This window comes from Odocoileus virginianus, chromosome 23 (genome assembly GCF_023699985.2).
Source record: "Odocoileus virginianus isolate 20LAN1187 ecotype Illinois chromosome 23, Ovbor_1.2, whole genome shotgun sequence".
Classification (NCBI taxonomy): Eukaryota; Metazoa; Chordata; class Mammalia; order Artiodactyla; family Cervidae; genus Odocoileus; species Odocoileus virginianus.
The window spans coordinates 44,837,153-44,909,241 of record NC_069696.1 but is presented as its reverse complement, the minus strand read 5'-3'; the positions used below and the strand labels follow the sequence as shown (position 1 = coordinate 44,909,241).

Here is a 72,089-nt window from a genome sequence, read left to right as displayed (position 1 = left end):
TTCCCCACCATCATGAAGCAACTGGCCTGATTGGACAGTGGAATGGTCTTTTGAAGACCCAGTTACAGCACCAGATAGGGGGCAGAACCTTGCAGGGCTGGGGTAAGTGTCTCCAGAAATCTGTGTGTGCTCTGAATCAGCATCCCAAATATGGCACTGTTTCTGTGATAGCCAGGATCCACAGATTTGGGAATCAAGGGGTGAAGATGGGAGTGGCTCCTCTCACTATTACCCCAGTGACCCGCTAAGCAAAAATTAGCTTCCTGTTCATGCAACTTTAGGCCCCTACTGGCCTAGAGGTCATCGTTCCATGGGGAGGAATGCTTCCAACGGGAGACACAACAATGATTCATTGAACTGGAAGTTGAGACGGCCGCCAAGCTAATTTGGGCTCTTCATGCCTCTTTAATCAACAGAGAAGGAAGGGAGTTACTGTGTTGATGAGGGTGAATGGGTCCTGATGATCAGGGGGCCATTGGACTGCAACTCCACAATGAAGAGGAGGAAGAGTATATCTGAAATACAGGGGATCTCTGTAGGCGTCTCTTAGTATTACCATGCCCCATAAGTGAGGTTGATGGAAAACGATGGAAAACAAGTGAAAGTATTGTTAACTTTATGTCATAGTCTTTAGGTTATAAGAGATTAAAGAGAGAAGGAAAAATCACTTGAGGGCTTATCTGGTCTTCTGGGAAAGGGGTTAGTGCATTTTCAGTCATTAGGTGGAATTATGACCTTGTTTATGTCTTTATTCTTTGGGATTGCCTTTCTTTAGGATTGGAATGAAAACGGACCTTTTCCAGTCCTGTGGCCACTGCTGAGTTTTCCAAATTTGCTGGCATATTGAGTGCAGCACCTTCACAGCATCATCTTTCAGGATTTGAAATAGTTCAACTGGAATTTCATCACCTCCACTAGCTTTGTTCATAGTGATGCTTTCTAAGGCCCCCTTGACTTCACATTCCTGGATGTTTGGCTCTAGATGAGTGATCACACCATTGTGATTATCTGGGTCGTGAAGATCTTTTTCGTACAGTTCTTCTGTGTATTCTTGCCACCTCTTCTAAATATCTTCTGCTTCTGTTAGGTCCATACCATTTCTGTCCTTTATCGAACCCATCTTTGCCTGAAATGTTCCCTCAGTATCTCTAATTTTCTTGAAGAGATCTCTAGTCTTTTCCATTCTGTTGTTTTCCTCTATTTCTTTGCTTTGATCACTGAGGAAGGTTTTCGTATCTCTCCTTGCTATTCTTTGGAACTCTGCCTTCAAATGGGAATATCTTTCCTTTTCTCCTTTGCTTTTCACTTCTCTTTGTAAGGCCTATTTGTAAGGCCTCCTCAGACAGCCATTTTGCTTTTTTGCATTTCTTTTCCATGGGGATGGTCTTAATCCCTATCTCCTGTATAATGTCACGAACCTCTGTCCATAGTTCATCAGGCACTCTGTCTATCAGATCTAGTCCCTTAAATCTATTTCTCACTTCCATTGTATAATCATAAAGGATTTGATTTAGGTCATACCTGAATGGTCTAGTGGTTTTCCCTACTTTCTTCAGTTTAAGTCTGAATATGGCAATAAAGAGTTCATGATCCAAGCCACAGTCAGCTCCCAGTCTTGTTTTTGCTGACTGTATAGAACTTCTCCATCTTTGGCTGCAAAGAATATAATCAATCTGATTTCGGTGTTGACCATCTGGTGATGTCCATGTGTAGAGTCTTCTCTTGTGTTGTTGGAAGAGGGTGTTTGCTATGACCAGTGCGTTCTCTTGGTAAAACTCTATTAGCCTTTGCCCTGCTTCATTCTGTACTCCAAGGCCAAATTTGCCTGTTACTCCAGGTGTTTCTTGACTTCCTACTTTTGCATTCCAGTCCTCTGTAATGAAAAGGACATCCTTTCTGGGTATTAGTTCTAAAAGGTCTTGTAGGTCTTCATAGAACTGTTCAACTTCAGCTTCTTCAGCGTTACTGGTTGGGGCATAGGCTTGGATTACCATGATATTGAATGGTTTGCCTTGGAAATAAACAGAGATCATTCTGCCATTTTTGAGATTGGATCCAAATACTTCAGACTCTTTCGTTGACCATGATGGCTACTCCATTTCTTCTAAGGGATTCCTGCCCACAGTAGTAGATATAATGGTCATTTGAGTTAAATTCACCCATTCCAGTCCATTTTAGTTTGCTGATTCCTGGAATGTCGACATTCACTCTTGCCATCTCCTGTTTGACCAGTTCCAATTTGCCTTGATTCATGGACCTAACATTCCAGGTTCCTATGCAATATTGCTCTTTACAGCACTGAACCTTGCTTCTATCACCAGTCACATCCACAGCTGGGTATTGTTTTTGCTTTGGTTCCATCCCTTCATTCTTTCTGGAGTTAGTTCTCCACTGATCTCCAGTAGCATATTGGATGTCTACCAACCTGGGGAGTTCCTCTTTCAGTATCCTATCATTTTCCCTTTTCATACTGTTCATGGGGTTCTCAAGGCAAGAATACTGAAGTGGTTTGCCATTCCCTTCTCCAGGCTTCAGCAATATGTGAACCGTGAACTTCCAGATGTTCAAGCTGGTTTTAGAGAAAGAAGAGGAACCAGAGATCAAATTGCCAACATCCGCTGAATCATCAAAAAAGCAAGAGAGTTCCAGAAAAACATCTATTTCTGCTTTATTGACTACGCCAAAGCCCTTGACTGTGTGGATCACAATAAACTGTGGAAAATTCTGAAAGAGATGGGCATACCAGACCACCTGACCTGCCTCTTGAGAAACCTGTTTGCAGGTCAGAAAGCAACAGTTAGAACTGGACATGTAACAATAGACTGGTTCCAAATAGGAAAAGGAGTATGTCAAGGCTGTATGTTGTCACCCTGCTTATTTAACTTCTATGCAGAGTACATCATGCGAAATGCTGGGCTGGAAGAAGCACAAGCTGGAATCAAGATTGCTGGGAGAAATATCAATACCTCAGATATGCAGATGACACCACCCTTATGGCACAAAGTGAAGAGGAACTAAAGAGCCTCTTGATGAAAGTGAAAGAGGAGAGTGAAAAAGCTGGCTTAAAGCTCAACATTCAGAAAACTAAGATCATGGCATCCGGTCCCATCACTTCATGGAAAATAGATGGGGAAACAGTGGAAACAATGGCTGACTTTATGTTTTTGGGCTCCAAAATCACTGCAGATGGTGATTGCAGCCATGAAATTAAAAGATGCTTACTCCTTGGAAGGAAAGTTATGACCAACCTAGATAGCATATTAAAAAGCAGAAACATTACTTTGCCAACAAAGGTCCATCTGGTCAAGGCTATGGTTTTTCCAGTGGTCATGTATGGATGTGAGAGTTGGACTGTGAAGAAAGCTGAGTGCTGAAGAATTGATGCTTTTGAACTGTGGTGTTGGAGAAGACTCTTGAGAGTCCCTTGGACTGCAAGGAGATCCAACCAGTCCATTCTAAAGGAGATCAATCCTGGGTTTTCATTGGAAGGACTGATGTTGAAGCTGAAACTCCAATACTTTGGCCACCTCATGCGAGGAGTTGACTAATTGGAAAAGACCCTGATGCTGGGAGAGATCAGGGGCAGGAGGAGAAGGTGACGACAGAGGATGAGATGGCTGGATGGCATCATCGACTTGATGGACATGAGTTTGAGTAAACTCCGGGAGTTGGTGATGGATAGGGAGGCCTGGCATGCTGCGATTTATGGGGTCGCAAAGAGTGGGACACGACTGAGTGACTGAACTGAACTGAAATGTCTTTATTTGGAGATTAAGTATGGTTTGGGGAGATGCACATAGGTGTCAAGTTGACAAGGGGTGAATTGTTATTTGCTCAGTCATGTCTGACTCTTTGCAACCCCTGGACTGTAGGCCATCAGGCTTCTCTGTCCATGGGATTCTCCAAGCAAGAATACTGGAGTGGATTGCCATACCCTTCTCCAGGGGCTATTTCTGACTTAGGGATCAAACCCAGGTCTTCCTCATTGCAGATTCTTTACCATCTGAGCCAACAGGGAAGCCTTTATGTATCAACTTGATTGAGCTAAGGCGTGCCCAGCTAGCTGGTAGAACATTCTTTCTGGGTGTTTCTGTGTTTCTGGAAGAGACTGGTATTTGATTCAGTAGACTGAATAAAGAGATATGTCCTCACCAGTTGGGTGGGCATCATGCAACCTGTTAGGCGTCTGAATGGAAAAAAAAGTTGAAGGAAGGTCAAACTCTCTCTCTTCTTGAGCTGGGATCTCCATCTTTGCCTGTCCTTGGACATCAGAGTTCTTGGTTCTCAGGGCTTCAGACTCTGGCACTTACACCAGTGGACTCTCTGTTCTTAGGACTCTGGATTTGGACTAAATGATACCATCAGTTTTCTTCATTTTCTGGCTTTCAGAGAGCAGCTTGTGGAGCTTCCTGGACTCTAAAACTGTGTGAGCCAGTTCCCGTGATACAAGTCCTCTAATATGTCTCTCTATTTATCCTACTGGTTCAGTTTTTCTGGAGAAAACTGACAGATGCAGGTGGATAAAATGTTTAATTAAATCAGGGACATGTTGAGTTTAGGTGAGATGTAAAGTTGGCAGTTTCAGATATTAGTCTGGAACTCAGAGAGAGGCCAAAGAGCTCAGATACACATTTGGGTGCTGAGATAATTTATGAGGGTGATCAGATTAGCATGAACTTGACAGCTTGAATAGAAATCTATTCCCTCTCAGTTCTGGAGTCAAGAAGTCCAGAATCGAGGTGTCAGCAGGGTTAGTTCCCTCTAGAGGTTCCAAGGGAGAAGTCATGCCTCTCTTCTGGCTTCTGGTGTGTGTGTGTGTGTGTGTGTGTGTGTGTGTGTGTGTGTGTGTGTGTTCTCAGTCATGTCCAACTCTTTGTGACCCCATGGACTGGCGGCTGCTGGCAATCCTTGGCTTGAGTCTGCCTAACTCTGGTGTCTTCATATGGCCTTTCCTTCTGTGTGTGTCTGTGTCTTCTCTTAGAAGGTCACTCTCCATTGGATTTATTTAGAATCCAACTGAAATGTGAGATGATCTTGTTTGGTGATCCGTAACTTGATTACAGCTGCAAAGAGCCTATTTCCATCCAAATAAGTTCATGTTCACAAGTACCGGGTAGGCGCCAAACATGTCTTTTGGAGACCTCTATTCAGTTTACTACAGGTGCTATCAACTTATTTATTTATTTTGGGGAATACAATATGATAATATATATATTTCAAAAATATTCAAAGTTGGAGAATGTAGTTGTAACTGAATTTTTAAATTATAGAAGTCTTTTTTTTTTTTATGACAGAACCTTGTTTCACAAGGTATAGTTCCCAAAGTGTAATTTAGCCACCCAAGTATCTGTTTACATATAGCTCTTCTCTATAGATCTGAATATTAAAATATTTGTTGGTAATTAGTGATTCTATTTCTTCAGCATCAGTGTATTTGGTAGCCTATTACATACAATAGAAACACTTCTTGCCAAAGTCACCAGTGACCTCCAAGTCATCAACAGCCTTTGTATTTTAAAATTCAACGGTGTTTGAAAATATTGTCATCTTGTGCTTCATTCAGTGTTTGTCAGAGCCAAGTACTTATTCCTTTCTGAAACACTTTCCATTGCTTCCACTAAATCATCTCTTTTAAAAAATTTCTCTCAAATTTCTGGTTCTTTAAAGACTCATTCACCTCTGAGTGCTAAGTTGCTTCAGTCGTGTCTGACTCTTTGCAAGCCTATGGACTGTAGCCCCCCAGGCTCCTCTGTCCATGGGCAAGAACACTGGAGTGGGTTTCCATGCCCTCCTCCAGGGGATCTTCCTGACCCAGGGATTGAACCTGCAATTCCTGTGTCTCCTGTATTGGCAGGCAGGTTCTTTACCACTAGTGCCACCTGGGAAGCCTTTGTTCACCTCTATCAGTTGTTAAATGTTGACATATCTCAAGAAACAGTCAAGGACAGTTTCCTTGTCTTCCTCTCCATAGAAAAAAATTTCCACAATGGTAATATTTACATGTGTATCTTTTTAATATATGGACCTAGTTCAGACTTATTTTTTTTAACTGAGGTATAGTACGCTCAGTGGTAAAGCGTCTGCTTGTAGTGTAGGAGATGCAGGAGACTCGGGTTCAATCCTTGGGTCAAGAAGATCCCCTGGAGGAGGAAATGGTAACCCACTCCAGTATTCTTGTCTGGAGAATCCCATGGACAGAGAAACCTGTTGGGCTACAATTCAGGAGATCATAAAGAGTTGGACATGACTGAGTGACTGAACATGCATACTACCCTGTTGTATTGACCTAATGAAATTTGTTTGCCTAGAGGATTGAAAATGGTTCCAAGCTTTTGGAGACTCTTTCTCTTTACAGGTGTAAACTTTTTCCTGAATGGGGAGAGACCTGTGAGGGTGAAGTACCTTCTAGTTGGAGCAATGATGGGAGCTGGGATATTGATGGCATGAAGGACAAAATCTGACAGTGTTTGTGTTGGGACTGAAAAGGACAAAGTTGGGAGAGTTGGGTCAAATTGTGGAGAGCCCTGACTATCAAGGTCAGGACCTCTCTGTGGAAACAGTGGGATCTGCCCAGAATAAGAACTCCCTGCTCCACTTCTGTAGCTGTGATTTAGCCTTGGTTTTCAACCCAGGATGGAGCTTTTTATGTTTTGTCTGGGCTTATTTGGGAGGTGCTCTAGATTGAAGTCAGATTTTCATCAATTAACCTGGCATTCCTTGGCTGGGAAGTGGGTGGAGCAGCTCAGGTAAAGGGCAGCCTAATCGGGGATCTCCTGTTGTTATGGGCACTGTGGAGTCCACCCCAGCATCCATGGACTTTGTACCACTCAGGGTGACCTGGATCAAATAGACCACAAAGGTCGAGTCCACAGGAGCTTGAGCAGTGGTGACCAGAGGGCGCATCTGTATCTTTGCTGTGTTTTTGTTTCCCTCCTTCTTCCAGCTCTGGGAAGCTCTTGAGAGATGAGTTCCTTCTGTTTTTGTGAAGTTCCTCTAGCTTGGGGAGTGAAGGAGAAGGGGAAGAGGGATGGGGTTGTGGAGGAGAGGATTTATAAGAACATCCTTCCAGTGGGTGATGTCTGCAGGAGGTGGACGGATGGTTTCAATTCCACTCTGGCAAGGCGGACCGGCCCACGCTGCCAGCACATTGCTCTCTTTCAAGTCTCACACTGATTCGAGGAGTTTGTGGACAACTTTGTACTTTGGTTCTCTGCCAGCTGTCCTCAAGGAACAACTCCCCTTGGCTTCACATTTTCTCTCTCACCCCCACCACTCCTAACCAAAATTAGAGGATAATAATTGTTTTCCTAGCAAATAACTGCTCCTAAGGAAATCCAAGAAGGGCCTAAACCAGTGTCATCTTTTTAACACCTTTGTGACTTTTCTCCCTTTGATCACAGAAGCTCAGCATCCTTAGATTGGTACCAGCCTGGAGATTGTCCTGGGCAAGCGGGGCCTTGTACACATAGACATCAGGCCTGGAGGAATAGCTTTTTCTTTTCTTTTTGGCTGTGCCATGTGGCATGTGGGATCTTAGTTCCCTGACCAGGGATCAAACCTGCACCCCCTGCTCTAGAAGCTTGGGGTCGCTTTCTAATGAATTAATTTATTTTTAAACTGGAGGATCACTGCTTTACAATGTTGTGTTAGTTCCTGTTGTACAACAGTGTGAATCAGCCATAGGCGTGTATACATATATTCCCTCCTTCTTGAGCCTCCCTCCCACCAACCCTCCACCCCACCCATCTGGGCCATCACAGGGCACCGAGCTGAGCTCCCTGCGTTATGTAGTAGCTTCCCGCTAGCTCTCTCTTTCACACATTAGCGTATAAGCTTCAGTGCTATGCTCTTTTTCCCCCTGCTGTGTCCACAAGTCTGTTCTCTACAAGCTCAGAGTCTTAACCACTGGACTCCCAGGGAAGTCCCTGTTGTGCATTTGAGCTACTAACTTAGTTTAGGTTTTTTTGTACTTAACATGCCATCCCATTTTCTGATGCTTCCCAGGCGGCTCAGTGGTAAAGAACCTGCCTGCCAATGCAGGCGACACAGGAGACTTGGGTTTGATCCTTGAGTTGGAAAGATCTGGAGAAGGGCGTGGCCACCCACTCCAGTATTCTTGCCTGGAAAATCCCATGAACAGAGGGCCTGGAGGGCTACAGTCTAGGGGGTTGCAAAGAGTCAGAAACCACAGAGTGATTGAGCATGCACATTTTCTGTTATATCAATAGAAGGGAAAAAAATAACTCTATTCATCTCTCTTACTCTCCAAAATGTGCTTCACTTATTAAAAATGCAGGGTCCAATTCACTTGTCTGTTTATCATCCACACCATGTGCCCCTCCTCTGTCTTCCTCCTGCTCTTTCTTACACCAACATAGTCCACCAGGGTCTAGCCCCATCTGGGCTGGAACGGCAGGGGAAGTGGTAACAGATCCATCCTTACATCAAGGTTCTCAACTGGCTGCCAGAATCTGTGTAGAATGCAGAGCCGATCATAGAACCCTCGAGCTTAAAACAGAGGTCAGCAGCTTTTTCTGTGAAGGGTCATGTAGTAAGTATGTTCAACCTTGCCGGCTGTGCAAGTCTGTTACAACCACTCAATTCTGCCACTGTGGCGTGAAAAGAGCCATAGAAAATATGGAAATGAATGGCCGTGGCTATGTTCCAATAAAAATGTATTTACCAAAACAGGCTGGGAGCCAGCCATGGCTCAGGGCTGTTGTTGGCTAACCCCTAGCTTAAAACCCTTCATTCTTTGACCTGTGCCCTTAGATTGAAACCCAAACTCCTACCAGGGTGTCAAGCCAGCATGCGTTGGCCCTGCCACTTCTGGTGCCTTCCTCCCTCACGTGTTGAGTTCCAGCCACACTGGCTTTACTTCTGTTTCTCAAACTTGCTTTGCTCCCTCCCACCTCGGGGAATTCACGGGAGTTGCTCCTTTTGCTGTAAACCACCTTCCAACCCGTTCTCTTCTCCCGCACACATTTACAGTCAACTTATCCCCTGGATCTCCTCTTAATCGTCTCTTCCTTCAGCAAGTCTCCCTTAATCCCTGTGTACTCCTTAATCCCTGAGGACGCTTGTTAGTCAATGACAGAAATTAAGTTTGATTAAACTGAGGCATTAAAAACAAAGGCTATTTTTTGGCTGAAATAAACAAACTCTGGATTGGGCTAGGAGGCACTGAGCCTGGGGATGAATAAAATCAGAGCTGCGATCCATGACGTAGTGGATGTAGAATGTACGCATCTTGAGGTAGAAAGTCAGAGATGTCTCCTAAATCTAGTGGCCTCAATTGACTACAACATAGCCGAGAAACTAGAAGCAGTAAGGGACTCTGAGCCTCAAAAGGATGGTATTAAAGCAAAGAGAAACAGCCTTGCAGTGTGCTCATTAGAGAGCGCCCCAGGCCCTAAATCACAGCCCAGTTATTTTCAGTTTAGTTACATCTTGACACGTTTATTTATTAATTTAAAACCTATGGAAGGTTAGAAGCAGCTTTTTTAAAAGTTATTTTATCAGGGAGAGGAGGAACTGCCAGAAGCAGACACATTGACACCAACTAGGAGTGGCAGTTAAGTGACAGGAAGGTGGAGAGGGAACCTGTCAGGATGCAGAGGAGGCCAGGACCATTTAGTGATGGAGAACGTAGTTAGAACCTTCTGTAGGTACCAAGGGCATCAGTGCTTTCTAATATCTCAGAGCATAGTGTATATAATGCTTATTATATGACGGGACCTGTTCTAAACACTTTATGGGACTTATTTAATATTGTAATAACCCTTGCAATCCTCCCATCATCGCTAGTTTATATATATATTTTTAGTTTCCTATTATTGTGTAGCCAAAATGTAGTGGTTTCAAGCAACCAGTATTTCTTTCCCTGTTTTCATGGATCAAGCACCTAGGTGTAGACTAACTGGTCCTTGGGTGCAGGGTCTCAGGTAAGTTTGCAATCCAGGGGTCAGGCTAGAGTGATCTCAGAGTTAGACTGGGGAAGACTCACTTCTCAGCTAAGTTGCTCAGCTGTTGGCCGGGTTCAGCTTCTGTGGCTGCTGGACTCAGGGCCTCAGTTACTTGCTGGCTGTTACTTGTCTGGAGTTTCCTGCCAAATGGGTCTTTCTATAGGTCAGCTTCCAACACAACAACTTGCTTCATCTAACAGAGCAAGTGAGAAGAGTCAGAGTGATTATGGGCAAGATGTTAGTCCTTACCTAATCTTTGGAATGACTTTTATCACTCTTGCTGGGTTCCAGTCCCAAGGAATGAACACATGGTTCATCATAGAAAATAGTGAAAAGCAAAAAATAAAAAAGGAAATTAAGTGCTGAGATATTCTTTTTGTGTATGTATTTAGCTTGTCGGGTGTCAGTTGTAGAACGTGGGGTTTTCACTGAGGCACAGACTCTCCAGCTGTGGTTCATGGGCTGAGTTGCTCTGCAGAGCGTGGGGTCCTGGCTCCCCAAACCACTGTCCCCTGCATGGCAAAGTGGCTTCTTAGCTGCTGGACCAGAGGGAAGTCCCCAGAGGTAACTTTTGCCAATGCTTTGTCTCTACTTCCTCTAGGATTTTTCTCCATTTGTGAATGTTGTGTCATCCATATTTACATCTGCATCTAAATATGTAACTTTTCCTCTCCTTTTGAATGAAAACAGCTAGGCTTAACTAACACTGTGCGAAGTGCTTACAAAGACCCACTGTCAGGAGCCCTACTTCTTGTCACTAAGTTCCTGGGAATTGACAGTCTAGGGAGGAAGTTGGAACCAAGACTAACAAGGCACAGTTTTCATGAGCCTCAATGCTCTGGGATTTTGCCTGATGTCTTCAGTATGACATGGGGACAGCATCTGGTCCTAGCCCCTCCAGGAGGGGTGGGATAAACCTCTGGGAACTGACCTGGGGGCTGCCCTTACTGACACCCTCTGACAGCCAAAATGGTTCTCTACTCTAAAAGAGCAATTCTTTTATTAAAATCCCTCACTATAGGGGGAATCATCTGAAACTGAAAAACAACATTACCTCCAGTCCTCAAATTGACTTTCATCCTGCTAAAAAAAAAAAAAAAAGACAAACAATAAAACAACCTGCAAATCCCATCCAAATGGACAAAACTGCTTCATTTGTTAACTTAGTCTAACAAAGCATTGCCCTTCACACCTTACTCTGCATAGTATGGCTGTGTACTTGTTTTCATTAATCCATTACACAGAGCACAATGAAGACAAGATTTTTCTCTTGAATTGCAAAAGTGATGCTAAATTTTTAAGCGATTCAAACTTTAGTGTGAACAAATAAGCAGAGTGGTAGTGACAAAACAAACAGACGGATGAAAGCAAAGAGTTACACTGCCCTCTCTGAAGAGGTTGATATCACCAGGCATAAGGCACAAGATTGTACTCCATATAAATGAGCAAAGCCCCAGGATTCTGAGAGGAAAAGCTGATGAAACAGGTACTCACTGAACTATTGCAAAACTCACCCCATGGTCTCTTGACTCAGGCATTCAGCTGTCTGTAAGGTGAGCAAAAGGCAAATGCACCTTCCAAAATGCAAAGATTTTAGTAGATGAAAGAAGTCCACTACAGATAACTGGGTTGATAAGACGAATCAAATTTCCCCTCTGTGTAATTCTAGCCCTGTTGTACCAAAGGCTCCCCAATGTATCAGGAACTGGGAGATTAGCTACACTCTCTTTGATTCTTCTACCTCCAAATTTATTTCTCCTGGTCTTCTCCATCTCAGTAAATGATAATATCTTGCATCTATTAATAGTTACTTACCTAAATTAAGAACTGGTGGCTCAGTTGTTAAAGAATCCACCTGCAATGTGGAACACCTGGGTTTGATCCCTGGGTTGGGTAGAGTTCCTGGAGTAGGGCATGGCAACCCACTCCAGTATTCTTGCCTGGAGAATCCCCATGGACAGAGGAGCTGGGTGGGCTACAGTCCATGGGGTCACAAAGAGTCGGACACGACTGAGTGACTAAGCACAGCACAGCACAAATTAAGAACCTAGGATTCATCTCTGTGATGGTCAGCTTTATGTGAGGCTGGCCTTGCTTCTGCTCTGACCTGGAGCCCTGTTTGGAAGCAGGTAGGGAAGGTTGTCAGTGGTCCCACTTCCCTCACTTGGTAGTTAGAGTCCTGAAGCTCCCATGTTGCCTGTGCTGGAGGCAGGGGCCAGGTCAGGGCTGTTCAGTGGGCAACTCAAGGTTGAATGGTGTTTCTGGGCAGCCAGGAATCACGTGACTTCATTTGGGCTCCCAGAGAAAGACCTATTTCTCTGCATAGTGTAAAAGTGTAATTTTCAAGAGGTTAAACAAGCATGATTCTAAAATTGAAAAAAACTCATCATTCATTCATTAATCAGAGAACCAGTAATAAGCTGAAACCTGTCCAAGAGTGTTTGAGAAACTAGGGATATATACATACATGCATTAATTATAGATAATATATAATAATAGAATATATAATGTTAACTGTATATGTATATAATTATATGTAATTATATACAAATGTGCAATTATATTTCTATATGTATTATATAATTATTACATGTAATTGTATGTACATGTAATTTAAAAGATTGCTGGGTTTAAGTCCGACAGGTCATACATCACAGCTTATGGGATATCTACTCCCCCAGTCTTAAGCTGTTTTCGTCTCTACCAGACAAAATTCTGCAAGTGAACCTTTGCCCTCACAGGGTTGTAAAACAGCCCAGGAAGTAAAAACTAAAGACCAGTACTGCCCTGAAAGCATGCTCAGTAATCTCTTTTGTCTATTCTGGCAATCAGATAATTTTTCTGATAATGGATTCTAATGAAAGCTCCCTGCTCAGGATAATTTGATGGTAGCTGAAAGGGGCTCTGTACCAAAGTTTATCCTGACAGCATGCCATGGCATCCCATTCTTCACTGAAGATTTTCAAGCCTCAGAGTTAATATTTATTAAGCACCTTGTTGTTCAGTTGCTCAGTTGTGTCTGACTCTGCAACCTCATGGACTGCAGCACGCCAGGCTTCCCTGTCCTTCACCATCTCCTGGAGCTTGCTCAAACTCATATCCATTGAATTGGTGGTGCCATTCAACCATCTCATTCTCTGTCATCCCCTTCTCCACTTGCTGTCAATCTTTCCTAGCATCAGGGTTTTTCCAATGAGTTGGCTCCTTGCATCAGTTTCCAAAGCATTGGAACGTCAGCTTCAGCATCAGTCCTTCCAATGAATATTCAGGGTTGAGTTCCTTTAGGATTGGCTAGTTTGATTTGCTTGCTTTCCAAGGGACTCTCAAGAGTCTTCTCCAGCATCACAGGTTGAAAGCATCAATTCTTCCTCACTCAGTCTTCTTTAGGGTCCAAATCTCACATCCATACATGACTACTGGAAAAATCATCAGTTCAGTTCAGTCGCTCAGTCATGTCTGACTCTTTGTGACCCCATGAACCGCAGCATGCCAGGCCTCCCTGTCCATCACCAACTCCCAGAGTCCACCCAGACCCATGTCCATTGAATCGGTGATGCCATCCAACCATCTCATCCTCTGTCATCCCCTTCTCCACTTGCCGTCAATCTTTCCCAACATCAGGGTCTTTTCAAATGAGTCAGCTCTTCGCATTAGGTGGCCAAAGTATTGGAGTTTCAGCTTCAGCATCAGTCCTTCCAATGAACACCCAGGACTGATCTCCTTTAGGATGGACTGGTTGGACCTCCTTGCAGTCCAAGGGACTCTCAAGAGTCTTCTCTAACACCACAGTTCAAAAGTATCAATTTTTCGGTGCTCAGTTTTCTTTATAGTCCAACTCTCACATCCATACATGACCACTGGAAAAGCCATAGCCTTGACTAGATGGACCTTTGTTGACAAAGTAATGTTTCTGCTTTTTAACATGCTATCTAGGTTGGTCGTAACTTTCCTCCCAAGGAGAAAGCGTCATTTAATTTCATGGCTGCATTCACCATCTGCAGTGATTTTGGAGCCAAGGAAAATAAAGTCAGCCACTGTTTCCACTGTTTCCCCATCTATTTGCCATGAAGTGATGGGACCATATGCCATGATCTTCATTTTCTGAATGTTGAGCTGTAAGCCAGCCTTTTCACTCTCCTCTTTCATCTTCATCAGAGGCTCTTTAGTTCCTCTTGGCTTTCTGCCATAAGGATGGTGTCGTCTGCATATCTGAGGTTACTGATGTTTCTCCCTGGCAATCTTGATTCCAGCTTGTGCTTCATCTAGCCCAGAATTTTGCATGATGTACTCTACCTAGAAGTTAAATATGCAGGGTGACAATATACAGCCTTGACATACTCCTTTCCCAATTTTGAACCAAATTTAAGCACCTACTCTATGCTAAGAAGTGCTAAGCCCTTTATATGAATAAGCTTATCAACCCTCAGAACAAATCAATTATTCTTTAAAAAAAATTGCTTCTATATTGGAGTATAGTTGACAGTAAAGAAGACAGAGCACTGAAGAAATGATGCTTTCAAACTGTGGTGCTCGAGAAGACGCCTGAGAGTCCCGTGGAAATCAAGGAATTCAAATCAGTCACTCTTAAAAGGAAGTCAACCTTGAATATTCATTGGAAGGACTGATATTGAAGCTGAAGCTCCAATACTTTGGTCACCTGATTTGAAGAGCCAAGTCATTGGAAAAGACCCTGATGCTGGGAAAGGTTGAAGGCAGGTGGAGGAGGGGGTGACAGAGGATGAGATGGTTGGCTGGCCTCACCGATTCAATGAACACGAACTTGGGCAAACTCTGGGAGATAGGGAGGGACAGGGAGGCCTGGTGTGCCACAGTCCATGGGGTCACAGAGAGCTGGATAAGACTGAGTGACCGAACAACAACAACATCGTATTTCTGGTGAAAAGATAGCAAGTTAGCATCTTTTAAACAGGCCACCCCAGGAGTGTTCCTTTCAATATTAGTAGACTTCATGGGGATGTGCAGTGACACAGTGAGGAATGGGCTTTTAGGGCTGCTTCTAAGTAAGATGAAGGCACACATGCCCCCCGATCGGTGTGTTTGGATGTCCTCTTTCATATCTCTTGGCCAGTCTTACTGCTTCCTGGCCAGCCTACCCTCCACTGTCTCCTGGTGGCCCTTTTTAGGAGGAGTCCTGACGCCGAGGTACCTGACTCCTTCCTCCCACTCAGGACCTTTTGGACCCTCTTTCTTCCCTGTTGCCATGTGGACATCCTGTCTCTGTTTCCTTGGAGCCTGCTTTTGGAGTCTAGCTAATCTGCTCATGTGATAATGGGAAGTCATGCCTTGTTTCCTACCCCAGATAATGTACTCTCATTTTATTTTTACTTAGACACAGACAAATGGGGAACTCATAGGAGCAGAGCCAATGCTATTAGATAGCATCAAAGTTAGCAGCAGTCCAGCCTTCTTGTTATTGTTTTTGCTTTAAAAGAGGACAAGCCAACCAGCAAACAAAACAGAAGTTGTTTTGCAAATTCAGGTCCAGCTTATGGTTTGTTGTGGCTCTGAAATTCTTCTCCCCCATTGGACTCTTACATAACAAGAATTTCTCTGGCTTGTAGGTTGTACACTCCATTTTTCTATGTGATTTGCATAGATGAGAAAAATGTATTTAAAATATTGTCCCTTTCCCCACCAACACAGATAAGATGCCCATTTCTTTCCATCTCCTTTGCAATAAGACCCTCCCAGGGACTTCCCAGGTGGTCTAGTGCTTAAGACTCTGAGCTTCCACTACAGGGGACATGGGTTCAATCCCTGGTTAGGGAACTAAGATCCTGTATGCTATGTGGTATGGATGGCAGTTTTCACAATCCAATGGCCCTGGCCCCATCCCAGTGAGAAATCTAGGGATATCTGTACAGGATAAAGTGTGGCAAGGCAAGAGCTCTGGCCCTAGTTCTTCTCTGGCTTCTTTCTAACCAGGCAACTGAGATGTGACTTTAGAGAATTCCCTTAACTCATTTTCCCAGAGCCACCTATGCCTGTCCTCTTTCTCCTCTGAGATGCAGGATGCCCTCCACTAAGGGGGTTATCTCATTTCCTTAGTCACTAAGGAAAGAGAGGAAGAGCCCATCCCATGGAAGAGAATCAGAGTCATTTCTGCTTTGACCTCCCACCCAAGCCACACTTCACTTTCTTCAGTAGCCCCAGTGTCCATCATTATGTGCTTGATCTGGGTGAGCCTTAATCTTCTCCTTGAATTGATAAAAACAAGGTTAACACTCTACATGTCTCCTTTCCAGGCATGTGGCAGACATCACTAATCAACTGTGATTTTCCACTGAGCCTTGGGGAGGGCTGCACCTCAGCAGACATTATCAATCTATTGGAGTTGGCCTTGGAGAGCAAACCCGTTTGCCATCCTTTGCATAGCAATGATTTTGTGTTTACAAAGTAGGGTGGGAAGAGGAGGAGTTCTTCAGCTGCCCACAGCTAACAAGACCTGGAAGCTGGGAAGGAATATAAAAACAGCTGTTTTCTTAGATTGCATGTGAATTTAGCTTTACGGTCAAAAGCTTTACCTGGTTCCAAAGCTTTACCTGTTTTGGGCCTATCTGGGATATATCTTCTCTTTTCTGCTGATTAGGAAACACACAGTGCAAGAAGAAACTACACTTGGGGTAGCAGTACATCTGCTCCTTGGGGAGGAAGGCATAGGTGATACATTGCAAGGATGCAGGCATCCAGAGGGTCCCAGTAGAGAAGGAGGGGATCAGAGGCTGGGGTTGGGTGGGCTGAACTGGAGGGGTGCAGTTCCCTGGCAGCCCTGGTGGCCCATGGTGATACCACAGAACCACACGTATTCTCTTTGTCTGCTGCTGGTATTTAGACCCGCCGCTGGAATGTCCTGGCAGGACTGCCTGTCCAAATCCATTCAAAATTGATTTTTCTGTCCTCAATGGGGAATTTTGGCCAGGATCCCGGTTGCCCCCATTTGGTGAGACAATCTCCCTTCCCTTCATATTAGCTGCCTCACTGTGGGAGTCTGGGTCTCCGGGTTCCCTTTTAAACCAGTTCAAATGGCATGAAGCCATCCCAAGGATCGAGGTCCACAGGGCAAGGCTGAAATGCCCAGATGCATGTGTTTAGAGCAGCAGCCTCTCTGCGGGGTGGACACAGCCCAATGCTGAGAAATTGGGTTCTGAGCCAGGATCCCTCCACTCTGCTAGGGAGCTGGGAACGTCCAGAATCAGAACAGAGGAAAAGAAGGAGTCAGAGGAGAGAAGCAGGAACCCAGTAGGAAACATCCTCGCAGGATTTCCTCCAAGACCAGCTCCTCCGGTCAATGTACCCGTTTGAAGGCCTGTTGCCTGGGAGCTTGCTGTGCTTTCAGGAGCAGAGGGAGTGTTGGTGCATGCCAGGTGCTCGGGGAGCCTGAGAAGTGGAGGAGGAGTGCATCCTTTCCTCCAGGAATTTACACCCAGACAGAAGAGATGACAAGTACAAACCTAAAGAAAATTAAAAGGTGGAGAAGACAGACAGCTAAGAGATGCTAAGAGGAGTTTAGATTATGAGGAACCACAGTCTTCTCTAAAGGCTCTAAGATAGACTTAGAGGTGTGTGTGTGTGTGTGTGTGTGTGTGTGTGTGTGTGCATTTGCCAAAAGCTCTCAGTTCTCTGGACAAAGGGCTCTCATCCTCAATCTTGGCTTCTTGGCTGTACACTGGAGTCAACTGATGAACTTTAAGATGCTAGGCTCCGTCCCCAGGAATTCTGAAGCAATTGAGTCTGACTCTAGGTGGGACACCCACAGGGATGGACAAGTTCAGGTTGGATGATTGGCTGGCCTCTGGGGCTCATCTGATTTGACTGCTAAATAGGAAAAATGGTGGTGCTGGAAGGAGAGCGCAGTTTCTATGAGTCAGATGGGAGATACCGTCTTTACTCTTCTCTGGGGTGGGTAAGGAAGGAGGTAGTCTCTGGGTTGTGTTTTCGTAAGGCAGGCTTCCACAGCCCCAAAGCAACACCTTCTAATTCTTTAATTTTAATTAACATACCCTCGTGGGAGAACTTTTCTCATTTCCTGCCTTCTCTTCCCTCGACACATTCTTGCCTTCTATCCTTTCTCCCTTCCTTAAACTTTATCTACAAATATTTATTAAGCATGTGCCACATCCCAGGCACAGTTTTTTTGGGTCCAGCAATGAACCAGGCAGATTAGTTCTCGATTTCAAGGAGTTGACACCTTAGGTGATTGTCATAATGCACATGTGAAGGTGGTGGAAATGCATTTACCCGAAGAGTCGGCTATGGGTGCCTTGGTGCTGTATTTTGTAGCTGTCCCAGCATCCCTTGTAAACCCAGTATTCTGCTATCCCTGTCAAGTCCCCAGACATGTAGGTGAGCTCTTTGAATGCGCCAAACCAATAGAAGTCTCGAAGGATTACAGCCCCATCTGATGTCACCTTGAGTTTTAGAAGATCCCCCCGACTTGCGTAGCTCTTACTCAACAAGGGTGCATCCCTGTCACTAGGAAATGTGGTGAGATATCTATGATGGCGTGGAAAAAGAATTATATCAGGGCGCGGAAGACCTGGGTTTAAATCTTGACTCTCCCACTTACTGGTTAGAATACTTTGGGGACATTACTTACCTGGGCTTTCTCGGGTTCAATTCTCATTAATTATTATAACAAAATATTTTCTGAGAGCTTATTGTGGGCTACTTACTCTGTTGGGAACTTTCCATGTATTATTTTGTTTTAATCCTGACTCTGTTCCTATGAGATAGATGCAGTTAGTACAGGGCTCAGAGAGGTCAAAAAGTATGCCCAAGGCCACATGGCTGGTAAGTAGCAGGACAGGAATGAAAAGCCAGGCTGTGTGACTTGAGGACCCCAGCTCTTGCTGTGTATTAGAAGGATGATATTTCCTCACTGACTTGCTCTGAAGATTATCTGTCGTGTGAAAGCTGAAAGGGGGTGGACAAGTGCCTGACACACAAGAGCCTCCCAGTCATTAGTAGGGGATTTTTTTTTAACCAATGTGCTTTATGAGAACTGTGGGTTAACTCTTTCCTAAATCATGATATTATGCTCCTACAGGAACTCCAAAGGGTCTAAAGAACTAACGATACTTCTCAGTGTCACCAGCCCCACATTAGTGAGTGTTAGTCACTCAGTCGTGTCCTACTCTTTGTGACCCCGTGGACTGTAGCCGGCCAGTCTCCTCTGTCCATGGAATTCTCCAGGCAAGAATACTGGAGAGGGTTGCCATTCCCTTCTTCAGAGGATCTTCCCAACCCAGCGATTAGACCCAGGTCTCCTGCATTGCAGGCAGATTCTTTACCATCTGAGCCACCAGGGAAGCCCCACGTAGCAGCATTCATAATAGAGAAATATTTACAGAGTGCCGTAAGATTTGCCTACTTCCTGGCATCACCATAAAGTTGGGCATTCTGCAACTTTTTATAGAAGCATGAAAAAAATTAGATAAGGATACCACTTCTCATTGCTGTTATGATCAAAAGATTGTTCGTTTTCACATGGAAAAATTCATCATACTGTGATAAATGATTATGACAACAAAAATGTCACTTAATAGTTTTGTAGCAGGTTTCCACAGGGAAGTCTTCAAGCCATATTCTTGCATTCATGTTTCCAGCCTCACTTTTCATTGCTCCTCTTGTATCATCCCTTTCTCTGTGGCATTTGAGCCTCATGACCACCTGCCTTCTAGAACATCACCCTCTCCTCTACTGTCACCCTTGGAAAAACTCTTCTCAGTTTGGCTGGTTCTTTCATCTCTGCCTGGCCCTTTAAATGTTGCAACCACTACCTTGGAGGCAAAGTATCATCCATTCATTGATCCGTTCAATAAAGATATCTTGAACACTCGCTCTGTGCCAGACAGTGTTCTAGGTGCTGTGGATACAGCAACGGACAAGACCTCATGGAACTACCTGCTGTCATGGGGCTTCTGTGCTAAAGGGGGAGGCAGATGATAAAGTAAATCTGTAAATTATAGGGAGTGATGCACGATACAAAGCAAAAGGGAGAAAAACAAAGCAGGAAAGGAGGAGGGATGCTAGAGTTTAAGTCGAAACAGGTGGTCAGGGAAGTTCTCAGTAAGAAGAAACTTATGCAAGGACTTGGAACCAGGGAAAGAGTGAGCCATGTAGATATATGGGCGAAGAACATGAAAAGCAGAAGAAACAGCAAGTATAGGGCTTTGAGAGGAACCCCCTACCCCCTGAGTGTCTGAGGACCATCAGGGAGCTGGCGTGGAGGGTTGTGAGTGAGCAGGAGCATGGAGGAGAGGAGGTCGCGGGAGGGCTCCTGAAAGCTAGGTACCACCTTCTGACACTGCCATGAGGACATTGTCTTTGGCCATTGCTGGGCTCTGAGCAGAGGAGTCATACCTGACATTTTTCTTTTCCAGTCACTTGGTTTTTAAAAAAATAAATTTATTTATTTTTTTGGCCATACCATGTGGCATGTGGGGGTCCTTGTCAAGTCACAGAACATTAGAGAATGGAACATTTAGTTATTAAGTATTTTATGGGTTATTCATTTTAATTTCCACAGTAGACTGATAATACATGTTGTTGGTACCATTTTACAGTAATTAAACTGAAGCTCAGAAACATTATTGGTCAAAGCACCTCAACTGTAATAGTAGGAATGGAAAAGGAGATTGAAACTCGTTGCCTTTTGATTCTAAATCCATGCTTTTTTATTTTCTAGCTAGTCAGTCCCCTCCTAACAAGAGTTGACATCAGATTCATCAGAATTATAAAAATAAAATACTGATAGCAAAGAAACAATTAAAGGCTTGGCCTGAAAACCATTCATCTAACGTCATCTCCTCTTGAAAGGAGTGGGAATTGTGTGTATCTGGGAGCCTGGCCTGGGAATGAGACATCTCAAGTGAATGCACGTGAGTATTGTTGGTAAGCCATTGTTTGTTCTTCCTTTTTGAGGGTGTTGGGACAGGCCCACAGGGCAACTTTTTATGATTCCACTTTGGCATTGTGACCTAGGAGTTGGCAGTGGGGCCCCATGGCTTGCTGGGATACTCCTTATCACAGTAGATAAAGGAGCTTGAAATCAGCAGCTGGCCTGGATTTCCTAGTGAGATTGGAGGGGCAGATATCACTGGGAGGGGAAAGGGCTTCGGGTAACCTCCTGGGAGAATGATTAGCTGTGGGAGGCCAGGAGGGCCAGTTTAAAACAATCCTCTTTCTCTGGAATCTTTCTCTGGGCATTTGATAACATAGGATTCCCAAGGCTGAAATGGTATAGTTACATAGAAAGAGACTCTGCTGGAAATGAGATCCTTTACTCCAGGTGACAATCTCCTCCTTCCCTTCTGGAAAATTACCAAATGACCTTTTTTTCTTTTTTTTGATGTGGGCCATTTAAAAATCTTTGTTGAATCTGTTACAATTATTGCTTCTGTTGTTTTTTATGTTCTGTTTTTATGGCAGTGAGGCATGTGGGATCTTAGGTCCCAGACCAGGGATCGAACCTGCACCTTTTGCATTGTAAGGTGAAGTCTTAACCACTGGACTGCTAAGGAACTCCCCCCATGTGATCTTTTATATGGATAAAAAACTAGATCCTCCAAGTAGACTTCCAATTCCTAGGTCCACTGGAAATGTCCAGTGTTGGAGACAAGGATTCAGTGGCTGGTCTTCCTTTCTGTCCCGGATGTCGTCCCTTGTTTCCAATCATCTTTTAAATCTGGCACAATCGGCAAAGATCAGCAGAGTGGATGGTGTGTGCTGGCTGAGAGTGTGCATTCAGAAAGTGGGGATAGCTTTTGGGGGGAGGGCGAAAAAGCCTTCGAGTGGTCTCAGGATGCATCTATGTCTTTCCAGCCCTGGTCTCCTTGTAGATCTGTGTAGGTGTGTCAGCAATGGTCGTTGCTAAACCCTGGTATAATTGAAGGAGTAGGGTTTGCTTAGACTTGGGATCCTCTCTTCAAATAAGATACTCTAAATCACGAATCCTTTCAACAGACAGTAGGCACACAGCAGAGCCCTGATACTGTGTGAGGTGCTCTGATGCACAGCAGATTCAAAGGCATGGCCCATCCCCTCATGGTGCTGAGTGTGTGGTGGGTAGGGGTGCTGAAGAAGGCTATGTATATGGGCTACATCATGGCTCAGACAGGAAATAAAGTGTTCTGTTCTCTGCGAAGGCAGAGTCAAATCAAGTTGGGAGTGTGGGGGTGACATCCAGGAGAAACTGACTTTGTGGATTTAAAGAACAACTTTCAATGCATTTTCTAAACTCCATGCTGTTTGTTTCTCTGGGCAAAAATATCTGGGAATCATTACACTTCTGCAGGCCAAGAATGCAAGGCTGACCTCTTTACCTGGGACACATCTCAGAATTGTGTCTGCAGCGAGCACCCTTGAGGGATGAGGTAACATCTCCCTCGAGGACAAAGGGCAGGAGGGCTTACCTCTTGAGATAAAAGTGGTGGATTCCCCAAGGCTCAGTGTTCCCAAGGCTGCAGTTCGGATGCACTGGATGTAAAGCCTCCATCCGGGCTTATTACATTGCCACGTGGAACCTGGAGGCCAGAGGAACGGAGGCAGGCATGCTGCTGCTCATGCTGCTTGCTGTGCTGGGAGCAGTGACATCTGTGTCTTTGATTCAGGAGTCTTGTGTCTTCTTCTGGCATCCAGGAACATGCTAACGTGTGAGCTTATAAAATTCTAGGCCCAACAGTGCCCCCTTTCACCATGTGAGGAAATGCTGTTCCTGTGCTAAGCTTGGTTCAAAAGGAAGAAGAGAACCCCTGGCTGAACCCCTGATGTTATATGTGACAGACACATAACGTGATAGTTCTACCCCACTGGTGCCATCATGGTTCTTGGGGATCTGAATTGAAATGGGATAGATTATTCTAGAACAGAAATCCCCAGAGTTTTTCCATTTTGACAGATGAGCCATTTTTTCCCCCAAATAATTTGTAAGAAACACCAGTATATATGAAGAACTCAGAAAACTACCACTTTAAGGAAACATTTTGGGTTTGAAAGTTACTTTTTTTGTTGTTGTTGTTATTTACAAGTATTTCAGGAAAGAATGTTCACAAATCCATTTTGGTGGGAGTTGCTCTGTAAGGCAGCCTAGGAACCCTTGCCGCTAGATTACATACACAGTACTCGGTGGTGGAGGGCTCTTGCCAGAGAAGCCAGTTGCTTGTCTACCACAGGCATCATAGGAAGCAATCCCTTTTGTGGATTTGCTGCATTCTGCTCTATGGCCTTCAGTTTTGTAGATTCAGAGACTGGATTTATCAGCACAGGAGTGACTTTCAAGGGCTGACTCATATTAACTGTGCTTAGAAGGTGGATGCATAGACCAACATCACTTTTGTTCAGTTAGACAAAGGCTCCCCTTCTACTCAGCCAACACAATCCTCCCTCAAGGGCTTGGCGACAGGAGGGCATGAGAGTCACCGGGACACCCTCCCCTCATCTGCACAGCATTACGTAGTGGCCCATGACCCTGTAGCCAAGTATAATGCTGGTGTCCCCAGCTGGACTCTGAGCTTGTGAGCAAGGGACCACACACTATTCATTCTTCTACCTACAGGGCTTAGAACAGGATTTTGTTTTCTTCTACAAACCAAGAAAAGGGAGAAAGAAGGAAGAAAGAAAAAAAAGGGAGAAAGAAAGGTGGATGGACAAAAATGGCAAGCAGTTAAAAGGATAGAGCTTTTTTGATTTAGAAAATGTTTTTACACGTATTAGTGCATTAGATCACGTATATGTTGGTGTGATCCTAACTGTCCTGTGAGGTGTATTAGAGGTTGTCATTATTTTGTGGTTGGGAAACTGAGACTCAGAGAGGTTGTTTGACTAAGTCAGGGTCACACAGCACAGAGGTCTTAGAGCTGACCAGCTGTCTGCCTTCCTTGCTGTGATCCACAGTTTGACTTTGGGAGGTGAGTGCCTTTCCTCGTTAAAGCCTGCTTGATGGAGCTAACCCTGTGAGGAGGTGGACCTTACATGTGGTTGCCCTATTAGCTCAGCTCTGGATGTCTTCTCCTATTTAAGAAATCGTGTTAACTTTACTAGCACTTGTTCTTGGCTCCACTACACAGCAGTGGTTTAGGCAATGTGTTGGAAAAATGTGCTAATTACGTAGGCTTTAATTTTCTTCCATCTTAAAATAAAAATACTTAGCATTTTAGTTCTTGAGGAAAGGAACAATGGGTGGAGCTGGGGGACTCACAGAGGTTGGCGGCTTGCGGGGACCCAGAGGGCACAGAAGCAGAATGTGCAAGGGCAGAAAAATGGAAGTTTGCAGGAGGTCCCGGGTCTGGGGTCTATTTAGTGGGAGGGGTATGTGTGTGTGTATGTTGGGGGGGGGGTGTGGTGGAGGGAGGAGGAGAGACAGAGAGGAGAAAGCCATCCATGATCCCTATTACACAAGAAGGACGTATTTAAGAATTCATGCAATTTGTTGCCATCAACTCATTGATTGAAAATGTATTAATATGTCTTTTGTTAAAGTGTTAGTTGCTCAGTCATGTCCGACTCTTTGTGACCCTGTGGACTGCAGCCCATTAGGCTCCTCTGTCCATGGAATTCTCTGGGCAAGAATGCTGGAGTGCATTACCATTCCCTTCTCCAGAGGGTCTTCCCAACCCGAGGATTGAACCCTGGTCTCCTGCATTACAGCCAGATTCTCTATCGTCTGAGCCGCCAGAGAAGCCTATGTCTTTTGTTACCCGAATGTTACTGACTGGAGACGTTTCAATATTCACTTACATTAACAAATCGCCAGTCACAGGCTTTAGTCTCTGCAAAACCCTTGTGGTCAATAATGTGCTATTTGGCAACTGTAAGTGGGTAAAGTACAAGGTCATGAATTATTCTCTCACGAATAGAATTATTCTCTCATTCAAGAAATGTTTTTTGAGTACCTGTAATCCCCATGGACAGAAGAGCCTGGCTTGCTGTAGCCCACATGGTTATGTAGATTTGGACACAGCTTAGTGACTGAGTAACAACGAAAACACGTCCCAGGCACTGTATTCAATGTCGAGTCAAAAGTGGGACTCTAAGATCCCCAAGACGGACGTGGCCCCTGGCCTCATTGAGCTGAAAGAGGAGTCTTGGAATCCTAGAGCTGGAAGGAACCTTAAAGATAACCTCTTCAATCCTTTGTTTCACAGTCATAGAAACTGATGCCCAAAGAGGGCAAGTGAACTAGACTCCTATCACTCAGTTATTTAGTGGCAGAGTCCAGATTAGAACCCAAGTCTATTGATCCCGGGCCCAGACTTCTACTGAAATCCTCTAAAAACAGAATCTATTTAGGATTGGGAGCCATAGGTATATGGGAGAGTGTTAGAGTGTATTAGCTAAGGCAATGTTAGTGGCCATAGGGAATAAACCGCCAAGTCTCTGTAGTTTAAACAGTAGAACTTGATCTCTCCCTCCTGTTAAGTCCTTTCAGCAACTGGAATTCACACAGTTGGATTCGGTCAGGTTTAAACCATGGCTTCTAAGGTCATCGGAAAGACCTAGATTTTGCTAGAGGGTGGTTACATAGGCCCAGGTCTGAACGTGGTGCTCCTAATCCACTGGCTGAAGCTCAGTCATGTGGTAACACTCCATTACCCAGGAGCCTGGGAAATCCAGTTCAGTGCTGCCAGGCAGGACTTGTGTGTTCAGTAGGTAGCCAGTCACCACCATCTACATTACCTGTGGATTTCATTATTGATTGGAAAGGGAAAGTTACAAAATATTTGTTACTGAAAGAGGACTTTAGACAGGACAGACAGTACAGAGTTGAGAACTGTCATGGTATGTACTAGTTCTTAGGGGGAGGTGTTCAGTGTACAGTCCTGTTTTTTCCTTTCTCAGGGTTTTCCAATCCATTACTAACAAGATTTGACTTTGACTTGATGGAAGTCCTCTCAACCTCATTGGAAGGGCATAGCCATGGCTCCAAGGAAGAGGGAGAGAAGAAAGGAGTCTGCAGACGGGTTTTCAGCAAATGGTCCCAGTGCCTTGGGTGTGGGAATTTCTGGACTGGGCAATGTTGAGTCCAAGGCTAGAGACAGTCTTATTCCTTCTTAACGAGCTCTGAGCTTTTATAAGCCCTCATGTCTGGACAGTGCCTCCTGGCTGACAAAGAGTTTTCTAGAACATTGTCTCACTTCAACATTACATCCAGCCTCGGAGAAGCAGGAGAGGGAGGGAGGGGAGGAATTGGCAGGAAGGAAGGGGGTTCAGAAGGAGGGGAGATGATTTCTCACTGAGAAGGGTACCCAAAGAGGCTTCCCTGGGGAGAGGGCATTTGAGAAGGGACTTGAGGGAAGCATGGGAGAACAGCAGACAGCACTCCAGGTGTGGACCACATTGTCAGCAAAGGCACAGAGGTGTGAAAATCCTGGGGTGTCTTGGGGACTGGGAGAGGTCAGACTGGAAAACTTAATTGCACCCAGACTGCAGTATCCTTATGATCAGCATCCTCGCTGCCCTCTTTGGAATGCATTTCCATATTACCCGCTAAAGGCCAGGCACTTTGCTAGGTGTGTTGTCATTGTTGTTGTTTTTTCCTTTATTTTTTATTAGTTGGAGGCTAATTACTTTACAATATTGTAGTGGTTTTTGCCATACATTGATATGAATCAGCCATGGATTTACGTGCTCCCCATCCTGAACCCTCCTCCCCCTCACCCCACCCATCCCTCTGGGTCATCCCAGTGCACCAGCCCCGAGCACTTGCTCAGGTGTGTTGTTGTTGATCAGTCGCTCAGTTGTGTCTGATTCTTCACGACCCCATGAACTGCAGCACGCCTGGCTTCCCTGTCCTTCACCATCTCCTGGAATTTGTTCAGACTCATGTCCATTGAGTCGGTGATACCATCCAACCATCTCATCCTCTCTTGCCCCCTTCTCCTCCTGCCCTCAATCCTTCCCAGCACCAGGGTCTTTTCCAACGACTCAGCTCTTTACATCAGGTGGCCAAAGTATTGGAGCTTTAACTTGCTGGCTGTGGGAGATGCACAAAAAAATATCACACGCAGTTTCTGCCCTGAGGAGAGCTGCCACACACACAGAGCAGCCTTTCACGAAATACGTAGGAGCTACTTGTAAAGTTTGCACCTCTGTTTAATGTGTGTGCGCTTTCCTGCTCCAATCAGAGCAGCAGAGGCCTCCAGAGTTCCCTTTCTTCTGTGCCTAGAGCTCTCCGGTGAGGAGGTCTCATTTGAAGATTAACCTATGATTAGTCTTTGAGGAGGCAGCGTGTAGCCCATGGTGAAGACCATCTCTGGAGTCTGGAGGGCTGGGCTGGAATCTGGGTTCCGCCACTGATGACATATGACCCCCGCTGGAATGCCTAGTCACTCAGCTTTGGTTACTTGTCTATAAAATGGGATTGCAAATACTACCTAGCTGATTGAGTTGTCATGAGTATCAGCTGAGATGGTGTGGGAAAACAGTGTCGTGCATGGGACACAATGAACTCTTGATAAAGGCTGACAAACACGAAGATGCTCTTGGCTGTGGCTTTTGCAGCCTGCTGGCAATACCAGAGTTGTTGAGTAGGGACAACACTAAGGAACTTGACCTTCTATGAACTCCTGATCAGGAAGCAAAGTCAGGCTGGTGGGCTAGGTCATTGTGGGACGTGATAACATTAATTGTCTTAAAGGACTTGCGATTTCCTAAGAAGTTAGGTGCTTCTCATAGATGCACACCACACACACACACACCCTCTTCAGCAGTGCCTGGATTGAAGAGAGGATGTTTTGAATGGGTCACCACTGACTGTCACATCCCGTTCTCTGGCAGTGGGTTTCCCACAGCTAAACCAAGGCCAGTGTTGGGACGATTGCTGAGGTAGGTGGGACAGGAGCCCAACTTTGTGGCAGGTGATGCATGCCTCAATAATACGCCTACTTCTTGAGGGTTTCCTTCAATTATACTGCCCCGTGTGAGTTTACACACCCTTGCACACAATTGGCTTTCCTCTCTTAGGAATTTGGGATATTTTGGGCGTTGCCAGTCAGCTGTGTTTATTAGATAGCGTTTGTTTTCCCCTTCTAAGATAGGAAGCTCATTAGAAAGGAACACAAACCATGACACTTTAACCTAGAGTTCCCTTGAGAACTGGGGATATGTCTTAAGGAGGTCAAGTTCAGACAGATACAGCCCAGCTCAGAGGAGGTAAGCTGCCTGGTTCGGGTCCTTGGTGATGCTGGGCTGAAAGAATAATAATCCACATTCCAAAGATTTTGAAAAGAGTCTTCAAAATTTTGAAGGTTCCCCTAGTATGATTCCCCTAGTATTCTCTTTGCTGCTATAAGTTATGAAGCGAAAAGATGAGGTTATTGTATTAAATGTATACAAGTTTACTAGTAGTATATCACATGGGGTTCATCTGACTCAGAAGTCTGCCCTTCCCTATTGTATTATATGCTTAACACAGTATATTATAATGGCTTAATTTGTGTCGATTTCTCCCATAGATTATAAGTCTTGAGAGTTCAGGCATGAATTTATCTTGTTCATATAGTGTGGTGTTCATTTAATAATTGTCAAATGAATGATGCATGAATGAATTGGTCATGATTCCTCTGATGTGGCAAAAGATTAATGCTGAGTTATACGTATGCCAAGATCTCTTGTTTTATGCCTACTCCTAAATATGTGTCAGGAAGTCAGCTTTGCAAGCTAGATCTCAAATCTCTGTATCTTAGTGTTGTGGTCTTCCTCATTTCACAAAGGGCTAATCTGCTGAGGGATCCTGCTGGTTTTAGTATTTTGATGGCAGGTCTATTTCCACTTGGTTGGGAATCATTCTTCCTACCCCTTTTTTCATTCTGAGGTTTCCGCTTGGAGAAAACCCAAGGTCAGCAGGTTGTTTAATGTCCCTTGAGGCCACATCAAAAGTGCTGATGGAGGCGAAGAGAGAAAATGCCTTCAGAAGGGCAGTAGGAAAGTTCCCTTCCCAGTCGTGTCTGGAGAATCTTTGGTTGGGTTGGGAATCTTTAATAAAAGAATCCAAAGGACTTTATTTAGCCTTAAAAGAATAAAGTCTTAAAGCTATTTTTGTTGTCAATAGGATTGACTAAATGAAAGCTTCTTCCCCAGCCCCCGTGGTAGATTTGGGTAAATGGGCAACTGTTTTAAAAAAAAAAATTTTTTTTTTTAACTGGAGGATAACTGCTTTACAATGTTGTTAGTTACTGCTATACAATATTGTGAATCAGCCATATGTATACATTTAGCCCCTTCTTCTTTGACCTCTCTCCCACCCACCTCCGTTCCACCCCTCTAGGTCATCACAGAGCACAGAGTTGAGCTCCCGATGCTATACACAGCTTCCCACTAGCCGTCTATTTTACACACGGTAGTCAACACTTCTCTCTCAATTGGCCCCACCCTTTCTTCCCCACTCTGTCTGTAAGTTCGTCCTCTGTGTCTGTGTGTCTATCCCTGCCGTGCAAATAACCTAGAGTCTGTCTCACAAAGTGAAGTAAGTCAGAAAGAGAAAAACTAATATCACATATTAATGCATATATATATGCAACTATTTTAAATCAATCAAAGAGAACACTTTCATTGAGCCCCTACTCCACACTCACATTATGCTAAGCATGATGGTTGAAAAAGACAGAAAGAAGACACTTCTAGGAACTGCAGGTCTTTTGGGTGGGGGACAACAGGCCATGTACAGTTACTAACAATTTCAGTGAACCTCACAAACCTGGCCTCAAACAGCATCTGAGGGTCCCTGGGCTACTTGAGCAGGCTCAAGAAAAATAATCATTTTCTTCCCTTTGGTGGTGTAACTCATTTATTATCTCTTTTGTTCTCCACAACCACCCTTGTAGTTATCTTTTGTTGTTCCCATTTGGTAGATTAGTAACCTGTAGGCTCCAAGGGGGACTATGCCATGAGGGCTTGAGTCCCACCTGTTCAATAAGTAATAAAAATATCCCATATTTCCCAAGTACCTACTAGGTGACAGGAACTCTTTTAGATTTTTCAATGTGTCATTTCCTTTAATGCTAAAAAACAATCCTGTGAATGTTGGTACCACTTAACCTCCATTCGCTGGTGATGAAATGGATGCATGGTGAGAATAAGAACATGGTGCAAGGCTACCAGGTGTCAGAGGTGGGCTTGGAGCCGCCAGAGTCAGGCTCTGGAACTTGTGCTTTTACCCCCTATTTAAGCAGCATGATTTAGTCCAGTAATCTTGGACTTGAAAACTTAAGACTCCCTTTGAGTCCCAAATCTGCCTCTGATGTCTTGGTTACTCCAAGTGTGGTCCATGAACCAGCAACATCAGCATTACCTGGGAGCTGAGAGAAACGCAGCATGAGGGCTCTGCCCTAGACCTCCTGGATCAGAATCCTTATTTTACCTGCGTGCGTGCTCAGTCACTTTGGGCGTGTCCAACTCTTTGCGACCCATGGACTGTAGCCCACCAGCCTCCTCTGTGCTAGCAATTCTCCAGGCAAGAAAACTGGAGTGGGTTGCCATGCCCCCCTCCAGGGGATCTTCCCAGGGACTGAACCCTTGTCTCTTGTCTCCTGCATTGGCAGGTGGGTTCTTTACCATTAATGCCACCTGAGAAGCTCATCTCTAGATAATTCGCCTCCTCATTGGGTGACATCGAATGACTGTCTTGTCACCTGGGCCCAAAGAAGATCCCACAGGAGTCTTCTCAGCCTCAACTTATCCAGCTGTAAAATGAGGCCCCCATCTGTGTCTGCTCCCTCTCAGGGCTGCTGTACAGATCAAAAGGCAGCGGGTCTGTGGAAGGCGTTGTAAATTGCACAGTGTTCTACAAAGGTCAAAACCAAACAGTGAACCAGAGCATTAAAGCTTTAGAGACAATTCGACAAACAGATAATGCCTTTTATCCCCACGGCTTGGCGGGGCAGGAACTCACAGTGCTGTGTGTCATGCAAAATAACCAGACAGAAGAAATGCCTTTTACAAGCAGTTCCTGGAAATTTCAAGCTTTATCAAGGAATTTGGTTTCTTCAGTTCACTGCCTCGTGAAAATAGCTGCGCCTTAATAAGGCCCAGATGTTGACAGAGTCACTCACCTTCCCCATTGCATGGATGCGTTTCATACTGAATTTCACCTAAGGAATTTTAGACTTTAAAGATAATAATCAAAAACACTGAGAGCTTCCCTTTGGGATTCTTGCTGATGTGAGAGATCAAAGATGTTGCAACAACACAATGAATGTAGATGGAACCGTGGTTTTCTTTCTTTACTAATGAAAAGATGAATTCAGCAAAACAATGACCGTTTTCACACTTTTAGCCATTTTCTCCCTAGAGGAGCTCAAAGCTGGCTGCAGTCTCACCTATTTTTAATAATTTCTGCAGCTGCCCTTCTCCTCTTCTTGCTCTCAGTAAATGTGGTTGGTGTGTTAACAACATTAGCTTCTGTTTCAAATACAATTAAACGGATGCCCTCACTGGTTAATTCTTGGCATCCCTGGAAAATACTTCCTCTGCATCTAGGAAAAGTAGGAGATATTTAAATTCCAAACAGTGAGTGGCTCCCAAGAGATCTCACATGGAGTTTCTTGGGATGGGAGTCTGGCCCAGAAGGAAGGCGCCCTCCATGGTGGCCCCTGGCTTTTTCCGGAGGCGGCCTGACTTGCCTTTATGTGAGGGGCTGAGAAATAACATAACTCTTGACTTTCCAGAGAGCCCAGCGCTCACGCAGACCGGCATCTAGAGACCAGGCTGTTTTCATTACATACACGCTGGAATGCGTGCGATCTGGTATAGGTCTCCAGGGATTGTACAAACCCTAAAGCAGGAATGGCAGAAATTTGACTTTCAGAGCCCCCGTCGCCACTCTTCAATTTGCTCTGTGCTTTCTTTCCTTCCCTAAAGAAAACGATGGAGGGAAATCATCTCAAAATTGTTTTAAAGGGCCAGACACCAAGGATGCTACTTCTCTGAGGCTACTCTTCCCCAGGCAAGGGTATCTTGTGGACATGGCCATGTCCGCCAAGACAGAGGCATGAAAATGGGAAGCTTATCTTTTGGGCTAGCAGTTGAGTCTGGGCAGTTGCTCAACTCTTTGGACACTGTTTCCTTCCTGTATAAATGTCCAGCAGCATCTCTGAGGGTTCTTAGTCAGATTACATGAGCCCTTGGCCTATGCTAGTGAGAACTGTAGATTATTTCTCTCAAAAGATATTGTTTCCTTCTGCTCAGAAAGCCACCCCTGTCAAACTTTATATTGAGTTCTATTATTTTTAAAATATTTAAGATGGAAAATACAGAATTGGTCTATTTTAGGAGTGGGCTTCCCTGGTAGCTCAGATGGTAAAGAATCTGCCACCAATGCAGGAGACTAGGGTTTGACCCCTGCACTGGGGAGATCCCCTGGAGAAGGGAATGGCTATCCACTTCAGTCTTCTTGCCTGGAGAATTTCATGGACAGAGGAGACTGGTGGGCTACACTCAATGGGTTTGCAAAGAGCCAGACATGACTGAGTGACTAACACTTTTAGGAGTGGGCTAGATCATCCTGAAAGCCTGGGGCTATACTTATAGCTGCTCTCTGGGAGTTTCATAACCAAATGATTCATTTTTCCAAATATGAGTGGGGCTCCTGCTACGTGCTTCAGTAACAGGAGCAAGTGAGACAGATCTGGTCCTTGGGGTTAAAGAGATAAAGGTTAGTGGAGAAAAACAAATAAACCAACTGACAATTAGAAAACAGGGTGATAAATGCCAAAATGGGAGAAGCATAGGTGCTAAGGACACCTGCCAAGATCTGAAAGGTGGGGGAAACTTTCTTGGAGGTAGTGTTATTGAAGATGTGATCTCAATGACAAAGGAACTAAGGGATCATGTGCAAAATCCGAGACTTTAGACCAAGCAGGACTTGTCCTGGGAAGTGAAAAAAAAGTGCAGCAAAGGAAGAGCAGAACCTGAGCAGAGGGGATTGTGGCAGCAAAGGAGGGGAGGGGGAGAGAACAGGCCCCACTACAGAGGATGTATAATCCAGTTTAGAGAGTTTGGATGGGCCTGAGGGTATCTAGGAGCCACTGCAGAATGTAAAGCAGCCGAGTAACACGATCAGCTTTGTATTTTGTCAGCCGGTTCTTCTATGAGCCCCTAGAGAGTCCTGCTCCCCTTCTCTGCTCTCATTCCCCTGGTGACAGCTCCTTCTTTCTTAATTTGTATGCCTCCAGAGGGCAGGGACTCCATCTGCTCCCCGCAAGCCCTCAATAAGTGTTTTTTGAGCCATTTAAATGAAGAGAGAGAGAAAAGAAGAAATAGCTCAGAGAAGCATGCCAGGCAGGAATCTGAGCACTTAGCTAATACGGAGTCTTAAATCTTTCCAACAGTCCTATGAAGTAGGTGCCATGTTTGCCTCTGTTTACAGATGTTGAACCACAGTGCAGAGAGGGGAATTCACTTGCCCAAGGTCACATAGTAGTAAACAGCTGATCTGGAAGGTGATCTCAGATTGCCTGGCTGTGCTGTAAGGTCTGTTCTGCCTGATGAAAGAAATTCTCAGCAGGTTGCTAGCTGCTTACCTAGATGAAAGGCAAAGAGTCTCACACGATTTTCTGCATCACTTACCTGCCATGCCCTCCTCCCCACCCAACTGAGGAGGCCGCCTGTACAGACTGGAGGCCCTACAGAAGAAACGGGAGCCACAGGACTTGGTGCTATTAGCAAAGCTTTTCCCTCTAAGAAGCTAAATAGAATCAAAGGCTTTTGATGATGCTAGTGCAAGAAGTTCTGTGCCAAGGTATGAAATGCTGAGCAAAGCCTTTACAAACAGAGCATTTGAGGGCATTTATATCATTTATGGTGATATTATACTAAAAGAGTTCCTGGGTCGTCTTCTGTTTTACCAAAAGTCCTTTTTTCATTTTGGCTATGTTTAATGGCATAGCTACACTTTTTATCATGAGTGGAAGTGAGAGTATGTAACCAGGCCAGAATGGTGGTAATGCTGGTGGAAATGATGATGGTATGATGGAGACTGACTTCTGGTAGAGGTCCACCTGTGTTATTGATTAGTCAGGTATCAAACTTCAACCTTTATCTGCCTTTGCTATGGATTTCAGGATCTTGATTTCAAACTACATTACTTAAAGTCATACTCTCAATGATCATCTGTTGTTACTAATTATGTCATTAATGACAGTCAATCATGTTCATCAGTTCAGTTCAGTTCTGTCTCTTAGTCATGTCCGACTCTTTGCGACCCCATGAACCGCAGCATGCCAGGCCTCCCTGTCCATCACCAACTCCCAGAGTCCACCCAGACCCATGTCCATTGAGTTGGTGATGCCATCTAAACATCTCGTCCTCTGTCATCCCCTTCTCTTCCTGTCTTCAATCTTTCCCAACATCAGGGTCTTTTCAAATGAGTCAACTCTTCACATCAGGTGGCCAAAATATGGAGTTTCAGCTTCAGCATCAGTCCTTCCAATGAACACCAAGGACTGTTTTCCTTTAGGATGGACTGGTTGGATTTCCTTGCAGTCCAAGGGACTCTCAAGAGTCTTCTCCAACACCACAGTTCAAAAGCATCAATTTTTCTGTGCTCCGCTTTCTTTATAGTCCAAATCTCACATCCAAACATGACTACTGGAAAAACCATAGCCTTGACTAGACGGACCTTTGTTGGCAAAGTAATGTCTTTGCTTTTTAATATGCTGTCTAGGTTTGTCATAACTTTTCTTCCAAGGAGTAAGCGTCATTTAATTTCACGGCTGCAATCACCATCTGCAGTGATTTTGGAGCCCCCCAAAATAAAGTCAGCCACTGTTTCCACTGTTTCCCCATCTATTTGCCATGAAGTGATGGAACCAAGATGCCATGATCTTAGTTGAATGGTGAGTTTTAAGCCAACTTTTTCACTCTCCTCTTTCACTTTCATCAAGAGGCTCTTTAGTTCTTCTTCACTTTCTGCCATAAGGGTCGTAATTACTTGAAAAAATGATTGGAAAGCTGTCACTTTAGGAGAATGTATTTGGGGATTGGCCCCCTTGTCAAACCTCTGTGTTTCTGTTTCTTTATGTTCAATCTGTTCTCAACCACCTTGGCATGGCTACACAGAATAAGCACAATAATGTGTGTGAAAGTTCACAGGAATAATAATGATGACTGTTTGTTTAGCATCTACTCAGTAATAAATCCAGACAGCTCTGATACATTACTGATAATTCTATAAACAATTTTCACCTTGATTCAGAAGGATTTACTCAGAAGATTCATGAGTCTATTTGCATTACAAAGAACAGCATTGATTTTAAAGTTACATGCAAAACAAGGGAGTTCACTGATAGTCCAGTGGCTAAGACTCTGTGTTCCCAAAGCAGGGGGCCTGGGATTGTTCCCTGGTCAGGGAACTAGATCTCACATGCTGTAACTGAAAGAGTCTGCATGCTGCAACTAAGACCCAGAGCAGCCAAATAAATAAATAAAAGTTTAAAATAAAAATTAGGTACAAAACAAATAAGAATGTAGACTGAAATGAAGCCAGCAAAAAAGTGTGGGGGAGTGTTGCTGAAAAGGCTAGCACAAAGACCTTATATTTCAAGGGCTGCAATTTGGGAACTTAACTTTGTAGCAACCATTTGGAAAGAGAAAACCTATTTACACAGTGTAACTTCCTTCGGAAAAAAAGCTTGCTGTTATTTGGTGGGCCAGGTCATCCTGCCGGGGACCAGGGAGCCAGGTGTGAACCAATAGCCTCTCTGACTACAATGCCCGTTGCTGTCTCTCTGCCTGGGATGGTCAGGGCCTTCACTCTGTTAAGGCAGCAGTGGGTATTACAGATAGAAAACACACTGGGGCTGATCCTAACTCTTTCTAAAAACGGAAGCCTCGGGGGATCCCTTGGTGGTCCAGTGGTTAGGACTCACGCTCTCTCTGCTGAGGCCCAGGTCCGATCCCTAGTTGGGGAACTAAGATCCCACAAGCCTTGCAGTGCGGCCAGGGAGGAAACATACAACAGAAGCCCCTACCCAGCTTATACACGTACTGTAAGCAGTCTGAAATCTGTAAATGTTGGGGTGCTTAGGGTTTGTCCTCAAGCTTGTGTGAGACGTACTCAGCCACCCCTATGACTGTGGGGTTTGTGGTTGCCTTTCAGTCTCTCTCCTCCCTCCTTACTGTGCCCCCTCCTGCCGGCTCCTCAGTGCCCAGCTGCTGGAGAGGCTCAGGGTGGGGGGCAGGGGGAAAATGCAGAGGCCTTGAGAAGGGGGGAAAGGGGGCCTGGGTGGGGGAAACAGTGGGACTTTCCCACTCTTCATTCCGAGGGATTTAGATGCTTAAGTGCCTTTCACACTAATCCCTGGAAATCCTGACGCTTTAGGGATGAGGAATTTCTCACTTAGAAGAGAAGACTGGAACTTGATTATGACCCTTCTGGGGGATGTGTGAAGACACATGCTAAATGATGCCTCTGCAGATAAGAAAGTGTGCCCAGCGGTGGGAGGCTCGGCGCCCTGTGCTCCCCGTCTCCTTGTTTAGAATTCTTTCTCTGAGATAGGGTATGATCTGCAGGTTCGATTTATCACTGTCAGCTCGAGATGGGGGAAATGCTCATGCTCTCTTTGCTTATTTAAATTTTATCCCTCTTCCCCGAGGCCTTGGTCTCCCTTGTTTGAGACGGGTCCATTGCAGGTTCCTGGCTTATGCTCAGATGTTAATGGGACCACAGGGAGTCACTGTGTGTCGGGACCATGCTGATTGCTATACCTGCATCACCTCCTTTGCTCATCATGACAGGGACTATTATTATCTCCAAGTGCACACAAAGAGAGTAGGATATAGGGAGGTTAAAGAAACCTGGGGCTTCCCAGGTGGTGCTAGTGGTAAAGAACCCTCCTGCCAATGCAGGAGATGTAAGAGATGCTGGTTTGATCCTTAGGTTGGGAAGATCCCCTGGAAGAGGGAATGGCAACCCACTTCAGCACTCTAGCCTGGAGAATCCCATGGATATAGAAGCCTGGCAGTCTACAGTCCACAGAGTTGAAAAAGAGTCAGACACGACTGAGAATGCACACATCCATCCAAAGAAACTGTGTAATGTTACTTGCCTTAGAGGTAATGTGGCTGAGATCTGGGCCCGAGACGGTTGGCTTCCAGAGCTCACAGGCCGAACCACTAGTTTTTGCAGTCTTCTTTCAACATAAAAATAGCTAGTTGGTGCAAGACGGGAATCAGGAAGTTGAGTTGGAAGGTGGCTCTGTCATACACATCTGGGAGACCCTTGGTAAGGATGCTACATCCCTAGGAATCAGTTTTCTCAACCATAAAAAAGGATAATAGTAGTGCTTGCCTACTAGGGTTGATGTGGTGGTTAAATGATGCCCAGTACAAGGCAAAAGCTCAATAAATGTAGCAGTTTTTAACTTTTGTTTCAGTTATAGTCTTCCTGTCACTGGAATTCATGGTCACTAAGTAGACAGAGTGATGGGGAGAAAAGAAATTAAAGCTCTGGGTTTCTTTTAAGCTGTGCCAGTGCTTCTGACCTATTGCTTAGTTTGAAGTTACACTTAGAAATTTGAGCTCTGTAAATGCATCCATGACTTTTAACTAGATCCATTGGTATTTCAGATCTGAAACAGACTAAGCGATCATATAGTCTCACCTCCTCCTTTGAGAGATCCCTCTCCCCTACCAAAAAACAGTAATTTAAATAAGATAGAAGTTTGTTTGTTCTCGCATAAGGTATCAGTAGCCCAGGCTTGTAGGCTAGTGAAACTATTCTCCTTCAAGCTTGTTGCTTTCTCATTCTTAATACAAGACTTCTACTTTGTGGTCCAAGATGGCTGCTCCAGCTCCAGCTATCACAACTTTAATCCAAACCTTCAGGAAAAGGAAAAGGAAAAAGAATGACACAGACATTATACTTATATACATCATGGAAGTTATTCAAGTCATATCATATATGTATAATGATTTATACATATAAGAATTTACATACATAAGGATCACACAAGTCATATTCACTTATATCCCATTGACTAAAATTTGGTGTATATTTGTATCTTGTTATGAGAGGCCTTGGGGGAGTGTAGTATTTATTCTGGTGGCTATGTACCCAGCCAGATTCTATTTGAGGGTTCTATCAGAGAGGAATAAAGGGAGAATGCATCTCTGGGGACACCCAGCAGGTTTTGTCACTCTGAGATAGCACAGTACTTTCCCTATAACATTCAATAGAGATGCATTGCCCCCCTCCAACCTATGTTCTCTCCATAGCACCACAAATTTGGATTACATTTCTCTTAGGTTCTTAATAAAATTTCCTGAAGAATTCTGGTCACAAGGGGTAGCAGCTGGCAAGTTCCAGTCTCAGACAAGTTGGCGAGAGTACAGACAGAGAGTGGATGAGAATAAAGTGGGGAGAGAACCAGAGCAGTGGTAATTACAAATGCCTTCGGTCTGGCTGGGTCCCTCCTGTTGAGGAAGCCCTTGTCTGTGCTTGAAGCATGCCGAAGCACCATACTGCCCACTGCCAAGGCCACAGGGAGAGATGAGTTTGTACAGTGCTGAGAGACAAGGACAAGAACTTCTGGAAAGATCAGACATTTGTAGAAATGCTCTCTATTCTGCAAATATAAAATGATTTGCTGCTAAGATGGGTAGATAGCTCTAAATTTAGCAGGCAGCCAGAGCAGTCCCCGTGGCCTAAAACAGCATCCCAGGATTCTGCAAAAAGCCATATGAAGAGGAGCTGGACCCAGAGTTAACAAAGGGCAGAAATGTGGAGCCTTCAGTATGTTGGGGACACTGGGACTTGATTAGGACATGAGAGGGGTGTGTTTGTGTGTGTGTATGGGGAAAAGGGAGGCAGAAATGTGCTGAAGGGGGAGCATAAAAAGATAGACACGGGGAGGGAAAAGTGTTAGTTGCTCAGTAGCATCTGATTCTTTGTGACCCCTTGTTCCTCTGTCCGTGGGATTTTCCAGGCAAGAATATTGGAGTGGGTAGCCATTTCCTTCCTCAGGGAATCTTTCCGATTCAGGGGTTGGACCTGAGTCTCCTGCATTGGCAGGCAGATTCTTTACCACTGTGCCACCTGGGAAGCCCAACTCCATGCCAGGCTCCTCTGTTCACGAGACTTCCAAGGCAAGAATACTGGAGTGGGTTACCATTTCCTGCTCTGGGGGATCTTTCTGATCCCAGGGACTGAACTCAGGTCTCCTGCATTGCAGGCAGATTTGTTATCATCTGAGCCACCAGGGAACCCTGCTATGAGGAGGGAAAGCAGAAACAAAGATGGGAAAGTGAGTATGAGAGAGGAAAGTGTGAGTATGATGGGAAAAGCGGTATTTGAGACAGAATAGAAAGATAGATGGATAGAAAGAAGGGAGGAAGGAAAGAAAAAGGGAGAGAAAAAGAGAGGGAGGGAAAGAGAGAAGGAAAGAGACGGAAAAAATTGGAAGGAAGGAAAGAGGGAAGGAAGGGAGAGAGGCGCAATACCTGTGTGTGCCCACTAGGAAGCAGAGAGTTGAGTGACCAAGGTGCTGCAAGCCTCGGCAATCACTTAAGATGAAAAACTAACCCTCCCCTCAGTAGACCAGCTCTAACGGGAACACCTCTAAGTCCCAGGAAGCAGTGAGGACTCACCGAGTTCTTGCTGCATCACCACTGTCCTGAGCATGGTCCTAAGCCTGCATCATTCTCATCTCACCCAAGCTTGGCCCCGGCGGAGGAGCCTCTTGGGAAACGATGGAATCATTTCGCTCATGTCACTGGCCGTGCTTTGGCCAAGGAGACCAGGGGCTTCGGTGTGGCACATGCTTTCAGCGTGCGGGCTGCCTGAGAACACATCTGTCAACCTTAACATCAGAGAACAAACGCCTGGGTTTGACATGAAAAGGACAGCAGAAGAGCAGCCCTGACCTGACTGCCATGTGGCATTCCTAAGCGTGCAGAGATTCGGCCTGGAAGATATGCACTGTACTTGAAAGAAGTCTTTTATCCAGGCAAGAGGGGATAAACACATCTGTATGGCATTGATTTTTTTTTTTTTCTTCCTACTTTCTTTCTGGGATTTGGAGCTGGGCTGGGGGAAGGAACAATGAAAACATTTGAAACATCTGACACTGAGTCGGGCTTGTGGGTAGGCAGCATTTGAGGGGAAATGAAAGGTGAAATGCCAAATTTAGTTTGGCTCTTCTTTCTGGCGCCATTTTCCTCTCTTCTACCCGACCTGTTATTTTCCTTTTAGCACCGGTGAGGGGGTGGATCATGTAACACTCCTACTTAGCACATACATAGCTTGCCTTGTCTTGAAAGGGAAGCATACAGTGACAACGGAAACCTCACAACCTCCAGAGTGGGAGGCAACCTTAGGGTTCTGGCTTCCAGGATATTTACGTTGGTTACCATTTGGTATACTGAACACCAACCGGGATCCCTTGACTCACAGCTAAAATGGAATGAGGATCCAAAGGCATGACGCCCCTGATGGAAACACAAAAGTTGTAGCTCTACAAGAGCAAACAGCTATATTTAAGAAGAAGTAAGTCATTTGTACAAGGGTGTGACTAAGTATAGCCAGCCAGTCTTTCTTCGTTTCATTAATTTTAGCTTTCACAACAAAAATAGATTGTTGTGAGACATAAGTGAAAATAAAATATGTAGGTGAAAGAGCCCGATACATAGGAATTTAGCAACTAGTAAGTAAGACACACTTTCTTATTTCCTGCCAGCGTATCTTCAGCTAGATTGTAAGCTTCTAGAATGTATATGGGCTTCATTGGTGGCTCAGCAGTAAAGAATCTGCTTGCAGTGCAGGAGACACAGGAGACGTGGGCTTGATCTCTGGGTTGGGGAGATCCCCTGGAGGAGGGCATGGCAACCCCTTCCAGTATTCTTGCCTGGAGAATCCCCATGGTCAGAGGAGCCAGGCAGTCCAGTGAATCACAAAAAGTAGGACATGACTGAAGTGACTGAGCAGACATTCAGAGTGTGTGTATGTTAATTTGGGGAATTTCTCTAATACTTAATTTTAGTACTTTGTAAACTTAAACTTTTAAAATTCCTTACTTAATGTGCCTTAATGTGTTTTTAATAAATGTTTTCTCTTTTTTAAGATCAATTTTAGGGTGTCTCTTTTTGGAAGTAGTCCTTGAACTCTTGAAGTCTTTTTTAAAAAATAATAGTTAAAAAAAAATAACAGATTAAGATATAATTCACATCCCATAAAATCTACCCTTTCAAAGTGTAAAATTCAGTGGTTTCTAGTACATTCACAGAGTTGTACATCCATCACCACTCTCTAATTCTGAAACATTTCATCAGCCCAAATAGAAACCCTGTACCCATTACCACTAGTTTCTCCATGCCTTCTCTCTCTCCTTGCCAGTCAAGGCAGCCACCACTTTATTTCTGTCTTTATAGATTTACCTGTTGTGGCTATTTCACATAAATCGAATCATATAGTATGTAGTCTTTTGTGACGGGCTTCTTTCATTTGCCCGTTTCTTTCAAGGTTTATCCAGGTAGCAGTACCTCATTCCTTTTCATGGCTGAATAACATTCCACTTTATGGATATACCACATTATGATGATTCATTCATCAGTTGAACATTCAGGGGTGTTTCTGGTTTTTGGTTTTTATGAATAATTCGTCTGTGTACATTCATGTACTAGTTTTTGTGTGGAAATAGTTTCAGTTCTTTTTGGACATCTATGCAGGAGTGGAGTTGCTAGGTCTTATGATGACTCAGTTTTTAACTTATTGAGGAACTGCCAAACTGTTTTCCAAAGTGGCTGCACTATATATTCCTGCCAGCAACATGAGAGTTCCAATTTTCCCACATATTTGCCAATATTGGTTATTATCTTTATTATATCCATTTTAGTGTGTATTAAGTGATATCTCACTGTGGTTTTGATTTACACCTCCCTGAAGACTAATAATTTTGAGCTTCTTTTTTAGGCTTGTTGGTCATTTGTATATGTTCCTTGGAGAAATGCCTCTTCAAATTCTTTGCCCAGTTTTAAATTGAGTAGTCTTTTTATTGTTGAATTGTGATTTAAAACATATTCTCTTCTATTTTTTGAAAGAGTGTGTGAAGAAATGGTATTAATTCCTCACATGTTTGGTGGAATTCCCCTGTGATTTTTTTGGGCCTGGGCTTTTCATTGTAGGACTTTTGATGGTTAGTGTAATCTCCTGTTACATTCAGGTTTTCAATTTTCTTCTTGAGTCAGTTTTTGTAGTTGTGTCTTTCTCATAGCTCAGTTGGTAAAGAATCCGCCTGCAATGCAGGAGACCCTGGTTCCATTCCTGGGTTGGGAAGATCTGCTGGAGAGGGACTAGGCTACCCACTCCAGTATTCTTGGGCTTCCCTTGTGGCTCAGCTGGTAAAGAATCCATTTGCAATGGGGGAGACCTGGGTTTGATCCCTGGGTTGGGAAGATCCCCTGGAGAAGGGAAAGGCTACCCACTCCAGTATCCTGGCCTGGAGAATTCCATGGACTCTATAGTCCATGGTGTCGCAAAGAGTAGGACATGACAGCGACTTTCACTTAGACTGATGAATTTTTTCATTTAATTTACATTATTTAATTTGCTGGCAAACAATTATTTATGTGGTCACCTTAGAACCTCTTATTTCTGTAAGGTAGGTAATGATGTCTCCCATTTCATTCCTGATTTTAGTAATTTGACTGTTCCCTCTTGGTCTTGGTCAGTCTAGTTAACGGCCTGCCATTTTGTTGATCTTTTCAAAGAAACAACTTTTAGTTTTACTGGTTTTCTTTATTGTTTTCCGTTCTCTATTTCATTCATTTCCACTCTAATCTTTATTATTTTTTCCTTCTGCTTATTTTGGGTCTAGTTGTCTCTTCCTTTTCCGTTTCCCAAGGTAGAAAGTTAGGTTATTGATTTAAGATTTTTCCACTTCTTTTTAAACATAGGCATTTACAGCTATTCATTTCCTTCTCAGCATTCTTTTGGCTGCATTCCATAAATTACGGTATTTGGTGTTTTTTGTTTTCCTTTGTCTCAGAGAATTTTCAAATTTCTCTCTGATTTTTTCTTTGAGCCAATCTTTTTGGGCTAGGAATGCCTTGTTCGACGACCACATATTTGTCAGTTTCCCAAATTTACTTCTGTTTTTGATTTCTAATTTCTGTCTGTTGTGGTTAGACAGTATACTTTACATAATTTCAAATGTTTAAAGTTAATTGAGGCTTGTTTTATGACTTAACATGTAGTCTATCCTGGGGAACATTCTATGCACTGAAAAGAATATGCATTTTGCTAGTGGCTAGTATTCAATAGATGCCTGTTAGGTCTAGTTGATTTTTAAGTGTTGTTCAAGTCTTCTATTTCTTTGTTAGTGTTCTGCTCATTATTGAAAGGAATCCATCAAAAATGGATATCTTATCTTTTAGGAAAAAAGGGGGATATTGAAAGTCTTTAGTTACTGTTGAATTGTCTATTTCTCCCTTTAAATCTGTTTGTGCTTCATGGATTTTGAGGTTCTCTTGTTAGACACATGTATTTTTATAACTGTTACAACTTCCTAAAGGATTGTTCCTTTAATAACTATAAAATATTTCTCTTTGTCCCAAGTAACAATTTTTGTCTTCAAGTCTATTTTGTCTGACAGAACATAAATACTCCAGTTCTTTTGGATGCTGTTTCCTTGGTATTTATTTTTCCATCATTTTCCATCAACCTATTTGCATTGTTAAATATAAATTATGTCTCTTTCTGCAGCATATAGTTAGATAATTTTTCTCTCATACATTCTGCCAGCCTCTGACTTTTTATTGGATTCTGTTGTCCTTATAAATTCAATGTAAGTACCACTCCTGGCCTTAGAAAGTGTCACTTCTCAATGTTTCCTGCCTGTTCTTGACTCTCATTATGCGTGTAAAACCTTTAAATAAAATTGACATTGTCTCCTTGAGCTCAGTGACATAGTCATAGTGGCTATTGTCATGCCTTGTAGGTACGCTCTTAATGTTTGATGAATAAACGGTGAAATTTAAGGATTGTATAATTTAATTAAACTTGTTGAGAATTTTCCCTTAAGGATAGAAATTTTTCATATCCGTGACCTAGTCTGCTTCTGTTTTATAAATAAGTTCATTTGTATCTTTAAAAAAGATCTTTTATTTTGTGTTGGAGTATAACTGATTAACAAGTTTCAGGTGTATAGGAGAGGGACTCAGCCATTCATATACATATATCTGATATGACACTGACTTCATCTCCTTTTAATAAAAATGCATTGCTTACCACTAATACATAATCATATTGGGGAAATGGAGTCAATATCCCATAATTGTAAACACGCTGCTCGTATAAAGCAGGCACCACCATAGAGGTAAGAATAAAAAAAATCCAACCTCTCCAGCACTGAACTGACTCAACTAACTCAATTACAGGGTAGAACCTGGAACAGAGAGGACAGATCCCTGGCTAGGTCTGTCCAGGAAAGCAAGAGACAAGTGGAAATGAGAGACAAACCTTATATCTATTTCAGTATGGTGATGCTGTCTCCTAATACATGTAGCCCAATGGATGTTAGGATTCACTGGTGTCACCACGTATGTTACTTCCTTTTTAGGTAGGCTATACAGGAGTGGAGAGAGAAACTGGATGAAATTACTGTATACTATTAGGTTGGTGCAAATGTAATTATGGTTTCAGACCATGAATTTCATTATAACTAGGCTCCAACACATTTTTATTAATCAAAATGGGAACCACTACAATCAACACATTTTTGCCAATGAGAAATAAGTTTGTTTATTCCTATAGAGTAAAAATCAATGTTTTGGGATTGGATAAACTCTTGGAAAGCATTTTCTGCATCCTGCTGGCTGTGTTTTTCTTGCAAAAAGTTGTCAAGATGCTTGAAGAAGTGGTAGTTGGTTGGTGAGAGGTCAGGTGAATATGGTGGATGAGGCAAAACTTTGTAGCCCAATTCGTTCAACTTTTGAAGAGTTGAACATGTGACACACAGTCAGGCATCATCGTGAAGAATTGGGCCCTTCCTGTTGACTGATGCTGGCTGCAGGTGTTGCAGTTTTCAGTGCATCTCAATGATTTGTTGCGCATGCGTCTCAGATGTGATGGTTTCACCAGGATTCAGGACGTTGTAGTGGATCAGATGGGCAGCAGAGTACCTAACAGTGACCAGGGCCTTTTTTGGGGGGCAAGTTTGTCTTTGGGACCCTTGAGAGTCAGACACGACTGAGTGACTGGACTGAACTGGCCTTGGGAAGAGCTTTGGAGCTTCTTCTTGGTCCAGCCACTGAGCTGGTCATTGCTGGCTGATGTATAAAATCCACTTTTTGCCACACATCACAATCTGATTGAGAAATGGTTTGTTGTTGTTGCGCAGAATAAGAGAAGACCACACTTCAAAATGATGACTTTTTTGATTCTTGGTCAGCTCATGAGGCCCTCACTTATTGAAGCTTTTCACCTTTCCAATTTGCTTCAAATGCTGAATGACCATAGAGTGGTTGATGTTGAATTCTTGGACAACTTCTTGTGTAGCTTTAGGAGCTTCAGTGATCCTCTCAACTGGTCATTGTCAATTTCCATGGCCGGCCACTACACTCCTCATCTTCAAGACTCTTGTCTCCTTCACAAAGCTTCTTGAGCCGCCATTGCACTGTGCGTTCATTAGCAGATCCTGGGCCAAATGCGTTGTTGTTGTGAGTCGTCTCCTCTGCTTTACGACCCGTTTTTGAACTCAAATAATAAAATCGCTCAAATTTGCTTTTTGTTTAACATCATTTCTGTAGTCTAAAATAAGTATAAAATAAACAAGTAATAAATCATTATCAAAGAAAAACCATAAAATGAGAAATGTGTGTTAAAACAATGTATAAGACAACCATATTTTTTTTTAAAGAATGTATTCCAACATTAAAGGCAAATTTCAACAATGCAAAAACTGCAATTTCTTTTGCATCAACCTAATACCTTCTCCTGGGGAGTGGAGTAGAAGTTCCCTCACTTCAAAATGCCTTTTAGGAGATCTCCACACTCAGACTGGCTTGGGTACAGAGTTTATGGGCCCACGTAACTGAGCAAGCCCAAGGTTCTCTAGGAGCTTGGCTGATGCCAGGAGGACTGACTTTCTCTTCATAGCTCGACTTTCAACAAGATGGCTTCAATCTCAGGTTCTTCAAGGAGACCTCTGATGCTCTAAGCTCACATACTCCCAGACTTAAGTCCTGCGGAAAAGAGTATGTGTTTCTCTTTGGGGAAGTCCTAATACGAGAATTATTGTATTTCAAAGACTCTGATTAGGTCATATATCTACGCCTGAATGAATCACTGTGCCTAGAGCCATATAATGACCTGAGTGGCCACCTCTGGATCTGGCATGGCATCAATTCAATCCTAAATGTATATGAGCTAAGTAGGGGACAGGGCTTCCCTGATGACTCAGATGGTAAAGAATCTGCCTTCAATGCAGGAGACCTGGTTTTGATCTCTGAATCGGGAAGATCCCCTTGAGAAGGGAATGGCAACCTTCTCACTCCCATATTCTTGCCTGGGGAATTCCAAGGAGAGAGGAGTCTGACAGGCTACAGGCCATGGGGTCACAGAGTCGGACATGACTAAGCACACACATATACATGCGGGGACAGGTGGCTATAGAGAGGACTATCAGGGTACCATTTAAGAAAAATAATTATAACAGAAGAGACAGATGTTCACTTTACTTCCCTTCAGTGGAAGTGTAAGATTTGTGATGATTTTCCCACAAATGCCATTGAGGTTTGTGTTGTCTAGTATGATAAGCATGAATCAAATATAGTTACAGCTTAGATGGAGTGAGTTTAAATTAAGGTATAAAATATACATTGAGTTTTAAAGACTTGATTAGAAAAAAAGAATAGGAAAACTGAAAGTGACAGTCGTTCAGTCATGTCCTACTCTTTGCAACCCCAAGTCCATGGAATTCTCCAGGTCAAAATACTGGAGTGGTTAACCTTTCCCTTCTCCAGGGGATCTTCCCAACCCAGAGATCAAACCCAGGTCTCCCACATTGCAGGCAGATTCTTTACCAGCTGAGCCACAAGGGAAGCCCAAGAATACTGGAGAGGGTAGCCTATCCCTTTTCCAGTGGATCTTCCCAACCCAGGAATCGAACCAGAGTCTCTTGCATTGCAGGCAGATTCTTTACCAACTTAGCTATCAGGAAAAAGAGTATCTCCTTAATAATGGTGGTCCAGTGATTAAGACTCCACACTTCCCTTGTAGGGGGTGCAGGTTTGAGCCCTGGTTGGGGAACTAAGATTCCACATGCCACATGGCATGGCCAAAAAATAAAAAGAAAAACAAAGATTGGATAAAAAGATAATTTCCTTATGTTGTTTACATGTTGAAATAATTTTGAATATACTGAATTAAAGAAAATATATCATTAAGATGAAATTCACCAATTTATTTTTTATTTTGCAATGTGGCTACTAGAAGACTTAAAGTTACATTTTGAGGCTCACATTATATTTCTACTGGACAGAGCTGTTCTCAGTTCAGTTTAATTCAGTTGCTCAGTCATGTCTGACTCTTTGCCACCCCATGGACTGTAGCACGCCAGGCTTCCTTATCCATCACCAACTCCTGTAGCTTACTCAAACTCATGTCCATCGAGTTGGTGATGCCATCCAACCATCTCATCCTCAGTTTTCCCCTTCTCCTCCTGCCTTCAATCTTTCCTAGCATCAGGGTCTTTTCCAAGGAGTCAGTTCTTTGCATCAGGTGGCCAGAGTATTGGAGTTTCAGCTTCAACATGAGTCCTTCTAATGAATATTCAGGACTGATTTCCTTTAGAATGGACTGGTTGGATCTCCTTGCAGTCCAAGGGACTCTCAAGAGTCTTCTCCAATACCACAGTTCAAAAGCATCAATTCTTCAGTGATCAGCTTTCTTTGTAGTCCAACTTTCACATTCATACACGACTACTGGAAAAACCAGAGCCTTGACTAGACAGACTTTTGTTGGCAAAGTAATGTCTCTGCTTTTTAATGTGCTGTATAGGTTGGTCATAGCTTTTCTTCCAAGGAGCAATCATCTTTCAATTTCATGGCTGCAGTCACCATCTGCAGTGATTTTGTCTCTCACTGTTTCTATTATTTCCCCATCTATTTGCCATGAAGTGATGGGAACAAATGCCATGATCTTAGTTTTCTGAATGTTGAGTTTTAAGCCATCCTTTCCACTCTCCTCTTTCACTTTCATCAAGAGGCTCTTTGGTTCTTCTTTGCTTTCTGCTGTAAGGGTGGTGTCATCTGCATATCCGAGGTTATTGATATTTCTCCCAGCAATCTTGATTCCAGCTTGTGCTTCATCCAGCCTGGCATTTCGCATGATGTACTCTGCATTTAAGTTAAGTTAGCAGGGTGACAATATACAACCTTGATGTACTCTTTTCCTGATTTGGAACCAGTCTATTGTTCCATGTCCAGTTGTAACTGTTGCTTTTTAACCTGCATACAGATTTCTCAGGAGCAGGTCAGGTGGTCTGGTATTCCCATCTCTTGAAGAATTTTCCACAGTTTGTGGTGATCCACACAGTCAAAGGCTTTGGTGTAGTCAATAAAGCAAAAGTAGATGTTTTTCTGGAACTCTCTTGTTTTTTCGCTGACCCAGCAGATGTTATCAATCTGATCTCTGGTTCCTCTGTGTTTTCCAAATCCAGCTTGAACATCTGGAAGTTCTCAGTTCATGTACTGTTGAAGCCTGGCTTTGAGAAATTTGAGCATTACTTTGCTAGCATGTGAGATGAGTGCAATTTTGCTGTAGTTTGAACATTATTTGGCATTGCTTTTCTTTGCAATTGAAATGAAAACTGACCTTTTCCAGTCCTGTGGCCACTGCTGAGGTTCCCAAATTTGCTGGCGTATTGAGTGCAGCACTTTTACAGCATCATCTTTTAGGATTTGAAATAGCCCAACTGGAATTCCATCACATCCACTAGCTTTGTTTATAATGATGCTTCCTAAGGCCCACTTGACTTCGAATTCTAGGATATCTAGCTCTGGGTGAGTGATCACACCATTGTGGTTATCTGGGTCTTGAAGATCTATTTTGTATAGTTCTTCTGTGTATTCTTGCCACCTCTTCTTAATATCTTCTGCTTCTGTTAGGTCCATACCATTTCTGTCCTTTATCAAACCCATCTTTGCCTGAAATGTTCCCTTGGTATCTCTAATTTTCTTGAAGAGATCTCTAGTCTTTCCCATTCTGTTGTTTTCCTCTATTTCTTTGCATTGATCGCTGAGGAAGGCTTTCTTATCTCTCCTGGCTATTCTTTGGAACTCTGCATTCAAATGAGAATATCTTTCCTTTTCTCCTTTGCCTTTAGCTTCTCTTCTTTTCTCAGATATTTGTAAGGCCTCTGCAGACAACCATTTTGCCTTTTTGCCTTTCTTTTTCTTGGGGATGGTCTTGATCACTGCTTCCTGTACAAAGTCATGAAACTCCATCCATAGTTCTTCAGGCCCTCTATCAGATCTAATCCCTTGAATCTATTTGTTACTTCCACTGTATAGTCATAAGGGATTTGATTTAGGTCATACCTAAATGGTCTAGTGGTTTCCCCTACTTTCTCCAATTTCAGTCTGAATTCAGCAACAAGGAGTTCATTATCTGAGCCCTATGATATGCACATCTAGTGCTGTTCTAGATGTCTCTAAAGTCTTTCTACTGGCATTTCTCTTGAGATTCGAGACTGTGTCTTATTTGTTATTTCTTTAATATAGGGCCTTTTATATACTCTTGGCTTAATAAATATTGTATTTTTAGAATAAATGAGTGCTGTCTGTGTTAAATAATTACCCGTTTTCAATAGGATGAGTGCAAATTTCCTTAGAAATCTTACTCCAACATTGTATTCCAAGCTTATTTTCTGTGGTAGGTTGAACCACAGCTCGTGAGGCACATTATGTTCAAACAGGCCTCTGTCCACTTTCTTCACAGTCTAGCCTACAGAGAGAAAGAAGCCCATGACACAGAAGCAAAAAGCAGACAAGAGGGCTTTTGGCAATAAAATGCACTGTCATATTAAGAGCTGTTCATCTCTTGTTGTTTAAGGCCACAGTTAGTGAACCCTCATTCTCTGAAGCACTGCAGAGTCTTAGGAGATGACTTGAGCACCCCTCCACTCCCCTCCTTATGCCAATCTTGGACTTAACTCAATTTGGACTTCCTGAAACTCTTCCTGATGTTCCCAGAGTTCATAACTACACTTGTTCCCTCTTTGGCTTAAACTAATTCACCTAAACTCTAGTCACTGGTCTTCAACAAGAAGAATCCCAGGATGAGGCTCACTACATGATGATTGACTAATCCAAAATTTTGTTCCCTCTTAGGCTTAAACTAATTCACCTAAACTCTAGTCACTGGTCTTCAACAAGAAGAATCCCAGGATGAGGCTCACTACATGATGATTGACTAATCCAAAAGTTCTGTAGTCTTAGTCCAGAGAGCAAGACAGCAGGAACGAGGACTCAGATCCTTGGCGATATGATCAGTGCCTTCCCACCTATGCTGCACCAGGAGAGAGAATACTGAAGAAGTGCCCTGCAGTCTTTATACAAGGTGGTGTCTGGTTTCCTTCTTCAGGCAGTTTTCCTGCGGAGGGAAGTGGGATAGACTGTGGGCACAGGGCCATGGCGTCTGTCGTGCCTGTACTTGTTCCATGAGCTTTGAGCCGTTGTCTCAGTCCCCCAGGAAACAATGTATATATTAATGTTTCCTGCTATGTTTTTCTTCTTTTTAGGAAAAGTGGGAATAGTACAATACTGTCTTTCCTAGAGGGAGACTGTCTCCCCAGGCTCAGGTCTGTAGTGTTCTGTAGAGCTGATTCTGGCTACATTGCAGAGGTCAGCAAGCACGCCTACAGTCTGAAAGTCAAGGATCCTCTTGATGCACATCCAATACTGAAAAGGTCAGTTACTGAGTTCAGGCATAGCTGGAGCCAGGTGCAGATGTGGTTTTATCATGAAGTGACTTCTCTACATCTCTCTCTTTCTTGGTATTTACTTCTTTCTCAACATAGGAGGCTTTACTCATGTGATAACCCCATGGCAGCTCTAGATTCAGAGACTCACAATTAAATGACTTCCTTGATCATGCCAACAACATTTCTAGGATTAGCTTTGATGGGACACACTTGTGTTTCATTTCCACTGTTGAGCCATTTCTTTGGTTTGGTGTTTGTTAAAGGTTTGTTTGTAAACCTTTCAACCAAAATACATAGACTGACTGCTTTCCATGTGGTAGCAGCATTTTAGGTTACTGGGGTCATCACATTAAAAAGACATAGAAGATCCATGCATTCATTCCAGATGTAGGAGATATATGCACATACACACATATACCCCCCAGCAGAAAAGTGAGTAAACAATAAGAAAAGACATCAGATGAGGGCTGTGCAGAAAAATAAAAGAGGAAGGAAGATATGATTAAAAGTGATTGGGCTTCTGCTTCAGATTGGGTGAAGTAGATTTGGCCACCACTCACTCAGTCACCATTGTCAGCTGGCACCTGGTTGGTAATACAGCGTTGATCCCTGTGTCACAAAGGCAGGGCAGTATTCCATCCAAGCCAAGTACCTGAGAGGAGAGAGAGAGAGAGAGTCAGCTTCCCAGGAAAAACTAGAATTCTAGCTCTAGAATCAGAGAGAATGAATATTGCACAGGGAAACATCATAGTTTCAGACTCTAGGAATCTTTTTATCAGAAAGGTAATAAAACAATTTTTATAAGGATATGTCACATATTACAATCAATGAATTCAGCAGTGTTTTCTTAAGTTGAATGTGTTTTGTAAGGTCGCCGTCATCACAGTAAGCCCAGTTGTGAAAACAACTCTTTTTTCCATTGGAGCATAATTGCTGTAATGAGTTAGTTTCTGCTTACCACACTGCGGCTCAGGTGTATGTATATATGTGTACGCATACATTCCCTCCAGCTCAGCGTCCTGCCCTGGCAGGTCCTCACAGGCCACTGAGCTGAGCTCCCTGTGTTATACGGCAACTTCCTACAGGCTAGCTATTTTATACGTAGGGTGTATATGTCAGTGCTACTCTCTCAACTTATTCCACCTTCTGAGAACTACGTTTTGAAGAACCTCATGTGAGATCTATGTTGAGTGTCACCAAACGCAATCCAAGTCCTTTTTTGCTGTCACTAGTAAGTTTTCTGTGAGGTAAAGAGTAGATTCCTTGTGGTGGGTGACCAGGGCTTTTTAAAAAGACAGAAGGGCAATTGGCCTGCTCCTTCCAAGCACTTGTCCATTTGAATTCTGATCCTACTGCAAACAACTGTTTGAAGGAAAACACTCCCAACCTCGAAAGAATAGAAGCATGTTCAGTTATATGGTAGACATGTCCATATAGGAGAGAAACTTTTCTACCCCAAAAAGCAATAGCATTCACAGATTTTGCTCTTGGAGGCTCTGGGCATAAGCAAACAAACTATTCAACTCACTTGTCCAAGTTAGATGTCTAAGTTAGGTGTATTTATCAGATTCCCATGTTTCTCCAAGATGTTCTTGCTTTACTCTTGCGTATCTAAAAGGATCATTGATACGGCTTTCTAAAAAAAAAGAAAGAAACCACAAACTCCCCACCCCCTAAAAATAGACTAGCCAATCCCAAAGGAGAGATCAGATTTTGGGCATATTTGTAACCCGACACATTCAGAGGCCTCCACTGATGATTCCACCAAATGCCTACATTTTTCTCCTTCACTGCTAGCCAATGTATTGTTGGCTTCAGCTTGAACAAGTTCTCCCCTATCCCTTGTATAGTCTGTGCCAATTCAGCCTCCACATTTTTATTTATGTTGTGATACCACTGGATTCCTTCTTTGCTTCTCTCCAAATCCCATCTATCCTTCAAGGGTCTACTTAAAGTCAAAGAAATCCTTCCAGACCAGCCCACTGGATTTCCATAATGCTTTGTTTCTCTCTACAATTTGGATTTGTTATCTAAATCGCAGACAGGAAAAATGAGGTGAAACCTCTATGATCTAACTTCATTCTTTTCGAGGGGGAACAGCTTTGGCTTAAAACACCTTGATATGTCCATTAAGGGAATTGGCAAGCCCCAAAGGCATGGGTTTTGGAGGGCTCATGGACAGATAGAAAGCTTCTCTCAGAAGCTGTGCCTGAGAGAAAAGAGGCATTTGTTTCCTGCCTCTGAGAGGAGATGGGATTAGAGAAGACAAGAGAAGCGGTGGGAACGAATGGGGAAGAGAGGGAGGAACCATGACATCATCAAGGTGGCGCCTTTGAGAGGTGAAGAAGAGATTCTTGTGGTGGGTGATCAGGGCTTTTTAGAAAGAGTTGTATCTTGTGCTCCTCCCATTGTCATCTGTGCTGTATTGTAATCCCTTTCCTTGGCTTCCTCCACATCTTTAGAAAAGTCTGCCATTCTTATAAGTGCTTTGAGTGGGCAAGTTTTGGGAAGAAGTGGAAGAAAGAGTTGAGTTTTATATCTGGGTTGATGTGGTGTGAAGCTGAATATATTGGCAAAAGAGAGCAAGAAACTGGACCCAGTGACTACACAATGACTGCAGAAATCTTTGGGAAGAATTGGGAGCTCTAACTGGTCAAAACCATATCTCAAGTGCTCACAATGGGACTCCCCTGATGACAGTCTCTGTATAGTGAAACATCCCAGCAACTTGATCACCCCAAACCACCTCTTGTCCTGAGGTTCTTCTTCTTTAGAAACCTACTTGTTTTCTCCCCCTCATTCTTCCTCACTTTCTGTAATGTCTCCTCCCTCCTCCCTCCCCTCTTTGGCCTTATCCTGTCTTGTAAAAGCAATTAGGCTTCTATCATCCATCTGTCTGCTCTCGTCAGCATGACAAAAACATAAACAAAATGATTGAAAGATCATTCTTTTGGAGATAGTGAGGAGTAGAGTACTGAAGAAGTAGACTTCAGTTAAGAGTTACCAGAACTCTTAAATTTAAATTCCGTGAGAATAGAGACCACATTGCTCTAATGAGCCAGGTGGCTTATGGTAAAGAATCTGCCTGCCAATGCTGGAGATGTGGGTTTGATCCCTGAACTAGGAAGATCCCCTGGAGAAGGAAATGGCAACCCACTCCAGTATTGTTGCCTGGGAAATCCCATGAACAGAGGAGCCTGACAGACCACAGTCCATATGGTCACAGAGAGTAGGACATGACTTAAAGTGACAGAGCATGCCTTCAAGGAATCCTAGATGACCTTCAGTGAGTCACAGGACATCTATGGGAGGAGGAGGGAGGGAATGGAATTGATATTTGAAGAGCCTCTTCATATGCCAGGCATAATACAAGGCACTTCATGTGTAACATCTACAGTATTCTTAATGCCTACTATGCATCCAGTATTTTGAGTAAATTCTCTTACTTAATTCTCACTGCTGGACCTTGTTAGGGCTTCCCAGTGGTGCTAGTGCTAAAGAACCTGCCTGCCAATGCAGGAGAAGTAAGAGACTCTGGTTTGATCCCTGAGTCAGGGAGATCCCCCTGGGGGAAGGCATGGTAACCCACTCCAGTATTCTTGCCTGGAGAATCCCATGGACAGAGGAGCCTGGTGGCCTACAGTTCATAGGGTTACAAAGAGTTGGACATGACTGATATGACTTAGCACATGCACGCTGGATCTTTTTACTCAGTTTCAGGAATTGTGCAATATGGCAGCCATGCTCATAATCAACATAGACATTGTGAGCACAGTTACAACAGATGAGGAGGAGTCTGGGTTCTAAGAATCATGAACTCGGCTCAAGTGTCTGCAGGTGGAGTGGCAGAAACAGAACTTTGTCCTGGTCTTTTTGACTTCATAGTCCATGACCTTTTTTCTTCCATCATAAAGCAAATGTACTTCAAATGTTGGAAGAGAAGATATGTCAAGGGCAGGAGTGAGGAAGCCTGCGCTCATAGCCAGTGTGCTGTGAGTTTACAGGATGACACACTCGGCTCCAGTGGGGTTTCTCAGGAGGGATGCCAGGAACATTTTTGGGCTGGATAATTCTTCACTATGTGGGAACGTTCTGTGCATTGCAAGATATTCGGTGTCGTTAGTTCTTGCCCAGTAAATGCCAACAGTGCTCTTTCTCTTTGCGACGCCCAAAGATAAGTGCGCTCAGACATTTCAAATGTCCTTAAGACAGTGTACATGCAGCCCCCTCTTCTCTAAGAGCCACTCTAGACCCAGCTGCTTCCCTAAGTGATCTCCGTGGTCCCTTTAGCTTCACTGTTCTACAATTCCATGTAGAAATGAATGAATGAATGTAAATACAAAGGGAAGAAGGTCAGGAATGATCCCGAATGTCGGCTGCTCTTGTGAGGACAGGTTTGAATGGGATGTTCCTGTGGCCTTGGCGATCACAGAGGGGACTCAGAATGGCACCCAGGTGGAAGTGTGAGGTATGCCCAGGTGTGCGATGAAAGGACACAGAAGACGGACTTCATCTACTCCATTGTGTCCCTCTAACCAGATCCCTTCCTGGTGCTTTCAAGACTGTTAAACGAAGACTCGACTTGCTCAGTGGGAGCCCAGAGTGAGGGCAGAGGAAGGGGAGGAGGTGCGTCAGCCTCAGTACAGTAAAGCGGGATCCCATCACTCTAGACGCTAATGCAAACCAGCTGCTGGCCGGCCCCAGCTTGCGATAGAACAGGCGGAATTCTTGGACACTGAGTTATTCTTAGAAGTGTATGCACAGCCCCCTGGCAGGGCTCGCTGTGAACTGGCTGTTGCCAGCCCCTGTCAGGATGCGGTGCCAGCAGACCCAGGAGTGATTGTTCTTGCTTATGAAGAATAACTTTGGGATTTTAATTTCAAACTACCCACAGGGCTGGTGGGGCCTGGATGTGGAGAATGATGATAAGAGCAAAGAGGAGAGTACGACAGGGGAGTGAACCATGGGCAGAGGGCATCATTCATTCCTTCAACGAATATCCATTGAGTGTCTACTGTGTGCAGTTACTGGGGTTCATGTCACATTGGTCTTTCGTTTGCTCTGGGTGGATGTAGGTGGACAGCTGTATAGACCTTGAGGGTGGGCACTTCCTTGAGTTTTTAGATGGTTCATTGAGTGCCAGGTCCTTTACCAAGGTCTCATTCAGTCTTTATAGGAATGTGGAGAGATAGGTATCATTGCTCCTATTTGACCAGAAGCTGATTGTTGAAGAAGGAATTTGCCTACGGCTCCATAGCTATCAAGTGGCAGGCTGGAGATCTGAACTCAGGCCAGCCGACTCCTGCCTTCACAGTGGTGTTGAGAGTCAACTGTCTGCCAAGGCCAAGCTGAACGTTGGGATTGAAACCAAATAAAGGGACTGAAGCTCAGTCGTCAAGTCTCTGGGTTGCACTGTGTATGGGAGGAACAGGCAAATGACCAGGAATGATAAGAGCAGGAGACCAGAGCTATTGATGAACACCGCTGGCTGCATCCGGGAAAGAGCTGAGGAGAGGATGGTTGAGTCTTATGTGGTGCCTCCATGGATGACAGTGGGGAACATGGGCTTCCAGCAGAAGACCAGTGTGCATGATACTGCACAGTTAGTGATCAGAGGTCACTTGGGGGGGCTGCAGGGCAGGGTGTACTGAGGATATGGAAAACAAGATGATTGGAAGGTGAGAAGGATCTGACTAGGAAGGGCCTTGTAGGACAGTCCAAAGAGCTGGAGCTTAGTCCCGGAGGCATTGAGAAGTTGCGTATCCATTTGTTTAGTTATTCACTCATTCAACCTATTTATCAAGCACCTACATTACACTAGGCACTCTATTTTAATCTTTAAATATTTAAATCTTTAAGCAGCACACAGGGGCATGCTTTGTATTTCAGAAAAAGAAAAGGTACCTATATAGAAGATTATTAAAGGACCTCCGTCGTGGCCCAGGTGAAAGGTGATCCCGATATGAGCTGTGGTAGCAGCTGGGAGTTTAGGAGCATATATCACAACATGAAAGACTGCTTCACTTGACAAACACAGTCTGCAAAACACATTGATGAACGCACATCTGCATCATGGGAAGTGCTTGCTACAGACCAGGACACCCACTCATGCATATTCCCATTAGCTCAACTGTGTGTCAGGCAAGGATCATTTATGTTTGGTACCAAATCTACTTATGTCGGCTGTTAAATACTTAATGACACATTAGCACCTCCCCCTCCCCACCCCAAAGTGTGTAAAAAGAGAAATGTTTCTCTGAATGCTGGGTTGAAAGCTTTGAAAATACTTAGGAGGACTGTTAAAAAAAAACCAACAAAAACAATTGCTGTGGAATTGGGTGTGGTTGAGACAATGAAAGGATTGGGAAAATCATAAAATTCTAGCAAGATCCTACACTCAGACTGCTTTACAAGGGTCTTTAAGATCTCTCTCTACTTCAAAGAAACTGACGCTGGGAATTGTAGACGATGCATTATGGGTGTGGTTTATGTAAGAAAGATGACACGAAGCTCCAGTGAGCTGACCCATTCGCAAAGAAAAACTTTGGCTCCAGATCAAAAGAATGGTGCATGAATGTGCATTTATATGTTTTAAGTCAAAATTAAACAGGTTTGAAGTATTATGTATCATTTTTTAGCTTTAAGAAACGTTTTTTACTGAAGCATAACATACATAGAAAAAGTGCACAGATCTAGGAGTCAGTGGGATGTATTTTTACAAAGTGAACACCCAGGGTATCCAGCAACCAGATCAGGAAATGGAATTTTCCAGTACCCTAAAAATCTTTCCTCATGCCTTTCCCCAGATCATTACATGCTCCCACCTCAAATGGGACCACTGCCCTGACTTCTATAAGCATTGGTTACTTGTGCCTATTATATAAATCAGGCAGACTGTTTGTATTTTCTGTTTTGGGGTAGATTTCTTTTGTTTGGCATTATGCCTGTGATATCCATCCATGTTGCTTAATGTAGCACTCATCTTGTCAGTCTCATTGTATAATGTCCTATGAGCTATGTAATGGTACACATTAGGTGCTCAAAAATGGCAGCCAAAAAGAGATATAAGTGAATTCTAGCAAAATAGAAACACCTGGACAGCTGTTGATCATCTGAGGTCAAATGATGCTTTGAAAAAATGTCTATTCAAGTCCTAGGCCCATCTTTTAATTGGGCTGTTTGTTTTTTTGGAATTCAACTTGTATGAATTCTTTGTGTATTTTTGATGTAAACCCCTTGCTGTAAACCCCTTATCATGAGGTTGTTGGCAAGTATCTTCTCTTTCAGTAGGTGCACTTTTCATCTTGTTGATAGTTTCCTTCTCCATTGTTGTTCAGTTGCTGAGTCATGTCCGAATCTTTTCGACCCCATGGGCTTCAGCACACCAAGCTTTCCTGTCCTTCACTATTTCCCAGGGTTTGCTCAAACTCATGTCCATTGATTTGGTGATGTCATCCAACCATTTTATCCTCTGTTGCCCTCTTCTCCTTCATGCCCTCAATCTTTCCCAGCATCAGGGTCTTTTCCATTGAAATGGCTCTTTGCATCAGGTAGTCAAAGTATTGGAGCTTCAGTTTCAGCATCACTCCTTCCAATGAATATTCAGAGTTGATTTTCTTAAGGATTGACTGATTTGATCTCCTTGCAGTCCAAGGGACTCTCAAGAGCCTTCTCCAGCATCACAGTTTGAAAGCATCAATTCTTTGGTGTTCAGCCTTCTTTATGGTCCAACTCTCACATCCATACACGACGACTGCTGGGAAAACCACAGCTTTGACTATATGGGCCTTTGTCAGCAAAGCGATGTCTCTGCTTTTTAATATGCTATCTAGGTTTGTCATAGTTTTTCTTCCAAGGAGCAAGCGTCTTAATTTCATGGCTGCAGTCACCATCTGCAGTGATTTTGGAGCCCAAGAAATTAAAGTCTCTCACTGTTTCCATTTTTCTCCCCATCTATTTGCCATAAACTGATGGGACCAGATGCCATGATCTTAGTTTTCTGAATGTTGAGTTTTAAGCCAGCTTTTCCACTCTCCTTTTTCACCTTCATCAAGAATCTCTTTAGTTCCTCTTCACTTTCTGCCTTTAGGGTGGCATCATCTGCATTCAGTTCAGTTCAGTTCAGTTGCTCAGTCATATTCAACTCTTTGCAACCCTATGGACTGTAACACGCCAGGCTTGCCCTGTCCATCACCAACTCCCAGAGCTTGCTCAAACTCATGTCCATTGAGTCAGTGATGCCACCCAACCATCTCATCCTCTGTTGTCCCCTTCTCCTCCTGCCTTCAGTCTTTCCCAGCATCAGGGTCTCTTCCAAGGAGTCAGTTCTTCACATCAGGTGGCCAAAGTATTGGAGTTTCAGCTTCAGCATCAGTCCTACCAATGAATATTCAGGACTGATTTCCTTTAGCATTGACTGGTTTGATCTTCTTGCAGTCCAAGGGACTCTCAAGAGTATTCTCCAATGCCACAGTTCAAAAGCATCAATTCTTCGGCACTCAGCTTTCTTTATGATCTAGCTCTCACATCCATACATGACTACTGGAAACACTATAGCATTGATTATATGAACCTTTGTTGGTAAAGTAATGTCTCTGCTTTTTAATATGCTGTCTAGGTTTATCATAGCTTTTCTTACAAGGAGCAAGTGTCTTTAAATTTCATGGCATATCTGGTTATTGTCATCTGCATATCTGAGGTTATTGGTATTTCTCCTGGCAATCTTGATTCCAACTTGTGTTTCATCCAGCCCTTCATCCAAGCATTTTGCATGAAGTACTCTGCATGTAAGTTAAATAAGCAGGCTGACAATATACAGCCTTTATGTACTGTTTTCCCAATTTGAAACCAGTCCATTGTTCATGTACAGTTCTAACTGCTGCGTCCTGACCTGCAGACAGGTTTCTCAGGAGGCAGGTAAGATGGTCCGGTACTCCCACCTCTTTAAGAATTTCCCACAGTTTGTTGTGATCCACACAAAGTCTTTAGCCTAGTCAATGAGGAAGAAGTAGATGTTTTTCTGGAATTCCCTTGCTTTTTCTATGATCCAGTGGATGTTGGCAATTTGATCTCTGGTTCCTCTGCCTTTTAAAATCCATCATGTACATCTGGAAGTTCTCACTTCATGTATGGCTGAAGCCTAGCTTGAAGGATTTTGAGCATTACCTTGCTAGCATGTGAAATGAGCACAATTCTGTGGTAGTTTGAACATCCTTTGGCATTGCCCTTCACTGTGCAAAAAATTTTCAGGTTTGATGTAGTCCTATTTATTTAATTTTGCTTTTGTTTCACTTGCCTGGGGAGACATAGCAATCAATATTTTTTTTTTTGTAAGTCAAAGAGTGTACTATCTACAGTGATTTTAATAGTATTAATTCTTCCAATACATGAACATGATTTACTTTTCAACTTGCTTGTGTTGTTTTCAGTTTCTTTTATCAGTATCTTAGTTTTCCGAGTACAGGCCTTTTATCTCTATAGATTTATTCCTAGGTATTTTATTCTTTTTGATGTGGTTGTAAATGGGATAGTTTCCTTATCTTCTCTTTCTGAGAGTTCATTGTAAGTGTGTAGCGACACAACAGTGTTCTGTATATTAATTTTGCATCTTAAAACTTTATTGAATTTATCAATAAGTTCTAATAGCTTTTAGTGGCATCTTTGGAATTTTCTGTATAGTCTCATGTTGTCTGCAAACAGTGGCAGTTTTACCTATTCTTTGAAATTTATATTCCTTTTGTTTCTTTTTCTTGCCTGGTTGCTGTGGTTAGGACTTTCAGTACTGTGTTGAATAAAGTGGTGAGAGTGGGCATTCTTGTTTTGTCCCTGATCTTAGAGGAAGTGCTTTCAGTTTTTCACCACTGAGTACAATATGGCTTTGGGTTTGTCATACATGGCTGGTGCTTACTGGAGCTGACGAGTATTTCCTCTATACCCACTTTATCATGAATGGATGTTGACTTTCATCAAAAGATTTTTCTGCATTTATTGAGATGATCATATGATTTTTCCTTCTTCAATTTGTTTACATTTTGTATGACATTAACTAACCTATGAATATTGAAGCATCCTTGCATTCCTGGGATGAATTCCACTTGATGGTGGTGTATTCTTTTTAATGTACCATTGAATTCAGCTTGCTAATATTTTGTTAAGAATGTTTGCATCCATGTTCAGCAGTGACTGTGGCCTGTAATTTTCTTTTCTTTTTTATGGTGTCTTTGATTTTGGCATTCCTGTGATGCTGGCCTTGTAGAATGAGTTTGTAAGTGTTCTTTCCTCTACAATGTTTTGTAATAGTTTGAGGAGGACAGGTATAAAGTCTCCTTTAAGTGTTTGACATAATTAACCTGTGAAACCATTTGATTCTCGACTTTTGTCTGTTGGTTGTTCAGTCACTCAGTCATGTCCAACTCTTGGTGACACCATGGACTTTAGCCCACCAAGCTCCTTTGTCCATGGAATTTTCCTGGCAAGATTACTGGAGAGGGTTGCCATTTCCTTGTTCATTGGGAGTTGTATTATTCCTGATTCAGTTTCATTACTAGTGATTGGTCTATTCATAAATTCTATTTCTTCTTGAGTCAGTCTTGGGAGATTTTTTTATTGCTTGGAATTTTTTAGTTTTTGTGTCAAAGCCTTATGCATATTTTGTTTCAATTTAAGCAGTCAATATTTTTGATATTGTATAGGTAACTGTAACAACAGTTTGTAATCGTTTGCCCATAGTGTATTAAAGTATTATTTAAAAAATATATTGATGTTATATCTACTATTTCTACCTTCCCTTATTAATTTAATTATTTGGAGAATCTTTTGGCTTTTCTATGTACACAATTATGTTATTTTGTCAATGAGGGCAGTGTTTTTTCTTCCTTTTCAGTGCCTTTATCTTTTATTTATTTCTCTTTCCTTTTTACACTGGCTGTGACTTCCAGTACAATGTTGACTAAAATGGTGATAGTAGACATCCTTCTCTCATTTTTAATCTCAGGTGGAAACTAAACTTTACATTTGTTAAACATTTGTTGTAGCTTTTAAAATATATATACTTATCAGATTTGAAAAGTTCCATTTCAAGCCTAGTCTGCTAAGACTTTTAAAAAAAAAACACAAATGGGTGTTCTATATTATACTGATGTGGTGAATTACGTTGACTGATTAAGTTTAAATGTAAAACTAACCTTGCGTTATTGGAATAAAACCAACTTGGTTGTCATGATTATTCTTTTTATAAATGGTTAGGTAATATTTGGTTACAATTTTTCCATCTGTTTGGAGAGAGATTGACCTGTAATTTTCAATTCTTATAGCTTCTTCATCAGGTTTAGTTTTCAGTTATGTTGGTGTTATAAGTTGGGATGTGTTTTCTCTTTTGCTTCCATTTGGAAGAGATTGTTTAAGATTAGTGTTATTTCTTCTTTAAATATTTAGAAGAATTCATCAGTAAAGTCATCTGGGCTGGAAATTTCTTTGGGAAGATTTTAGATAAATAACAGATTTAAATTTTAAATTAGATATTCTTTAAATTGGCACTATTTCAGACAAACTCCAGGATTCATTGATATTCTTGAAAATACACAGTTAAACAAAAATGCACTAAAGAAATCAAGATGAACGTGTAGGTCACCTAGAGCATACAGCTTAGTGATTAAGAATCTGAACTCTGGCACTCTTTTGGTCCTCTTTAAAAGTGAGTTGTAAATGCAAACAACAACAGAAAAATCCTTGTTTACTCAGCTTTAGTATTAGAAGCCCAAACAGTCAAGAGACATGTCCTTCCAGGGTTAAAATCTTTAGCACTTTTTTGCTTGGATTCTTTACCTTTTGCTCTGGGCAGATGCTTTAAGGGGAGAAGAGTGCTGGGTTCCACTCTCCATGCCTCTCTCCTCTAAGGGATCTTGATCCTTCATTTCTTGGCTGCCTTGGAAGCACTGAACTATAATTTTTATCCCCTCAGCTCTGTGAGATTCTTGAAAGCTTTCCTGGCACCTCCGCCCTCAGCAATTGTCCTCTGCTTGGATACCTGCAGATGCCACTAGGGGAAAAAGGAGCAGAAATGTTGGCTCACTTCCCTGGGGCCCCTTTCCCTCCAGGATCTTGATTTATCATGTTCTGGCTGCTTCAGTAACTCTCTGATGCCTTCAAACAGATTTATTTTTGTATTTTAATGGGTTTTTCTACTTTTTCTTGGCATAAAAGTTGGTCTCCTGCAAGCTACTCAATTTAAGCAGAATCAAACATTTGAAGTAGCTTTTTATTAACTTCTCACTTGTCTGACTTTTTTATTTAATCAGTTGATTAAGGGTTTTTGTTAATAAGAGATCTACTATGATGGTGATGATGTTAATAGTAATAATAGCTTAACATCCACTGATAAGTCACTAGGTGTAAGAATCTATGTTAAATTATTTCTATGTGCTCTCTCATTTTATTCCCCTGAGAGCTCTGGAGGCAAGTGCTACTATCCTCATTGTTTTGGAACAGAAAACTAACCTGCTCATACTCACAAGGCTAATGAATGATCATAATAAAATATGGGACAATGCTAACCTGATACCAGGGCCATGCTCTTATGTGCTAATCTTCAAAAGATAGAATATATTTACCTTATAGTTGATGCATTTGGGTTAGAGGGATATGAGGGTAAGTGAAGCAGGTGAAACTGGTTGGAAGTCTGGAATTTGATGCAGGAGACCAGACTAGAGGGGTGAAGGGGCAGGATCCTGCCATGGGGCATGGGAACTGACTTACTGCCTAGAGAAAAGGGAGATTCTAGTTTCAAAATACCCTATTTTCCTCAGTCTGAAATTTGGTATTTCATAAGTTTTATGTTCTTATGAAAAGGGGTTGCATCTTATAATAGATGTCACCAGAAACTTGCCAACTCCCCAGCACTGGAATCAGCTCTAACAGAACTGTCATCTTTAGTGTGTGTGTAACTTTCTTCTACTCATCTGATTGTCACTTCAGTTGACTTATTGGTTTTGGTAGTACCTCACAGGGCCGACTATGGTTTTATATTGCCTACTTCATGAAGCTCCTTCAATAAAAGTTACACTAGGATTCAGTATTGAAACCTGAACTTGCTGAATTCACAGGTTTTCCATCATATGTCAGAAAATGCCATTCAAGCGGATGAGATTGCCAAATATTTTGGAATGCAGAATAGACTCTTCAAAGCCAACAGCAGTTGATGTGACTGATTCCTGTGTCCTGAAGGACGCCCAGCACACGGTGTCTAGCTGTCAAAAGCTTCTGGCTGACTTTCAAGAGAAGCAATTGAACTACCAGGAAGGTAAACTGCAATAGAGGAAAAAACAGAGCAATTCATTTAACTAAATCCTGAAATGCAAACAAACTTCAGTGTAATTTGATATGCCGGGAAATTACTCTGTTCACTGAAAGTTTTCCCGAAAAGTCAAGATCAAAGATTTGATCGTGAGAACTTACAGCCTATTTGTTAAAATGTAGATCTAGCCCACACTGCCTGGGTTTAAACCTTTGCTCTGCCTTTCAGTAGCTGGGGGGTTGGGGGTACTTCTCTCTGCCTCTGTGTTCTCAGCTGTACATGGGGATAATAACAGCCCTGATCTAACAGAGTTGCCATGAGGAGTAAATGAGTTTAGTCAACATGAATACTAGAAAGAATGTTTCACAAATGGCAAGTGTTCCATGATGTTAGCTATCAGGATAAACAGCACATTATTCCCAATATTACATCCAATGTCGTGCCTGACTATCCATGGCCAAAAATAACTGAGAAAAATGTTTAGATTTTGAATTTAAAGAGCTTTTGGGACTCATTTTGAATGTAATATTGATGAAGCAAGGAGTTTTGAAGTATGTGGGTAAATGTGCGCTGTTGTCAGCCAGTAATGTTTTCCTTGTTATTCTGTTTTGCTTACACTTAACGTAGTGTGTCTTTTCTCCCCACCAGGGCTGATGTCCAGTTACAATATCGATAATGGAAATCTGTAAACCTTTCTCCATTAACTGGCCCTTAGTCCATACTGGGTCTTGTATGGTCACTTCCTAGCTGGTCTCCCAAGTATTCTTTTGGTTTTGGCCTCCTCTGTTATTCACCAGTGACAGACGTCCCTGATGGATGGAAATGGATTACAATGCTCTCTGGGGGAAAGCATCCAATGGGTACCTGCTGCTCTCAGAAGAAAACCCCAAATTCTTCACCTAGTCCACAGAATCTCCCCTCATATGCCACCTTTCTACTCTGCACCTGGGCTGACCACTTGCTCTCCTTTCCCATCTGTCAATCCCTCCCTAGGGCGAAGCCCATCTTAATCAGAACCTTTGCTATATTCCTTGCTCTGCCGGAAGGAGGCTAACTTATGCAGAAATGGCTGAAGTGTCATTTCTTTAGCTAAGTCTTCTCTGACACCAGGTTGCAATCAGAGCTCATGTTACAAGCCCCCCCCCCCCCCCTTTTCTTTTTATTGCTCTGATACCAGTTTGTTATTCTTTCTTCCTTTGGGTGATCATTTGCTTATGTCTCTCCCTCCACTCTCTCTTAAGTTCCATAAGTGCCGAGGATAGTGCAATTTTTCCCCCAAATTTTTAAAAATGTTAAATCCCTGATATCTGGCTCTCTCTATTTCTATGCATCTATATTCGCACGTATTTATAGATAGACAGCCATAGATGGATATAACATGTGTAGTTATTAGAATACAATATATATAAAGTTCACAAATTAATACATTTTTACAAATAGATGCTCTCATGTTGCCAGCACCCAGATCAAGAAACAGAGCCTTCTGCACATCCAATAGTTTCTCTTCTGCTCCTTCTGGTCACTCCCTTGAGACAATTATTCTTTGCACTCTTCATTGTGGCTTAACTTTGCCTGTTTTTGAGCTTTGTGTAACTGAAGTTGATAACATGTACTCTTAAATCTGGGCTTCCCAGGTGGTGCTAGTTGTAAAGAACCTGCCTGCCAATGCAGGGGATGTAAGAGTCGTGAGTTTGATCCCTGGGTCAGAAAGATCCCTTGGAGGAGGGCATGGCAACCCACTCCAGTATTCTTGCCTGGAGAGTCCCATGGACAGAGGAGCCTGGTGGGCTACAGTCCGCAGGGCCGGTCATAAAGAGTTGGACACGACTGAAGTGACTTATGCATGCACGACTCTTAAATATGGCTTCTTTTGCTCAAAAGTATGAGTGAGAGATATATCCATGCTGCATGTGTCCTCGAGCCCTTTTTCCTTATTGTATCACAGTTTGTTGTCTGAATATACCAAAATTTATTTCTCCATTGTGCTATTGATAGGCAGCTGGGTCGTTGCCCGTTCAGGGTATGACAGTGCTGCTATGAACATTCTTTGGCCTGTCCTCTGGCAGACATATGCACTGATTTCTCCTGGGTATGTAACCAGGAGTGCAATTGTGGTCACTGCAGCAATTTGGCAACGATGGATTTGACGAAACATATGTTTTCTCATGTGTTTGTCATATGTTTTGTCAAATCCATCGTTGCCAAATTAAGAAAAAAAATGCAAGAATTTACATAATATAGGAGGAGCCCTTTCCTCTATTTCTGATGAGGAGTCTGCCAGAGTTCCCGGCTTGACTTTAGTCTCTTTTTCACTAAGTGTTTATGGACTGCAAAGATTCACAAAGATAGATGGATACAAATTGGCTGTCGCAGAGCGTGGAAGGAATTTACAGGGAGAGGGGTATCCAGAGGTGCAAGGTCTCCTTGCTGGCAGGGCACTGAGAAGGGCTGATCTCAGCCCGGAAGAGTCTTCTGGGCTGGGACCTGTCCAGTCTGCTCCCACTGTCCACCCCTTCTCCTCTCCTTCTTGGCCCCCTGCCTTTCTGCCTGTCCTCATATTCTGGAGGGAATAGGTTCCACAGGTGAGTTTGCAAACCTCTCCATCATTTGTCTCCTGGGACTGAAGGTTCTCCCCAGATCCTGCTGCACTCAGATCAGCAGGATTAGAAGGTGAGAGACGCATTCACAGGGGCTGATTGTTATGTATGATTGAGGGCTAGCAGAGGTCACTGGCCTGATTCAGAATTAGGATTTGAGTAGTGGCAAAAAGAGCTATGTGCTCCAGACTACGTCCCCCTTTGGTGGGATAGTGACAAGCTCCACTGACTTCTCTCCTCTGTCAGGAAACTGCAGCCCTGCTATCACACCCAACCCTGGCTGCAAAGGTGTCACTAGCACCAGAGCGTGTGGATCCTAGCTGCTCAGAAGCCCCTCCTGTGGTCCAGCTGAGGGGTGGGCAGCCACGGAGGGAGGGGCTAGGAGTGATGGACTCTGGGTAGACGTTTAAGCAGGGTGGCTGGGATTTGCTGAGGGACTGGATGTAGAAAGGGGTCAGTGATGAGTCTGCAGCTTGGGGTCCCACATAAGGGCCTGCACAGCAACCGCCTCCTGGGGTGAGAACTCAGCTTGTTCAGGAGGCTGCTGAGACATGGTCCAGATGAGGGGTGACCACTGAGCCAGGGAGGGGGCAGAGGCGGAAGGCATGGATTTCAACGGAGTCAGAGGTCAACTGGACGGCACTTGGGAAGGGGGCAGATGGACTCAAGGGGAAACTGAGTCAGTCCGGTATGGAGCATCATGTTTCCTTCCTGCTGCTGACCCCTCAGCCCCACCTTTATCTCCCTGGATTCCATGTGAGGTTTTGTCTAGCTGTGCCGATGGCTTCCTGGCTTCCCTGGGGCATCTGTAATGTGGCTGCAAGCAGAGTCCTGAGGGGCACTGTGAGTAGATGGCAGGGAGCTTGGCTGGCACCTCAATGCTGAGGGTAGATCTTGTTATTCCATCTACAGATCCAAATGCTTAATCTCCTCCAGAAATATTCTCGTAGAAACACTGGGAAGAATAATTTTACCAGCTCTCTGGGCATCCCAGACTCAGTCAAGTAGAGACATAAAATGAACCATCTCAGTTGGTAAGGACCTTTCCCCCAGGCTCTCACTGCTTCCAAGAAGACACAAGATAAAGACTGGCGGAGCTCATGTTCAAGCAGATGGATGCCCCTAAAGCACTGCTTGAATTCATTATTTTCCAAAACACTCCTCCATCACACTTGAGGATTGGTTGGAGGGGGTAGGAGAGTCAAATAATGAACACTGGAGATTTAACAATTAAAATTTTAAGTCTGATCTATTGAAGCATACTTTATATTCAGGAAACTGTACCCTTTTCGGACCTGTAGGATGATAAGTTAGGACAGTTGTATAACCACCACAGTAAATGAAATACAGAGCATTTCCTTCTCTCTGAAAAGTACCCTGGGGTCTCAGCACAGACAGTCCCCTCCCCCAGCCCGCAGAAGGCTCTGCCTCAAACAGTGCAAATGCCCCTAAGATGACCATACTGGTGAGTACTGAATGTCTGACTGCGAGGACAGTCCTCTTCTAGACAGGAAGCACTGGGGGAGGGCCAGTTGAGGATGGAGTGGCGGGTGTCTGACATATAACTGTGTTCCTGGGATGACTGAGACCAGAGTTTAGAGGGGAAACTGGAGGTGAACCAGAGCTGGGTGTGGATAGGGGGGTGAGTCGTGGTGGGTGCAAAACCAGAGAGCAAAGGAACTCAGCATCCGACAGGGAGTCCCGTGGGTTCTTCGGGCTGGGTACTCACTGGCCAAAGTGTCAGCAGTATCTCCTGGCTGAAGGAATATGGACTGGGATCATGAAAGAGGGGACACAGTGGGGGCGGTTCTGATGGCATTGCCAGTTTGTGGATCCAGGCACAAACTGGGAGTGTGTGTGTGAGTATACATCTGTATTTGGAGACCATGGCAAGGTGCTTGTCCATCTCCAGGCATCCTAGCTGACTCACATTCTCAGTTGGTGGAGAGCCTTAAAAGCTCCTCTCTTTGTGCATGTGGGAAACCACCCCCCCTCCAACTGCAGCCGCTGCTGCAGCCCAAGAAGCGGGTGCCGGGGGCTGACATCCCAGCCGGGAGCTCAGCTCATGCGTCACCCAGGCTGGGGCAGCCGCGCATTCTTAGACACTCTATGTCATGGAAAGAAAGGTGAAATGCTCCCGTCTGCCTCGCTCGGCAGGCATCACCACTCCAGCAACAAAGGTGGGGGCTTTGCTGGTGGTGAGAGGCTCTTTCTCCTCTTGGGGGGTGGGGAGGGTCTTTCAGATTCCAGAATCGATGGTGGTATTAAGTTCGAGGAATTTTTCAAATCATCGTCCTGCAGAAGCCTCTGCGAACCACCCTGCAGGACACAATTCTCATAGAGAATTAATTGGAGGAGAGGGACACACTTTCTTCCCGTTGCTGTCTGCTTTAATGGGTGAGCATGCTCAAACCTCCAGCCCGGTGTGTGAGAGACAAAGAGCCAGGAGCACCTCGGGCAAGGTCTCTCCACGTGGGAGCTCCCAGGAGTGATTCCCAGGGAGTGAGAGGCGGGGCGAGGCGCTAGGAGGGGCCCTGGTGGCCGGGACTGATCCCTGCTTCCCTGATCCCAGTTCCTATTTTCTCTGAGCCTGTGCCCTTTACAAATGACCATCTCAGCCTGTTCAGGCTGTGGTAACAGAAGTTCCATGACTGGAGTGGCTTGTAAATATAAACATTTCTGTCTCTCTGTTCTGGAGGCTGGAAGACCAGGGTCACAGAGCCGCAAGGTTGGGTGTCTGGTGAGGTTCAGAGTTGGAAGCAGCGGGGGGAGGTCTGTGGGACCTCTTTAAGAGCACGAATCCCATTCATGAGGGCTCTGCCCTCATGACCTAAACCCCATTTCCTAAAACCGTCACCCTGGGGGCTGAGTTTCAACATGTGGATTTGGTGGGGAGGACACAAAATTAAGGTCACAGCAATGACTTTGCAATGCTTCCATCAAGAGGCAGAGCCTGCTTGCTTGGATCTGGGCTGACCTTGCGGTTTGCTTTGGCCAAGAGAAGGTGAGGAGTTGAGGGAGGCTGTGTCTGTCAAGAGGCTGTGTGCACAGCCCTCTTCTTTCTTAGAGCCCTGTTTCTTGGGTGTGAACAGCCTAATCACACCAAGGCCTAATCTACTAGAGGATGAGAGTCCAAGTGGAGAAGAGCTCATCTGTTCAAGCTGAAGCCGTTCTAGACCCGTCAACAGCCAGCTGATCCCGGACACAAGAAGACACAAGAAGAGTCGATCCCAAATCAGCAGCAGAGCTTCCTGTAACCACAGCTGAGCACAGACTCATGGCCATGCCCAGCCAAGAGCCGCAGGGCCACCTGGCTCACCCGTCTTCCTCCTGAAAGACCAGTCTCACCTCCCCTCACCTTCCTCCAATGGGTCAAGCTTCCCAAAATACCTCACTTCCAGAAACTCTGCCAAAAGCCCCATGATGACAGCCCATCCCCAAAATAAAGTGTGTCTTTTACTTTCTAGTTAGTAATACTGCTATCAGCCAGCGCTATTGCTTCTTGTCCTCTGCCAGGCATTGTTTCAAGTGCTCTGTCCGAGAACACATTTGTCCTGCATAGCAGCCCTACGAGTGCCCATGTCATAGGGCGATTGTCCACGCAGGACCGAGTCACATGTTCTGCACTTGAGTCCTGACTCTGTCCATGTCTTGGCTGTATAATCTTTGGCAATTTACGTCCCTTCTCTGTGCCTCAGTGCTCTATGGATAACGAGAGCATCTACGTCAGAGTGTTGTTATGAGGAATAAATGAGTTAATTCATGAAAGTCTTATGCCTGATGCATAGATAATGCAGTTAAGTGTTAGTATTATTACTCCCATTTTTAAGATGAATTATTAAATAACTGAGGTGCTGAGAGGTTAAGGAACTTTCCCAGGGTTCCGCAGCTGGTCAATAATTGTGATATTGTTTCTGCAGCATATCGCAGTTAAAATCTTGTGTTGATTGGTTCTCACTGCAGCCTGATGAGGTAGATTGTTTCCATCATTTTATGGGTGAGACACCTGAGGCTCAGAGAAGGTAAGTAACTTTCTCAAGGTCACACAGCTGACTTGAGGGAGACCTGGCTCTCTTGTCTGACATGGTTTCTTTATACCAAGAGGTTGACCCTACACCTCCCCTCAAAGCTGCTGTTAGGTCAGCCTAGTGTAATGGCAGAACCCCTGATCATAGCCTTATGTTTGGGCCCTGACCCATCGCATGGCATCCTGACAGTTATCTGGTCTTGTTACTGTTTTTTCATCTCCTCTCACACTGAGACACTGACATTGACCGCCCCCCCCCCACTTGCCTGGGAGCAGCATTTTCCCTCCTCCCTGTTTTCTCCCCACCTGTCTACACCACCCCCTCGCCCAGGGAACCCCTGGCTGTAGCTCTCATGGGCTGCAGCTCCCCAGGGCCACCTATAGTCTTGGTCCTATGACTCTAGATCCAGCTCTCTCTCCTCTACACCAAGCAAGGGCTTGCTGGCTGGCTTTCCCATGCCATTTCTGAGTGATTGGCAGTGGCTTCCTAGAGTTTTGTGTTAAGAAGGATTCTGAGGCCATGTGGCAAAGAGGTCTGTGATTGATTTGTTATGTTTGTGGGAGCAAGAAGGGCAGGGGCAGTATGCATGGCATGTGTGTTTGCCACTGATGCTCAATCCTCCATTAGTTTATTGTGAGCTACAGAACATCTGTTTTCACTCATACTCTTTCTTTAAGTCAAAGCATTATTGTCGTATCTTCCAGGAAGCCTTCCTTGGTTACCTGAGTCCAACAAAATCGCCTGCTCTTATGCTCCTACAGGTGTCCTCTCCTCTTGCCCTTAACCTTGTTGGACTATAACCATCTGGCTGCTCGTCTGTGTTTACCATTCACCTCGAGCTCTGTGAGCAGAGACCACACCAGCTGCTTCACTGTGGTATTCCCAGCACCTCAGAATGATGCATGGCAAACACAAAGAGTTAAATAAATATGCAATGGATGAATGTATGCATGAAGGAGTGAATGTGGTGCTGGCTTCAGAATGGCTCTCCATGTCTCTGTCTGAGGCTTGGTTTCTCAGTGAGCCAAGCTTTCTGTGGTTGTCATTGGCCAGAGCAAGGCTCCTGACTTTCTGGAAGCACAAGAAATAGTGCCCAAAAGGGTCCCCTTGTAGCTGCTGCTCCGCCCTCCCATCCCTCTGACCTCAAAGCATCACCTGGTGGAGGCAGCAAGAAATAGTGCAGTGATGTTTACAGCATTTCACCGACCATTTCACGGGGAGCAGTACACAGCCACATCTCTACCATGGATATTTGTTTTCCTAATACCACTCTA

General features: G+C 43.7%; 1 long non-coding RNA gene across 1 annotated transcript; it reads left to right on the top strand.

Annotated features, from left to right (window-relative positions):
• Positions 1 to 20,677: 20,677 nt before the first annotated feature.
• LOC139030696 (uncharacterized) lies at positions 20,678 to 64,773 on the top strand. The gene is made up of 2 exons (XR_011483107.1): positions 20,678 to 20,866; positions 64,000 to 64,773. It is a non-coding gene; the product is annotated as an uncharacterized lncRNA (long non-coding RNA).
• The last annotated feature ends 7,316 nt before the right edge of the window (positions 64,774 to 72,089 follow it).